This window comes from Chanos chanos, chromosome 6 (assembly GCF_902362185.1).
Source record: "Chanos chanos chromosome 6, fChaCha1.1, whole genome shotgun sequence".
Lineage (NCBI taxonomy): Eukaryota > Metazoa > Chordata > Actinopteri > Gonorynchiformes > Chanidae > Chanos > Chanos chanos.
Window position 1 is genome coordinate 19924523 of NC_044500.1, and position 72089 is coordinate 19996611.

Below are 72089 nucleotides of genomic sequence, written 5' to 3' on the forward strand. Positions count from 1 at the left end.
AGAAAAGTAGTTTTTTTTTTTAAGTAGGTAACTTTATGTAAGGCTCTTTTTTTATTTGTTTTCTCTAAAGAGAGATAATCGTATAGTTGTTTTCTGTTTGAAATATAGTTAGCTCATTCAACATAACTACGCTGCACTCTTTTCCATAATGCACGTCATCAAAAGCCAGGAGAGGTCTGGCCAGACAGGATCTTGGCCAATGTGTCTCTCTCTCTCTCTCTCTCTCTCTCTCTCTCTCTCTCTCTCTCTCCCTCTCTCTCTCCCTCTCTCTCTCTCCATCTCTCTCTCTCTCTCTTTCTGTGTATCTGTGTGTGTGTGTGTATATATGTGTGTGTGTGTGTGTCTGTGTGTGTGTACGTCTTTTGAAATCAGACGCTGAGGGAGAAATTGGAGTAATGATGAGCTCGTTCTCCGCTCTCTCCCTCAGGTGCTCCTTCATTCTTCTCTCCTCGCATCCATCATCAACACTGTTTTTCCTCCCCCCTCTGCCCCTCTGATATGTTTGGCGAAACAGCAGCGGCAAAAAAGCAACGCAGCACGTCAGATAACAGCTGAACAAAGCCTAGCCTCTACACAAAGAGCTCCATTTTCGGCGCATGAATTAGACAAAAAAAAAAAAAAAAACACTCCCGCACTTCCAAATGCGAGTGTCAAAGAGACAACGGCGTTGTGAAAGACCACGCGCCCACAGGGAGCCAACAGCGCTGCATTTACAATCATAGATAATATTGAAAGTGTTGAAATGTGCTATATGCACTCTTGGTCTGTTATTTGGGGTATTTTCTGTCTTTAGACATGTCTTACTTACACCTTACTATGAAGTGGTAAAGGGTGGGGGGGTGCTTTTGGACTACTTTGATGTAATTGAAGTGCACAAAGTTTACTTGGTGCAGTCAAGCCTGGGTAAGAAGAATGTCAGTGAATAACTTCATTTTCAAAAGATGAAGCTATAGTCATTTGAACAATATTAGCTGCATTTTTAACATTCTTTCTATTTATTAATTTTTCTTGTGGACATGACTAAACTACACAGATCTGAATACTATAGCTCTAAACTTAAATTACAAGGAGTCATCTAAGAGTTGATCATTAACCCAGTTTTGCCTTCACTAATTACTTTTCCATTGAATAGGTCCTCTCTTTGCTTAATGAGCAGTGAAACTGATGGGCTCTCACCTGCCACTCTGACCAGCTCTATCATTCGATTAATAATGCCTTATTCCTAATGACCTCTGTCCTCACCTGCCACTGTAAAATTACCAGCTCTGTCATTCGATTAATAATGCCTTATTCCTAATGACTCCTGTCCAGTTCAAGTATCAGAATGTTTGCAAGGCAAGTTAACATTTTGCTGGTTATTTTTGGTCATTTTTTAAGTTTCTCTTTGTGAAATGAAAGACTTAATCAGTACCTTGTGGGTGTCACAATGCTTGTAAATAAACAGAGGGGAGGAGGTGTATCTCACCATAGGCAATCTTTCTGAGTACCTTAATGAAACAGAATTAGCCTTATCATTGGGCTTCAGGGGTCACATGATGTTCCCCAGGACACCCAGTAATTAGAATGTCCAGGGTCAGACCAGTGAGGTCAAAATAATATGTTAACATAGTAGATTTTTAATTTATTTGATTTATAATGAAATTAGCAATTAAATCCTTTAGAACACAACACGGCTGAAAATTTCACGCAGAACAACAGCTTTCAGAGAGATGAAACCCATCCAGGAACAATCCATTTCTTTCATGTTTTTTTTTTCCTTTTTGAAATTTCATGTTCCCTGTGATTCATTTTTGAAATTACACATATGCCAGGGGTGAGTCAGGCTCTATCCAATTAGAAAATAACTCCTCAACCCATGCCACTGCTAAACCAAAACTGCATCTTTCAAAGTCACTATACCTCCACAGTAACAAAAACGTGATGGATAGATGATACTTTTTTTCTCCATTCCAGTTGAGAGTGATGTAACCAGGCCCCAACTGCCCTTGTTTGCAAGGCAAACCTGCCAAAATTAGGCAGTACAATGAGCTGGTGAGACTAGCACAACTGAATAGGCATAACTGACTGAGCTCTTGTCTGATTACTGACATCTCACTGCACTTGGAGCCTCCAGGAGCCTGGAGGGGGTTGACCTGTTGGTTGCTTTCTTCTCTTTCATTCAGATTTCTTCTCTTTCTTCTCTTTCATTCAGATATGAATAGTATCTCAGTAACACAGTCACATCTGTGAGGCTGGCCGGCTAGCTGGTGTGAAAAACGTACATTTCTATATTAGATACTTGAGGAAAAAAGGAAACTAGATTATGTACAACAGGGGCAGGCTTTGTGATACATTATAAAGGAATGTTTCAGGATAGCAGCACCATGCTAAGAAATTTAGAAAGACACGTTATGGAGACAAACTCCATGAGAATGACTGTTAGTTCTACATCTTACGTATTAGACCATTCAGTTCCTCAAGAGAGTGTTTTATAATGATTTCACTACTGCTGTTGGATAACGGAGAAAAGAAGCAAGATGGTCGGATTAATGGTTGCTCAACAATTATTGCAATTTTAATTTCATGCTTTCTAAAAGAGCAGAAGATCTAGGTTTTCCCTGCTAGTGAAGATCATGAAATCAATATTTATTTATTTATATTTTTTACCAGAACTAGAACCAGAGCTCAAAGTGGTCTAATATCCTCTCTTTCGACCAGATTCACCACAGAGTTTACACTGCAGTACATCTCCCTTGTGATCCACAGCAGGCAACCCTAGTCTGTCAAGTCAGAAAACAACCATAACAGGGACTTCTCCAATTCCCACACAAACACTTTTCAGCCTCTCCAGTGTCCAAGGTCAGAGAGAAGAATTGACATGTTCCATTTTGCATTTATATATATATATAGAGAGAGAGAGACTTAAGTAAAGTAGCCTTTATTTGTAAATCTGGCATGAATAGTGTCTATGGGTGAGAGGACTGGAGTAACAATTATGAATATGCACTATGTGAGAAACACTGTCAGTTGCTTGAGGGAAAGCTTGAGAATAAAAGTGATTTTACACTCATTCAGCAATTTCACCATGACTGACCATGCTCCCTGTCCCAGTACTCCTCTCCGTCTGTTAGTGGCTCCACGTTCTCTCCACGGATTGTGTTCGTTTACAGGTTAAAATGCTGACTCATGGCTGTGTTTCCTGAGTGCCCCCCAAGCGTGGTGTTCTTGTTTATTTCCATTTGGGGCAGAAAGGCTGAATGAGCCAACAGGTGAATAACTTTAGTGGCTAGTCCCATTAAAAAAAGAAAAAAGAAAAAACTAACCCTTCAGTCAGTCTTTTAAAATATACACATATCTGAATTATGAAATAACCATTTCTAGAGCAGTTATGCCCTTATGCTACAGCAGATGTCTGTAAACTTAACACTCTTACCTTAGTAACCTTGCACTGTCTTTTTGCGCTGTCTGCCAGAGAATTTTTGCACTGTCTGTTTGTACATGCTACGCCTGTGTTTTTTTTTTTTCTTTTTCCTGTCTCAGTTAGTTCTGTGTAGTCTCATGTGGTTCTGTGTTGTTCTGTGTAGCACCTTGGTCCAAGAGGAACATTGTTTCATCTCACTGTGCACTAGCTGTATGTGGCTGAAATGACAATAAAGCCTACTTCTAACGTCTAACATCTAACATCTAACGTCTAACCAGTCATTGTTAAAAGCCTAATTGAACACTGTCTCTCTCTCTCTCTCTCTCTCCCTCTCTTTCTCTCTCCTTCCTTCTTTCTAGGTTGAACTGGAGAAGCAGTGAGCTTTGGAATAGAGAAAGGGCTGAACTTCCAGTCAGGCATCTGACACTCTCTGGGGATGGAGGGATGGAGGGATGGAGGGTGTGAATAACTCAACGAAAGATCACGCCTAATGAGGTTAACACTCATCACTGAGTACCAGTAACTGATTGCTTAATGCATTTCTATGAAACATTAATGACAGAGATACATATTCATACAGTGTAGCTTTTTACCCCTACCAAAATAATTCCTGCAGAGATATCCTGCAATTAAAGATCTTGTTAGATTGGCATAATGTTTTAAAATGGCCAGTGTTGTGTTTACTGTCAAAAATCACAAAGTTCAATTGCCTTTTGGCATTTGGTGTTACCATTTGGCACGAACATATTAGTCACAAATTATGAAAATGATGCACATGATCTTTTGCAAGTAAGAGGGCTTGATAGCGGTTTCTAAGCAACTAAAACAGAAGTTAATAAGTGTTGGTCTATTGATGTCTAACGTGTGAGCGGACAAATGTTCACACACATGCGCGTGCGCGCACACACACACACACCAACTCACAAACAGCTTTTGATCCATCTTTGAGAGCCCTCTGAGCCATGGCACCTTTGAATAATGGATAAAATGGTAGATAAAAGGAGAGACATTTCCCTGTTCCGTTCTTCGCCTGTGTTAATAAAATGCCCTAATAAGAAGGTGACCTTTTGGAGGATAGATTTGTAAATGTCACAAAGCAGAACCCTTGACGTGAAAGCGGCACGTTACACACTTGGACTGTGTGTGAGCTCCGGAAGGAAGCGTCAAATTCAGACGCTCGCTACATGCTGACATCTGGTACCAATAGATTTCACAATGAAAACTTAACATGAAAACACACCTAATAATCATCATAGGAAACGGGGAAAAAAACAGTGTGTTTGTATTGAACATCTTGCATGTTGTATGTTGTGTTGTGCATCCTCTAACGCTGGCTCTTCCTGGGTGGAAATGTCTTGTGGCTATAATGAGATTTTGTTGCCATTCTGGGATTTTCTGTACACATTTTACCCAAGCAGCTTTGTGGTGACTTATAGAGCCTGTTATCTCTGATGATCTGTGTCACAATAACCATTTGCAAAGTATGGAGTTAGAATCAGCCATGTCAGCTTTGACTTCACTCTCCACTGGTTAGTCCACAGTGGTGACCCAGTTGAACATATAGATGGCATGAGAAAAAAGATAAAAAAAAGCTTCACACGATGTCAGACCTGCACCCAGTCAAAAGGAAAGGGAGGAGACCAGCTCTACTGAAACAACATTTAATTGTAATTGTCATTGATAAGCAAGTAATTAATGAAACTTGGATGTGAGTGAAAAGGAGAAGCAGAGCAGGGGAGACAGTGAGTCAGGGGAGAAAATTAGTGCAGCTCACAAAAACACACAAGACTCACAAGAAAGACTGGCAACCATAGACCTTTATCTGGAGTTTGGCTTGCTCACTGGATCTTCAGACTGTTTGAAGTCTTTACCAATTCTCCTTTTCTGTCTCTCTCTCTTTTTTTCCCCCTAAACCACATAACATTGGTACAGTGTGCACTTACAGCCTCTGTGTTACTCTTCAAACAGTGCTTAATTAGGCATTGCGTGGTCTTTGTCAGAGTCCAGACCACTTGAGGCTGTCAGCACTGAGGAACGTTCCGGAGAGCCACAGAAATCTTTCATCCCCCCACTTTCAAGCCATCTCTTCAAGGACAGGCGTACTCAGAGGAGAAGAAGAAAAGAACCAGACCAGAGACCTCTGGCTCAGTTCATTATGATCCTGAAGGACCTTAACTCACGGTCACCACACTCAGAAGACCCGTTACTGTGTGGACGATGCTTTTCATGAAACAGGCAAAAAGAAAAAGAAAAAAAAAGCAGAAATTGGAAAAGAGATGCTTGCTAAAATTAAAATGAAAATAATTAAACTTAGCACTTGGCTAGTCGGATGTCTGTTGGGGCTTAAATCCTTTTGCTTTTGATTATACACGCAACCATGTGACTTGGCTCCACTGTATGCCAGGCTTTGTTGGGGATTTGGGACTCTTCTTCCTCTCTAGCTACCCTCTACCCATCTTTGTTCCTGTCATGTAAATAACTCGCGAGGGTCTCTCTGCGGGTGGAGACAGGGATGAAGGAGTGACAGGTGAAGGATAAAACAGAGGTCTCCAAAATGGAGAAGTGGTCCCACTCCATTGACTGTGGAATAATGACAGCAACCAGTATTTGGCAGTGCTCTTTGCTTTATTCACAGGAAGTGCTCTTCTATTGGACGGACCGTGTATCCTTTAGCATTGCCCTTATATGGATGAAAGTATTGGACTTGAAAAAAGAGTTCATATATGATATGTGGGTTTTGCTGACAGTTTCTATCAAACTTGATTTCAATTCCGAGGTAAATAGAAAATTTTTTATGCATTATAGTCTTCTTTTTTTTTTTAATCTTTCAGATGCTTCCTTTCAGATATTTAAGTCACACTCCCTTTTCTTTAAGGACAGAGGAAAAAACAAGCCTGCTTTGTGAAATCTGTCATGTAAGCCACTGTGAAGCACTGTTATTTTCAGTGTGAAAATTTAAAAATCTGTCAATTACGTTATAAAACAACGGCCAAGAATTCCATGCAGCCTGTAATTTAGTTCTCTGTTTCAGCTTGTAGATTATTTAAAAACACAACAGAAACTGTTTAACAAAGTTCAGAATGTTTAATGCAGTATGTTTTGACTGTAATTTCACAACTGAAGCCTGGACATTTAACTACGCCATGATTTCACTCTCTTTTAAATATCTTTTTATATTGATCTTGTTTATATTCTTGTGGGTCCTTTAAAGTCCAACATTTTTCTAATAATGAGTGAAAACACTTACCTTAAGATATCCTGCCCCGGGGCAAGATATAGACATGGTTTACCATCGTACCATGAACTGAAAAAAAAATACAGATATTAACCATACTAATTTTGTTTTAGAGGAATCCCTGCTGTTGTTAAAGATGCTTTCCAACTAAGGCCGCTTGCGTTTTATTTATTGTAATGTGAGCATAGTTCGCTGTAAGAGTAAAATAGCTTGTCTTATTCATTTGTTTCTGTTTGGTGAGTGAAGGTGACTGGTGCATTATTTCTTAGAATGAGACACTCACACATTAAACTCAGTATCATAATGGCACAAGACTCACTGACCTTTTTTATATCCAACTCACACCATTATTTGTTATAGAAAGGAGTTTTAGGATGTGCATTTTTTAAAAAAAAAAAAAAAATCTTGTTCATACATGTGTGAATGTGTCTTAAATCCTGTATTCCACCAGACTTAGTTATCTCTGTTTTGCGGTGACTCAGACAGTGAATTGAATGCCTCGCCTGACTCAGCTGGGATTATTGACTGCCTGCTCAGAGAGGTGGAGATACTCTTCAGACCACTTATTCAGACCGAGTCTAAGTCTGTGTGCGGAAAACAGACCGGGGAAGAATATAAAGTGTGTATACTGAAATAGGCAGAGCTTAAAGTCCAGTGTTTACACACTCACTGAGGAATTAAACTGGACAAGTGACATTTAGAATAGCCCTTTCAGTGCATGTACATAGAATAGATGCACACGCTTTATGTGTGTGTGAGTGAGTATGTATTTTAGTGATAATGGTAATGGAGTAGTGTTCATTCAAGAGCTATCTGTTTTAATCAGTGAATACAAGCACATACATTAGTCTGTCAGAAGACAGAAGGACTGGCTGTAAGCAGAACCATACAATAACAGTGGAAAGCTCTATACATGCATCCAGCATATGAAGAACAATATGGAGAGTGACAGGACATTACGTAAAGCAATGTCATGTGCACAGTGAAAATTAGACATTAGAATGCAAGGTCAATTACCAGTGCAACACTAATCAACCAACCAACAGCAAGGATAAATTGGCAAGAAGAAAACAAGAAAAAACGAAGAAAACTGGAAAACAAAGTTAAATTGGCAAGAATGGTAAAGCATCACGGAAACTCACCTCCCACTGCTAAAGTGCTTCTCTTTGTGTGTGTGTGTGTGTGTGTGTGTGTGTGTGGTATATGTTTGTATGCTCATAGGGTATATACATACATATGTATTTATTCATTTGTTTATTTGTATTGAGAGCTGAATGTAGGCTCTCTGTAACCAGACTTATTGTATCATTCTGAAGACAAAAGCAGGTTTGTGCAGTAGCAAGTAGTCTTTTTTTTGTATTTATAACATTCCACAACTGACTCTTGTCATTCATTTTCATAATTCTCATTTTCACATGCTGTAACACAAAAGAAAAGGGCTCCTGTCATTTTAACTCTGTAAAGATGGAAACCATCTCCTAATACAGCCTGAAACCCATCCCAAACCCCTCCCTTGCTTTTTACATTAACTTAGATATATCTCTTAATGTTTCAAAAATATGAAAAAAAAAATGTAATAACAGAGAAGCTGTGAATTCAATTTGCCGTCAGAAAATGAAATTGCATTGGTGGTTTTTATTGCGTAGCTCAATTGCTTTTTAATGAATTCCAACAGATGGGTGACTGCCTTACGTATGCTTACAGATATGGTCCCTCTAACACCAACCCCTGGTTGACATTGACTGTAAGGATTTTATTCCTTTAACAACAATGTTTATAATACAAGCATTATCAGATAGAGAAAATCTGAGACGTGCAGTAGTGTGTCTTTTCCTATCAAAAAAAAAAAAAAAAGAAAATTAATTCTCTAGGTATTGATGTGTTCCACTGTAAAGCTGCTTATTAGACAACCTTCCCTTCCTTTGGTTTGATGTTCCAAGGTCAGGTGATCTTGTGTTGATTTCCTATATGCGTCTGAGCAAAACCAGCTGTGCTGCCTGTCGGGAACACATGATTACCCTGAGCGGGAGATGACACATGTCTGTGGCTAAAAGAGACAAGCAGTGGGATTCTTACCACTGGAATAAAATCGATACCACTTTGCTTCAAAAAAACACCTTCTCTTTCTTGTTCCTATGCAGAGGTATAGAAGGTCTCCTTTCTATACCATTATTTGAGTGTTAGCGCACACATGGGTTAGATAATAGACTAAAGCTAAAGAAATGCTTTGATGTAAAGTCTGATTAGTAATGAATGCCCTAACATGATAGGGAAGTATTAGAAAGGTCTTGTCCTGCTTTGACTGAATTGGTAGCTTGAGGCTCAGGAAAAATAACCATCAGAGTTTTGAACAGGTACTTTCAAACTACTGGGAAATTAACTGCTTTGAGAGACCTCTGTAGGTACAATGCGCCATTAATAGATTATGCCTTTCAGAGCTACACTGTGGCTTTGATAATAGCCACACTCCAATAACTCCTGTAATTCCGCCGAGTTTAAAATCATCATCATCATCATCATCATCATCATAGTCATTGTCATCGTCATTTCATACCAGCAGTAACACTGTATTTTCCCTTTTCTACCTGCCTTAGGAACCCCTTACTGCTTAAACATGTCAAAAAATGTCAGTCAAAACTCGCACCCTTCACAGATTTCCTCTCTGGAACAGTCTCTCATTCCTGCACACTGTAATGAAAAGAAACACGAACAGGCGTCATCCATGTCCAATCCCACCAGGGACACAGCGCTGATATTGGTGTGAAAGCCCATGTCCCACCATAGCATTACATAAATCCTGGGCATGTGTCAGAGCACATTAGCCCAACCAGGTGGAACAAACAAACAAAGAGTGAATGTGATTATTATTCAGTCTAGAAAGGGAGGTGTGTGTGTCGGGGGGGGGGGGGGGGGGGGGGGGGGGGGGGGGGGGTAGTTTGTGAAGATAGGGGTGTGCTATGTGGAAGTGTAGTTTCATCATGACTCATTAGTCACCCATACCCTGTCCCCCCTCCCCGCCCCATAGGGACTCTTGATTAAGACTATTCAGTAGCCCCTCTATAGCTCATTTGCACTCCACTGCACTACCTGTACTCTATGCACTATCTCTGTACTATATGCACTGTTTTCTGCTCCTTTTGCGCTGGCTTCCGCTCATGCTGCTCTGAGTACCCTATTTATAACTATACATAAACATACTGTATATATTTTGTCTATTATATCTATTCAACCTATACATACACACTCCTGTGTCTACTCTGGCAGCTTCACCTCTGTGTAGTACATTATTTATTAATATCTACACATGTACATATCTGTATATTTGCTCACCATCGTCTTAAATGCTGTATATACTGTATCGCCACTGTCTATAATGCTGTATATACTGTAAGATACAATATCACTACTGCAGTACTCACTACCTGCACTTACCTGTAAATAATACTATGCTTTTGCACTTCTGGTTAGATGCTACTGCATTTCATTGGCTTTGTACCTGTACTCTGCACAATGACAATAAAGCTGAATCTAATCTAATCTAATCTAATCTAATGGTGTAACTGGAACAGTGGGCTGGATTCAGTGCATGGTTTCAGCACATGGATTCAGTACATGGGTACAGAGAGCAGAGAACAGATTGCGTATTGACGGCGAGATGCCACCAGAGACCGAGGGGGCACATGTCGATTCTCTGACCAGCGGTTTCTCGTAAGTGGTACGAAAGGGGTTTTTTTCCCCCGTTGAGGAAGCAGCGTAGTGACCATGAAATAGCCACAACACTGAGCTGTGAGTTATTTGTGCTGTAAGGTTTATGGTAGTATTTGCATATTGCAGGGTGAAATCTCTCAGGTTGGAGGGTTTTATTAGTTTTCGGATGGGCCTTGACGAGACTACTGTCTGCAAGACGAAATTGGAAATGATGTATTGTAAACTCATGTAACTGACACTTTTTGTGTCTACAAAAAAAAAAGATAACAACCTCTATTTCAATGCTAGGAGAAGCTAAAAAGTTGACATTAGCACAAACCTGGTTTGTTCCATCAAATCCTAGCCAATTTGTCAGAGGCACTGCAGGGGAAAAAATGAGAACCGCTGTTATGCATTGCAATTTTAAAACACAAAACATTCTTAGAGGATGAAGGAGCAGTACTGCACTCGAGAAACTAATGATAACTTTCTTTTGAATGCAACGATCTGCGCCAGCATCAAACATATCCTCCAGAGTTGTCATGGAAACCATATCTCGAGAGATGCTTTAAGCCTCTGGCCAGAGAGTCATGTGATTTTGTTTAATGTGAGGAATGCAAATCTTGTTTTATGATTGGTAACTGGCTATGAGGAACATTGTGCTTGTTGACCCTTGAAGTGTTAAGAGACTAGTGAGGGAAAGATTTACAGAGAGGGAGAGAGAGAGATAGTGACACACAGAAGGGAAAGGAGAGATAGGTGAGGGTTAATAATAGAGTAGTTAATGTTAGTAATTCTACAGAGACTCATAGGTGTCCCAGTTCAACCCAGTGGCACAGTGCAATATTGAGTATGGGAAAATGGGGCCTTATTAAAATGAATGAAACTTGGCTGGCGGTGATAGGAGGCATGACCCAGTTGTAGGAGTCATTAGTGATGATGAAGTCCCCCAGAGGAGAGATCACCACGGAGCCCCGTCCCTCCTCTGCACCTCCTCATGACATACCTCACCGACGTCTTCATGTCAGCACCTGGTCCTGCTTTTTCTCTACAGTCTGATACAATATTTGAAAACCAAGAAAAACTGAGCCGAACACACACACATCACTGCAAAGAGACATCGGACATATTTTCCCAAGTACCTCCAAACCCGTAAGTACATTTCTGGGGGCTATAGAGGAATTGGTTGAGCAAATCAGACCAAATCAGACACTATTGAACTGACATGTTCATTAGACAGTCTGCAGCCGTTCACTGATGCTAACGTACGATAAACAATGCGGTAATAAAACCATGGAGACTTCTGGAAATGCACCAAATTACCCACCAGGACAATTATACTAATAATAATAACAACACAAAAACACAAAACCCTCTGTTCTTCAGCTTCATGACTACAGATGTTCTTCAGTACATCTTCTACCAGTTTCTCTCCATAAATCTGGCATTTTGATATGGACAGGATGTTGTTTGTCTCAGTTGGCCAAAACATGAGACCACCCTTATGTGTGTTTTACTGCCTGCTCTTGGAGAGCTCTTAAGAAGAAGAACAGGTCTCTGAATGGGTTTGCTGCCTGCAGATTGTATCTAATGGAGGACTGACACACCTGGCCACCCTTAAGGCTTATTGGTATTCAGCTCACTCCCTGTCACATCTCCACAAGGCTAATTTAGCAAGAGAGCCTCATAGATCTAACGGATAAGACATTCATCAATAATAATTTGTCCCAAAGTCACACGGTGCAATGCAGTTTTTGTCTGTTCGACATGCCTGTCAGATTGTTAGGCACTAATGCTAATGTCTTCCTGCTGTACCAGTCTCTATCAGTCCCTGTTAAGGCACTGTTACTGTACGAGTAACATGAACACAAAAACATCACTACAGGACGATGGTGTTTTTTTTTTTTTCAGAGACATTCAAATATGAAATGTTCTTGTTTTCCTCTCTTAAAAGAATTCATTAATCAACAACAAATGATTTCATAAATACAGCAATAAAGCCTATATATAGGTTGTGTGTATGTATGGGTGTGTGTGTGTGTGTGTGTGTGTGTATGTGTGTGTGTAATGCCGCTTTCCCTCTGCGTGGTACAAGCTCAACTCGACTCTACAAATTTTCCACTGCAGTTAGTACCCCTTCGATGTAGCTGGTGATGCTGCAAGAAACTGTCATGACATCATCTTCCATGTTGCCCCATCTAGCTCTCGCTAAATTCTTTCATTAGCAACTAATCCAAGGAATGGCCGTACCTTCAACTGACCACAACGTGGTCTTGTGGACTGCCATTGTAACAGTTTAGTGAATCGAGAATCGATCAGTGGATAGCAAATTTGCAGTTGCTATAGTAGCTTGGCACTTTTTACAAGGGCAGGTTGGTGCAGGATGTCTTGTGTCATGTGTCACATGTAGTGATGATTCTCTCTGACCAATCTGTAGTCTGCAGTGTTGTCATGTCACATTTTGATACCTACTCAGCTCGCTTGGAACCACGACGGAGTGGGTACAAAAAATAGTAGTCTCTCTCTCTCTCTCTCTCTCTCTCTCATATATATATATATATATATATATATATATAACGTGACCCACAAAGGAAGTGTTACAAAATGCTGTCTGCTATCAGCCTCAGGTGTTGAGTCATTGGTTCAGATGTGAAGACCAGTTATTCGCTGCAATTTAAATGTAACAACCCAGGAGATCAGAGAGAGGAAGGTGCAAATGATCTGTCACTGACCCCATCAGTGCCACAAGGCGACCTTGCTGTTGGTGAGAGTCAACAGATAATATTTAAAACCTGTAATTGCCTGCTTTTATCACACAGTTGCTTCTGTTGTTTTGGTAAGTGTTTATGTACTTTTATTCTGTTTTCACTGAGGTTTGTGGGTAATGAACTTTCATCTAAAAGTGCTGTTAATTCTGTTTATCAAAAGAGCATGCTCAGAAGGACAGGGAGCATAGAGAAGAATTGGGTCCATTCACTGAAACACTGACTTTACCCACATCTGCTCAGAATCTGATGCAAATATGAAATGATATTTTTTTAAATCTTGATTTGTGACACTCATTGTGATCATCTGTAGCCTAACCTGTGGTCAAAAATTGATTAATTTAATTTCTTTTTCTATTTCTTTTCTTTTATTATGAGATAAAAATGACTTAGGCCATAGGACATTGAATGTCAGAGTGTAGATACGGGCCTGAGATGAATCGTGCCTTTCAGTGGCTTCAGATTTTGAGCAAATTTTGACCAAATTAGCAACAGTGGTTAATCTCACCACTACAGAAAGCTATCAGCACCTTGGTAACAGCCAACCTTTACAGTAAACAGGTCTAAGGCATTTTCACCTAGATATCAGCTTTCAGAATGAAACGCCATGCTGGTATAATTAAAGTTCAGGTCACTCATTTAAAATATGAATTAGTATTAATCAGATCAAATTAACTGCACTGCCATATTCAAATCATGGCATTAAATGTTAATGACCTCTTCTGTGCACGTCTTCAGTGGCATTGGATTATTTACATACTTATTAAATTACGTTTTGTTGTCTTTGGAATAAAACAAATTATCTGATTGAACAGTGAATCTCTGACAATACTGAACCAGTGTGTTCTGTGTGCCCTGCGAGTGACCTGGATTAAAGGAGTAACATTAAAGAACTATCAGGGTTTTGTATTTTTATCTCTCCCTGTTTTTCATTGCTTTCCTAGTAGCTTCCCAATGTGTTTCCAAATTCTGACTCTCCAACTAATGAGCCAATAAAACAATGTTTAATATGGAATATACATCTCATGTGGTCTGAGGACTTTACAGACGTTGAAAGGGATATAAAAAAAAGATTTTTATTCATTCCAATTAAGGGCTCTGGTTGATAGATTGATTGGTTGATTAACTGATTGACTGATTTACAGTCCAAACTCACAAAACTAAACGCTGAACCTTTTCAGGTTTGCAGTGTATGTTGATCATGCTGTCAGTTAACATTCCTCTTTTGATTCAAAGCCATAACAAAAGTGCTCTGATATCTTTTCAAATAAGCCTACGGCTATATGATAAAAAATTGATGTATCTCCACTGATGATGGCAGCTTCTGACTCATTTTGAGGCTCTGTGAAAATTGATGGAACAACTAATTATGTAAACTTAAGCACACCTTAAACCAAGGCTCCGGACCAATTACATGAGGAAATATCTGGAACAGTGTGTCTTTAACATGGGCAAAGAAAGAAAGAGGCAAAAAAAAGACTCAAAAGCTTACACCACTAATGTAACATTGGGATGCCAACACACACACAGTGCAAAATCAGTTTGTGCAACATTGATCTCAAAAATAATGAGATTTTGGCCACCTGAGCTTTCTTTACAACTTTTTTTTTTTTTTTTGCATTGCAATAAAAGGATATAAAAAACTGTATCCTACTGTGGTAGAGCTAGTATTGAAGACACTGACCTCTTTACCTCTGTGTTGTGTCAGTCGCCAGCCGAACAATAAAGAAAGACCAACTGATAACACACTGACTCATAAGCATAACACAAACAGGAAGATCTTTCTCAGAGGTCTCTCTCTCTCTCTCTCTCTCTCTCTCTCTCACTCTCTGTTTAGAAATACTGAAGCACTTCAATTGAGCTGCTTTATTTTAAGGATTTAGTGAAGACCGATCATTTTTCACCCATAGGACATGGGAAGAATACAGAATGTTAAGACTTCATAAGGGTTAAAGTTAAATTAGCGTTAGCCAACATTTGCTTGTTGTCATGTCTCAACAGGAACATTGTATCATCCAATCAGGTAGCGCTTCTTTTATGAATATTAATGAGTCTTCCCCTGCCACGTTACATTTCGAAAATTCACCAGCTGCAACTCCATTTATGAACCCTTTTCTAGACAATGTTAGCTAACGTTAGTCCTCCTTGAATAGTGATGTAGGTAGCCTATGCGAGATCTAATAACACTCACTAACTTAATTCAGTACTGTGTTTTCATAAATATTAACCTGGAGAGGTCATTAGGTTGTTAAATTTGGGATTAGTCTAAACAATATTCTATTTAGAATATAACTTTCTTTCAAAGTAACAATGAAAACATGCATATGTTAGGCTATTCTGGGGGAGTCTGACTGGGTTGCCAGTGAGTATGAAACTATCACATGCTGTTCTTGCTCCTGTTATAGCTTTAATGGTGAGAAGTCAATATTATGTGGCATTAAAACATTAATTTCTCCTGTTAAACACACAGCAGGAGAAAGAACATTATGCAGATTTTAACTTTTTATTTTGATATTCTGGCCTGCTCTGTGACCATCATTTGGATATTGATTTTTGTAAAAGAACAAAATGCCCAGTTTAAAACATTTGTTAGAAAAGTAATCAAAAAGTAATAAGTTACATTACTCTGACGAAGTAATTAAAATAGTTACATTACCTATTACATTTTTAACAGAGTAACTAGTAATCTGTAACCTATTACTTTTCAATAGTAACCTTCCCAACACTCTGTGTGTGTGTTTCACTATGCTTGCATGGACTCGCATCAGATAAGCAGGTAAAACACGAGGGGTTGAAAATGAGTGATCCACTGGGTTGTCGTGGGAACCAAAAGCTGTACATCACAGGCACAAGCATGATTGATATCCCTCCAAATGGGCAGAAACAACAATTGAGCACCTTACTCAATGCCTGTTGGCACCTGCTCCTTCATCCATGCCTCTCACTCACTGCTCTACACACTCCAGATTAATACAAGTTCAATAGCAGAAAGCAGCTTTCATGCTCAAAGTATCGGCAAGCATTTTCCCAGCTATACATCAAGTAACCCCCCCCCCCCCCCCCCCCTTTTCCTTTTGTCCCTCTGCCTCTGCTCTGAATGTTTTTAGATAAAAACGAAGAGGGTGGTAAGCCTTCTCATAAGGACAGAGATATGTCAACTCTTAACCATGGGAATGATAGGAAGGTTTCTCACCCAGGTTCTCTCTGTGACTGTCTATGCTAAACACATGGTAGGGCTTGTTACATTAACTGTCAACTGAGCAGGATTTGTTTGAGGTTAATCGCAACTGGACTGTATCAAAGCTGTATCAACACTGGCTTTCTGTTACAAAACCTCTAGTGTGTGAGTTGTCTCAAAACTTTACAGGCATTACAAAACAACTAAACAGGTGAATTTTTTTTTTTAAATTACAATGTAAATTACTTACTGAAGTCAATGCAAAATGTGCATTCTCTGCATTCTGGTGCTTACACATGTAGAGAATTGTCAGCTAATACTTGATTCACCCCCCCCCCCCCCCCCCCTCCCCCTCCCCCTCCCCCTGCCATGTTGTCTCCTCCACATTATTAGGGACAGCTGTTGCTCATTGCCTCATTATCTGTGTTTGGTATAAACAGGATTGTTTGTTATTCACTGCTTAATGTAGTACTGTTCCATGTGCCCTTACTAGGCCCTTGTGCTCTCATCTCTTGTGTGTAAGACCCTGTTCTGAATCCTGAATTTGTCAGTTGTCCTGTTTCTGATACTACAGTTATATGATCTCTGGTCTGTTTTAAAAGCCTAATTTGAATTGTGATCTGGACTCATAGTTTAAGGAATAAATGTACCACGCTTTTGACTCCAATTCTTTTGAGCCAAAAAATCGGAGGCACTAGATGATTCTGAAAACTGTGATCCCCGTAATGACACAAGAATGATGAGCGGTCTCAAGGCAAAACTCTTCCATTCATGACAAATGAGTTGCATAACGCTAAAAAGATCAAGCCCGTTGACTTTTATACTTATATATATTCAAACCGTTCATTCAGAATTTAAAAAATTTTGCCTTATAAGTTGTAAGAGAAGAGATCCACAGAAGATGTCAACACCTGGTAGAAATTTAAAAATAAGATTCACAATGAAACACTCACAAGAATTCTGGGTCAGGTTCCTTGGACAGTGCTGCACATTTGAAAGAGTGCCGTATTGCTGAACCAAATGCACTGAAACACCTAAAAAAAAAAAAAAGGCTTGTGTTACATCTACCTTTCCTGCCATGATGTGGAGGGCAGTGATGCGCGGCTCATTTTAATTCGGGGCCTGTAGCTACAGCCCCTTGTCTGGGCAATCATTGTCGCAGTGCACCATGGGAGTCCCTGGTCAGAGGCGACATGGCCTAGTTTTTTTGTTTTTTTTTTAACCCACAAGCCTCTGGGTTATTGGATGAGCAAAGTGGTCACATGACCCCACCTAAAGCAAACACTGCAGAGACTTGTGACTTGTCACAACAGTCGTGTTGCAATGACACCTCCTCTACAGGCTGTGTCTTCTCATCTCACTCCCGTGGGCTCTACTAAGCACGCTGAGCAAAGAACGGGGCAGAATTCTCTTTTTGCAGAGACTAATGTCGCTATCATGTATAGTGTGTGTCTGTGTGTCTATGAGTGTCTGTGTCTGTGCGTATGCCTGTGTGTCTATGTGTGTCTGTGTGTTTGCTTGTGCATGCATGTGTGATGTTGTTGCTGTTTCCGTTTGTTTTTGCTGTTATTATTATTGACCTTCCTACACCAGGCTCATCAGTCAAAACTGTTTTCTCTCTGAGGTATCACTAATACTTGGGGGCAGATGGATTCTCTGAACTGATTAATCACCTGCTGTGTGTCCTTTATTGGGAGAGAGAGGTGATGTTAATGTGGCTGTGGAGACATTGCAGCCAAAGCTGTCAGCCCGTGATGGGACTGCCAGTCAGCGTGTACTTGCACGGCTGACGTGCAGCCCTCAGTACAGAGCGACCAATGCCTCACTGACGTGTCCTGACAGTTTGGGAGCGTTTTGACAGACGCAATGTGGACAGCCATCCATAATATCTTAGCCTGCCCAAGATAGGGAGTCACGAGAGTGGAATTAATGAATAAACGAAGACTGGTAATGACCAGTGAGAGGGAAACAGGCTTAAGCATCGTCCTTTCCTGTTTCCATCGTTCTCTGTAACGACATGTTTATCTAACATATGAAGCAGAGGGAGCTGGGCAGGTATAAGCTGCATTTTTAGAACTCATGACCCTGATTTTTAAATGTGGAATAAAATGTATACAATGTCTGCATTAATTAAATAGTAACAGAGCTCAGTGACATTGGAACTTGTCAACATTATGAAAGGAGCAAATCAAAAAGGCAAAGGTTTTTACGTTTTAAATGTATTTCCCTCCCAAACAAAGCATCACAGTTATTGGTGCCCTTGTTCTATGTGCTTTGTGCAGCCCCTCTCTTACAAAGTGAAGATGCATTGAGTGCCCTTCTGTAACTATCAGGTGTGGCAGTTTGGGATTTCGGGTATTCCTAAACATAGATCCATTCTATGCTTTGGTCTATTGTCACAAATTGGCCTCCTCAGTTCAGATGACGAATTAGTTTCAGTTAGAGGTCCATTAACCATTTCTTTGGCGATTTTGATGTGTTTGGGACCACTGCATTCTGTTAGGATGCCTTTGTGTCTCTGAGAGGTAACCAGGCTTTGGGTTAACATGAACTGAGCAAATTTCTCTCTGGGAGCTCATCTAAGCTTGCAATCCCTTATAACTGTTTAGAGGTCTGGGTGTTACATATTTAAGAGTACTAATTGACATTTTGCGACTTCTCAATGATAAAATAACATTAGACGGAGCAAAACCTTCATGTTAAGATCTTACATTGCATAGAGGAAGACAGCCTGTCATGGCATATGTATTTTGCTGTATTGCAGGGCATCCAAATATATATCATATTTTACATAATTTTAAATCACTCAGAATTCAGAGGACTGCAAAACTACTAGCAATAAAGTATATCTTAAATGTTATATGGGTGTCTTGCTTCCATTCATCATGGTGACCTTACTAGAAAGTTCTCTGAGTGATTTCAGACTCTTACAGGATATAAGGGTATAGAGCAAACACTCATGATTTCTCAGTTAATGAACTCTACTGCAGGGAAAAAAACCCCCACAAAGAACTTGGCCCCTCTATGGAGAAAGTCGACAAGCCTGCAAGGTGAAGAGTTTAGAGAAAGAAAAGTGGCAAATCTCTTCACTTTATTCAAAGACATCTAGACACTTCATACTAAACAGTTTGCCTTGATGCAGTCTATCAAAACACAATAGAGAATACCTCACTTCAGTCTCCAACTGAAGCTTCTTATTTGTGTCATCACTCCTCAGAATGGCTGGATATGATACGATATTGTACATAGCATCTCATGACATGAGATTCAACTCTGTCTGCCCTGTCCTTTCATGAATATAGAATGAGAAATTAGGCTAAGAGATAAGCTTTTGTGTACGACTACTGTGATTTGCTTTTGGTGTAACTGAGACACACAGTGTTTGGAGAACCATAGCCTTACTCATAGCACTAAGGGAGCAGGATCCCATGTAAATGTAGGAGTTGGAAAGGCTGTAGAGGATTTCTCCTGGCTTTGATCTACTACGAAACCTTCGACAGTCATTAAGACACAATCTAGTGGGGCAGTCAACTGTTGCGAACTCAAAGACATTGTTGCTTGCATTAACCCATAGAGACGAGGGAACACAACATAGGTATTTATTTGAACTCTGTCCATTGGACAGGCTTAAAAACACACAGAGATGCAACTATTGACTCAGATATACAGTTTGCTTTAGAGGCTGAAGTTTGAAGACTTTAAAAAAGTACAGTATAGGGTATCTAATCAATCCAGCTTACTGTAACAGCATTTTCAGTAAATTCAGTTTGAGGTCATAAAAGCTCAGAAGAAGAAAAAGGAAAAGAAAAGAAAAAAAAACCTCAACCTTTATCAACTTTAAATGTCTTTCCCTCCATATTGTTTTTTAAATTATAACTATTCTACCTACTTTCATTTCCAGTTGATTTCACTTAATAGTGTTCACTTAAAACTTTTTCATACTAAATCAGAGACTTATGTTAATAGAACTTTTCAAGTAATTTGAGGTTACATGCTGTTTTTTTTCACATAGCATTCAATTCAAGACACAACTTAAAAATTTTCAGCCCATAAAACAGGCCTTGTTCTTTCACAGTAACGTTATAACCATTTTTTTTATTATTTCTTAACAAAACAAAAATTAAAATGTTTAATTTTCTACCTCACTCATGTAACCCACCATAGTCCGAATGCTCATAAAAGACGGCAAAGATATTTGTTTTAGCCAATAGCTGCTGAACTAACAAGTTCAAAGGTAAGTGCTGAACTTGAACTGAGCTTGTACCACTGCTTTTTGAACATGGCAGCATAAATATTTCATTTTATTTTGAGTTTCAAGTTCAGTGAATTATAAGTAGGAAAGTCATGTTAATGAGGAAATCGTTTATTTTGACTGGAACATCTGACATTTTTTAAGATCCACCAACCAGGCTGAACAAAGTTAACACAACTTTTCTAGAGTTATCATTTTTACGGTCCTATTCAGCTGACGGCAAAAACTTAGCTAAAAAAAAGAAAGAAAGAAAGAAAGAAAGAAAGAAACCTGTATTTTAGGAACATGGTGAAATTTAGCTGTATGAAATTATACAAGGGAAGAAGCCCAAAATGTTGAAGCAAAAAGATTGCTAATCTATGCTTATGGGAGTATTTGCTGCAAAGGAAACCTCTATATGATTAAATAGTCATAGTTATGAAATTTTAATAGTCTGTCGCACTAGTCATCTAGCTCATTTGCTTGCACAGTGCTTAGTGTTTGGGAGACTAGGAACTGAATTTCATCTGCTACCTTGTGTTAGTGTATCGCCCCAGTGCAGTGTATTCCCAAGCCTTTACTGTCCTTCCACATATCACCTTATTCAGAACTTTAAAATGCAGTCTTATGTGGAATGGACATTCTGTGTTTACGCTATGAATCAGCAGAAGCACCTAAGAAGAAAAGGGATATGAATAAACATGAGCTCCTGTTCCTATTCATGTTTACTCAGTCTCTGCCCATCTCCACTTTGTTGTACCAGATGGCTATTGATAATTTTGGAAAGTTGATACTTTTGAGATACAAGGTTTTAATTCAATGAAAAGCACTTTACTGCCATTGGTACATCAGCCCTCGTATGTTACAGTAATGCTTCGTGCTGTCTGAGGACCTGAGCCTTGAAACTGCTCTCTCCTTTGTTCTCTCGTTCTCTCGTTCTCTCTCTCTCTCTCTCTCTCTTTTTATAACGCTGAGGCTGACTTCATAGAAGGACTAATTAGGCAGGATGAAAGACAGCATTAGCAATTTTAATGAAGTGCGGCTTTGAAATCACATTCTCCAAAAAAGAGTGTGTTCCTACTGCCTACAGGGTCCTCTCCTGGAGCCCGAGTGGATTCCTATCACACTCACAAGGGCTGGCAAACAAAGCTCTACCCTCTGACTGCACTCCAGCATCCCAACACCATCTGCTCCGTTAGGATGCCACAGTACTCAGGTTCCAGGTACAAATGCCAAAGATTTTGTCGACCTGTCTCCGTGACAAAGGGCAAGGCTGAATTTTGGAATAGCCTTCCGAGGGTTCTATCCTGCCTTTTACACAATTAATCCCATTGCACTGTGCATTTATGAAGATGGAGACAAAACTGTATTTTTCATTTTGGTTTCAAAAAGTGTTTGTTTGAATTGTTTTTGTGATGTGGTAGTTATGATGCTTTTGTTGAGAGGGAATAACACCATTGGTAACTGTAAAAGACTTTTTTCCCCTCTGTCCTTGACATAGCGCAGTCAGCTAAAATAACAGGAAACAATGGAGAGGCCTCACAGATACACAGGTGTCCATATCTTCAAATCTTCAAAAAAAAAAAAAAAAAAGAAATCCATCGAAGATATTCTGGTAAATATTCCAGTTTATCCTTGAAACTGAAACAGAAAAGACCTAAAAATTACATAATTCATATATAAGAATATATAATGACAGAAACTGAATTTCCAAAACTACAAAATTTATAATAATCCAAAACTATACCTCACTTGCAATGGAGGTTTACTGTGAAATCCCATGTGCTCATTAATGTTTCATGTACCTTTGATTAATGTGATTCTAAAGGGATTTTTTATATCACATTTCTCATCAGGGCACATTAAAAACTCCCACAGAGAAAAATCATATGGAATAGTTAGTGAATGTCTTCACTGAGTCAGTGAATGTCTTCACTGACTACGGTAAATGTTACCTTACCTTTTCTAATGGCACCGGTCTCATATTCAAACTTTCTGTCCAATGACCTCACAGCAAGGTTCTCCAATCATAGTTTTCGGTTCAATGCCACCAGATTCAACATATAAACACAGACTGAATTCATCTGCATGCTCATGCATATTCATAGTAATCTGCCTCTACTGAAACACACTGTAAAACAGCAAAGTTCTTGGAAAAGCTGCAACACAGAGAGAAAAGGAAACGGTTGCTTTTGTTTTCTGTCTGTGCTGTGTGTGTAATGTGCTTGTCGTCACATGACTCCAGTGGCTGTTGCCACAGATGTCACGGTTCAGCCGTAATCCCGTTTCTGAGACAGGATTTTGCGCTGATCAAATACACGTTCCCCGACAGAGTTTCCCCACGAATGCATTCAATCAAACAAACAAAAAAAAGAAGAAGAAGAAAAAAAGAAAAAAGATCTTGCTGACCAGCTGAAGGAATGTCTTGGTCTTCATCTCACTGTGAGAAGTCACACATATGTACAAAAAGATAACGCTTTGAAAGAGAAAAGGGTTTATCACACTGACAAACACATCATTTTAGTCCTGTTAGATCCACCAAGCTCTCCTGATGCTATAGTACTAAAAGTGTTATAAAAAAAAAAGTTTTATTAAAAAAAGCATTTAAAGACCTTTATTTCTGTCATCATAAATTCAGCTCCTCCACAGTGTGCTCCCCATTCCCAAACGAGAGAGTCTCTCGTTCTCACTGTTTACCCCCCACCCCATTTTTCTTCAGCCTCCACACGCATGCAGGCCCTAATCAAATAGAGAAATTTAACTGCAAATCACTTGCCTGCCCATACAGTTGCCCTTAGCATCAAATTTCTTACTGAAAAAAAAAACATATAAATTATGCAAGAGAATGATTGATGATGGCACACTGAGATTTTTTTTTCAGACAGAATATGATTTCAGTAAAACAGATTTTGCAGTGTAGCTTCTGTAAGTTGGAGGATATGCTTAGGGAAAGGCTACAAACTACAAGAGTTATGAGTTACTATATGAAGTACAGAGTGGTTTTCCACAGAATCTACACAGAGGAAGTCTGAGATTTTGAATCAACACAAGTGTGAAGCACAGAGAGAGTTGTTATCATTTCTGAGTTATTATGATGCAAAACTGTTCAAGTACAGCCATATGGATTTCATGGTACATTCTTCAAAATTCAGCTCTTCACATTAGTCAGTATGGTCTCTGAACAGCAGGAATTCTGTCATGTTCCACTGAACAGCTGCATGTTACACGCATGTTATTTTGTTAGATATACATCAAAACCAGAGCAGTTTTCTCTCCCCTATCTTCGTGTACTGTATTATTTGAGGTTTGCCTCAAATAAGACTGAAGAATTGAAGACTGATGTATGTGCTGGGGTGGGGGACTAAAATCAAACAGTTTCACTGATAAATAAAAGATATGACCTGGGAGGTGACTCTTGTAAGGGACTATGTACAAGCTCAAGTACTAGTACAAGTATAACATCAAAATTATCAGTTGACATGAGATGAAAAGCTATCTTTAGGTGCAATTTCTGACGGCAAAAAATTATAAAAGGCAGAAATGACAGTTAAATTTGACAAAATATGTATAGCCAAATGGACTAACGGACCAAGTGTTGGAAAGAAACACATTACTAGAGTCCTGAAGGAGAAAGTACCACACAATGTCAAAGTACTTTTCACAATCGAAAAGTTCAGCTTAGTACTATTATACAGGTCATGACAGCGGATTAGCTTTCAGGGCAGAGAAATATCGAATGTGGCATTTTACAGGGAAAAAAAAACCAAAGCCCATTCCACTTAACTGCAACGTTGAGAACATCATTCGTAAAAATGACATGGAAAATATATGGCATAACATTATAAACCTGGGCAAGTAGCTAATGCACTCCACTGTCTATAAATGCACATTGTTTTGTTTGAATAGCAATGATTAAATACATTTTTCTTTTCTGAATGCCAAGAACATTTGAACGCAGCCATTGCTCACATATTTAAATCTTGAAAATGTTAAGATCAACATTTTGACCAGTAAATCATTTGTCAAAAGAGAGTCTCCTTCTGAAGGTTTAATATGCAAAGCATCTTTGAGACAAAGCAAAACTATACTGTATTGTCACGCTGGTGGAGTGGTGCAGGACCATGCGCAAGACACGAAGATTGAAGGTGACAAAAGGAGGACTTTACTTACAAACTAAAGATCAAAATACACGTGCAAACTGGAACAAAACTGATAACAAAAGGTGCAGCCAAACAGTGTGCGTATAAAACACAAACAACGATAGACAAAGGACAAGGCAAACACAAGGGCTTAAATACAGAGGGTGAACTAAACAGGGCAAAACATGATTGGTACAAATTAACGATGTTAATAAATGAGACAAACAGGAACAGTTGAGGGGTGGAGACAAACACAGAACAGGAGCACAAAGACATATCAAACTAAAAGTCCAAGATGAGGTGCAGGCTGTGACATGTATAAATAAAATTCACAGACATAATTATACAGAAACACATAACACTGTCAAGCAGTGCTTTGTCTCGCAAAGCATTTAAACCATAATAAAAGAATATCTTGAGCAGGGTTTTTCTTATCTGCTATTTCTACTTTGCCCAGTCACATGTCGATTAACAAAACTCAGTTGTTTCCACATGTCCTAATGTTGATGAAAACATTGGCCCAACATGTGCTTTTGTAACAACCTCGCCTCCTCCCTCGCCAGTTTCAGCCATTCCGCGCTCAGCGTCGCCGGTTTACTAATCACCGGTCTGATCACCCTCCTTCTGCACACCTGCCCTCACTTTAGTTTCCGATTATGCATCTCACTATTTAAACCCCTCCGTCGAATCAGTCAGTGCGAAGTCTACATCTTCCCTGTGTTTACTGAGCCGTCTTGTGTCTTGTGTTCCGTGTTCCAAAGTTTGCTTGCCTACCTGTTAACCCATTTGCACTCTGTCTTTGGTCCCCTGTTAACCCTGTTTCAGTTGACCCTCTTTCTGTTTGTTTATTTATCATTAAAAACCTTCAGTTCTCTGCACTTGTGTCCAGCACCTTGTCCTTCCTGACAGCTATATGCATTGATATCAATTACATGCTTTGTATAGACTTGTTTTTGTATAGACTTGTTATGTCACTTTACTAATTGTTATGTTTGTGGTAGTTTTTCTCTCTAGCTCTCTCTGTGTGTTTTATATTGGATAAAACAAATTGCTGTATTCAAATTGTCTCAATTCAGACAATTTGAATACAGCTGTAATTAAGATGTATTTAACAATAATAATATTTCATTTCCATTTATTAATTATTCTATCAATAAACCATCCACAGTCAAAGTCTACATGAAGTTTTATGAGGTTTATGTCACACTGAAAATGATAGGTAATAGCAATAGATTATATTTATTGTGTTGCTTATTGTACTGCTCTAAAGTAACTGGTGCAAAGAGCTATTCATCAGATGATACATGACACTGTTTGAATGGTACTGTTTACTTTTCTTTCTTGCAAGATGTGATTTAGTTTATTTAGCTACAAAAAAATATGCTGTTTGTTTTTGTTTAAAATTTTGAACTACACAGATTGTGTTTTGCTGATGTACCAACAATGTTCAACATTCTTGACCACAGCACAAACAGTGCTTTTTAACATTGTCTTTGGATAACACAAAGTCCCCCCCCTCCCCCACCCAACAAGATTAAACTGTAATCAGTTACGGTGTGTTGAGGTAAGCAAACCCTTTCTGCACCATGAATCCACCTTGCTTATTCATCGCCTGTGTCATTTTGCCTTTAGAATAACAGGAGTGACACAAAGATCAGACTCCTATTGTCCCCATGTCGGGAACATTAACTGGTTTTGCTTTTCTGCTCTGTAATCCATACAAAATCAGGACTTACTTTAATTGCCTTACAACGCACAGAACACAGAATAATAGGCCTGTTTGCTTATTACCATCACGTAATTCAATGAATAAATAACTGAAGTGACCCAGGAGTGGAATCTAATAGTGACATTAGTTTTAACTAGTCACAGAAGACTGAAATGGTTTGCAGTGCTTCAGTAGTCATTGTCAAAATAATCAATGCTGAGCGGATGTTGGAAATTTTCTCCTGTTTTGTGAGTGTGCTGTGGGTGAAATCAAACTCAATTTTCTCCTGTTTTGTGAATGTGCTGTGGGTGAAATCAAACTGAAATTTTCTCCTGTTTTGCGAGTGTGCCATGGGTGAAATCAAACTGAAATTTTCTCCTGTTTTGTGAGTGTGCCGTGGGTGAAATCAGACTCAAATAGTACTGGGAGTGCACATGTAACCTGAAATGAAATAATTTATCATGAAGGTCTGAGAGTAGAATCTTTAAATATTCTCTGGAAACACACCACATATCAGGGCTCTCAATGGTTATAAAGCACCCATCCATCTGACTACACACCTCTGCTCTCATATCGAAACCTAACTCTGGCACATGTCTTCTGTTCTCGTATACAAACGTGCCTCCTCTCTATGTCCTCCACTCTCATACACACATCAGCCTTCTCCCAGTACACCTCCACTCTCACATACAGATTCACCTACTGTCCTGTGTTCTTCACTCTCCTACACACACCCACCTTCTCCCAATGCACTTCCACTCTCACATGCAAACTCACCTCCCACCACATCCTCCCCTCTCATGCCCAAACCCACCTCCCCCCACACCCTCTCATCTCATATATAATCTCACCTCCTCCTCTTGTGCTTAACTCTCATATACAAACCCACATCCTTCCATGCCCTCTGCTCTTAGGTTGTCACTGTTATGATGGCCAAAGAGAGGGGCGCTGGTTCAGACTGAAATGAGATAAGGGTTCACGCCTCCGCTGAAATCAGTGGAAGGGCTCCTGTTCGCATTTTACAGCCACGGTGCTCCCTACATTTCAGTCATTACCCTTAGACAGTCGCAAGATTTAGATTTAGATTTGAAGATTTTAACTGGCAAGTAAGCGGCAAAGCAGTGTTGGTATCTTTACGGCACAGCTATGATTAGCGTGGTCTCAGACTCAAGTTCTGGGACTCATCAGAAAGAACATTTTGGCAAATGCCTTGTATGAGTCTCATTTAAGAAGCCACAGTCTTCGTAATCAGAACATAAGCAGGTGTGTTGGTGATGGATTAGAATGTCTTGTGAGTTATCTGGAATGAAGTCAGCGAACACTCCTCTGACCGACTGTGTGTCCTTTGGAAGGTTAACAGATATAGCTTTGTTCTAGACTTTTCTCCACTATTCTTTCAAGACCTGATGCTTGCAGTCAGAGTGATGGTGAGGTTCTGAAGGTATGTTTTCCACCCTAACTTTCTCAGAGCATCTGACATCCTGGTCACAAAATTGTAATCGACATATAAGGGCAGTTGTGAATGTAGTAAAAAGAATAAGATATGTTCTCTAAACTCCTCATAACCCCATGGTTTTGAAATATGAGATTCATCTGGTAACATCCCACATTCTTCAGCTCCACATGAGGAAAGCAGGATATCCCTCAGTGACACATTCTCCGTTCCGGAAAATACCAGAATGAATGATCAGAGAGTGCTTAGAGCTCGTCTGTTTTTGAATTGTTGGTGGAGCTGTTGGTTTTTTTATTTTTTTTGCTCGCAAATCTTGCCATGAGACTTCAGTAGTGACACGATGCGAACATCCAGTTTGTTTTTATTTAATGTATATTGTTCCCTAGGCAAATGTAAACTCATTAGCATTTAAATTAGCTATTGCTGAATTCATTTTATGCATTTTTAGAAATGTGAATTTCACCCTATTTGACCTTCTGTGTCTCTCATACGTGGCTGGAAGTAATTAGAATACAGGAATACTGTGAATAGGGTTTAGTTTTGATAGCTAAGGCAATCTGAGCATGTCAGCAGCTCATGTGGACCGAACCAAAACATAAATAAACAAAACGTCTCACCTTTTGGACCAAAACAACAAAGACTGTGCTTTATAAACACTGCACAAAACCTGTAATGCAGAGAAATCAGGTGAAATTTACCATCTCCCAGAAAAGGCTCTCTCACATGAATGACTCCCAATTACATGCATGCCGATAATAATTGCGTAATCGTTTAGTCATAAGTGCACGTAACAGTTTACCATGAAACTGTTTTTTGGTAGGATATAGCCAAATGAATAGGAGGGTGGCATGGCAAGCCTAGACATAATCTCTGTAATGACACAGTTTGTGTGCTGACTGTGTCGACCATTCTTCTCAATTGCTTCTCGAGTACATTGCATGTCTCAGTATTTACTGGTGTTGCATTAGATCACATAAATATCGTAAAATCACGTAAACAACTGTTGGATGAAGTGAAACCCTGTTTTTCACATTTTGATGTTTCTTCCTCTTCTCCTTCTTACCCCTTCAAAATGACAAATGGATAGATTTTTTTTTCCTGTGGTGTTCCAGCTAGATTGCTATGGCTGTGCCCAACCCTACACATTTTACAGTCTACTTGTGAAATCCAAGCCCTGCAGGGGGCAAAAAAGGGAAGGAGAGAGAAAGACCCTCCGCGCTAAAATGTATGTTAATGGGGGAACTGAGTCCGTACGAGGCATGAGCGTAATATCCCCAATTCCCTCTTTTTCTCTGTGCCGTTACCGCGGTGATCCACAATGTTCCATTACTGATGACATCCCTCTCTGCTCCTCTATGAGTAATTCACTGTCTCTCCTCTCTCCCTGTGCCCTCTCTTTCTGAAGCAGCCACGCAAACGGCATGTGAATTATACATAGACAGTGCATTTCCCTCTGTGTCCGAGAGTGGATATTCACTTCTCCCGCTCGCCGGGCAGAAAATGAATCTCCTCCACCCTCCTCTGTCCCCCCCTCACTTCGTCACGCATATTGAGCGCACTTGGGCTTAGCGTGGCACGTGAATACAAATCTCAGGTCATCTAACACAAGGTGGAACGCTGATGAGGTTCCTCTGCCAAAGAAGGCTTTCAGATCTGCTCTTACCCCAGACATAGATTATGAGGAGAAAGAGAGGGAGAGAGGGAGAGAGGGAGAGAGAGAGGGAGAGAGGGAGAGAAAGAGATAGAAGCAATTTATGGCATCTCAGCTAGCAGTAGGTTTACATGGCTCACATTCAGCCAAGCCTTCAGGGACAATGACATAAATCAACACGGGCAAGTCCTGCATCATGGCATTAGTCGCAAAACAATAGCAGTGTACAGACTAAGAGATTAACAGCCTGCCCCAGCCAGCCCCATAGATCTCCTCGCCTGCCCCTGACAATGTGTCTCCTCTTTTTTTTTTTTTTTTTTACCCACGATAACAAGGGCACTCTCTAATTAGTATGCAGTATCCTTGAGTAAGGTAGAGATGCAAACAGTAATTAAAGTGAAATATGGCGAAAGGGGAAGTCTGAAATTCTAAGTGTCTTCCTCTCTCTGAACCACATTCTGCCCATTAAGGACTGTGGAAGTAAGATTAATAACCCCGGCAACAGTTGTCAGGCATTTGGTACAGTCTCCAGAGAATGACAGCAGAAGATGAGAGAGGGAAAATAAAGACGAAATACCAACTTTGAGGAATCTGGAGCCATATGGTGCTGCATATTTCACCACTTTTCAGTAGCGGTCAGTACCTGAGGATCCCGGCGACGCAGCCTCTATGGGCAAAAACAGGGAAAGAAAGAAAGAAAAAAAAATTACCTGAGGAGAGCTGGCTGTAGCGGTGCTTCAGTGAAAAACTCTGGTCTGCAGCTTTATTTTATGCCTGTTGTTTTAGAGAGAGATAACTATGAAAAAAACCCAGTTAATTAGGATGCAAAATATAAATGTTAAAATATTAATAGAATGCAGTGAGGATAATAACCAAAGATAAAACTAATCTCTATTTGCAATGTCCTACCATTTCCTCTCTACTCTCTATATTTCCTGGTAAGTTGCTATGGTGATAAAACATGCATGCACAAATTAAAAGTTGCCCCCCCCCCCGATTGTCATTGTATAATTTGCACTCAGGTTACAGTACGTATTTCCGGGGGGGAAACTTTGGAGAAATAGTTCTCGTCTGAGGAAGTTCAGAGTCACTTCAGGCAGGTAAACAGGTGTGAACAAACATTTGAAAGTGGTGCGGCTTCTCACCAGTCTTTAACCACTTTGAGCTGTTTGGCACACTGTCTGAATTTGCATATGGTGATTTGTGCTAATTACAAGGCTCGTTAAGGCACACGTCCTGTGAGGTTTTTAGGAAGGCGCTGTCTACCGTTGTGAATGAGCGCTAAAGTCATTCCCGCAAGCCTGCTGATGAAAATTGGACCCTCGATCCATAATTATACATGTAAAAATGATCGAGTGACAACAATCACCCTGCCTACACATTTGAGGACACGGCTGATAACCACATTCCACATGGCTTAGCTTTTGCATTTTTTATGAGGCACCAACGCAAATGTACATTTTAACAAATTTAAGACAATTCACTTGAGAACACAGAATGTTGGAATGGTACAGATAATTCTAATCTCTCTTTTTCTCTCTAATTCAGGCATTCAAGGCAAACATATTATCTTTGCTATTTGAACTGAAGGTTTAAATTGTCATCAGAAACTGTGGAAGAAAAATGCCTTGAATATACAAGGTACCCATCTAGAAAACAAAAAGAGCAATTCCTTATTTTTCAACTCTTACACTAGCAATGACAGGCCAACACATTTCCACTGTCCTTTTAACAACTGTTTTTGTCTCTGTGCCATCATCTAATGGTTCCATGGTTTTCCAGATAGCTCTGCCAGAATTAGCAGGGTTTGCTGAGTTTTTAAGCAGACTAACATTGGTTAACTTTCAAATTTGGCCAGAATATTGATTATGCATATGACCAACCTGTTGCAAGCAACGGAGTGACCCAAACGCAGAACACAGACTCAGCATTAGAATGAAAATAGAGTTTGTTTACTGTAGGTTTAGAGAGTGGAGATGAAATGGAAGTAGCAGCAAAGGCAGAGAGAGCAAAGGGAGCTGGTGGCTAGCGAAACTGGCAGAGCAGGTGAGCAAAGACAGGCTGTGAGTGCGGCGGGATGGATGGTGGGCAGGCGAGAGGCTGATCTTGGACACAGGGAGACAAGGTTTAGTTCAAGCAAACTGAAACAAACATGAGAACAGGTCAAATTCACAACTCTAATGGCTGAGGAACGGGCTCTACCACACAGGCTAAAGCAACGACCTGACACTGAATAGGTGAAAAACTGGGGTAGATAAACTGTTGAGTAGATGAGGAGATGGACCACAGGTGTGTAGGCTGATTGGCAATCTGCAGAGACGGAGGAGTGCCATGCCCACACAACACACAACACAGAGAGAGACAAAAACACTGGGGGAGCACAGGAGACAAGGGGGAGAGGGAAACACTAGAAACATAAGGAGATAACTTAAAAATATGGCCAGAACCGTGACACTTACCAGTAATGACGATACCAAATTTACATGGTCATGTTTGTTAGAGACTTCAAATATGTTTACAGTTTATAACAGAACAGTTTACGAAAGACTTGAGGTTCTTGATTAAGTCAGCATTAGAACAAACAGCTGTGCTTATTAACAGTACCGGGGGGGGAAAGGATTGCTTCTGTTGTACCCTATCACAGTCTATAGGACGTTTTTGACTCAGACCATACTGAAACTTCACTGATGAACTGGTTTCTGGCTCTCTGAGTTTAAGCAGTCAGATTATTGCTCTTTTAAGGGATCAAAACAGTGAAACAATCTGACTTTGGAAGCTGTTTTAAGCTCTTTTCTGATTTTTTTGATGTTTACGCCCACCTAACTTGCCCATTTAAGAACAATGCCCTGCTGAGTTTGTTTTACATTTATTTGAATGAAATAAACATAACACTGGAGTTAAGTGCCTAATTTCTGAAGTTGTGTAGTGTTACATAGCCTTTTTTTTCTATTAACATAACCCAAATGCATACTCAGGTTTTAGAGTGGATCCTCAAGAATACAGAATCCTCCTCTTGTGGAAAGCCATCTGTTCTTACAGGGCTGTTGTGTGAAACTGCATGACGTTTTCTGTGTCTGCTTTATGTATTTCATGAAATCACACAGTGTTTATAAAACCCAGAGCCTTCCCATTGTGTTCAATAAGAAAGTTCTATTTTCATCTAATGCATATATATCTTTTCAAGACTAATAGTCAAAAGCATATTTCAAACAATGAATGACAAATTTAAGAGAGTATAAGTTAATGTTCTTTGGTTTTTCTTTTGTCTGTGTTAGTGCTATGGTTTCACATTATATAGTTCAATCATTTGTGTAAATTACTCTGAAACAAAAACACATTTTGCCATAAAACTTGGTCGCCCTTCTCCTAGTGTTGAAATTGGGAAATGTGTTTATTTATTTATTTATTTATTTTTGATTCTGTAGTCTTTTTCTGTCTTACCGATTCTCCCGTTTCCCGTGTCTTACTGATTCTCCCGTTTCATTTGAAACCCTAGCTTAGTCTGCGGCACCAGCCGTGTTACTGAATATAGATGTATCATTTCCAACCTTCTGCGCTCTCTATCACATTTTTCTTCCCCGACAGAGTAGATGGAACATAATATCTCAAGCAATAGCCCTAATTTTCACTGGCTTTTCAAGTCAGAGCCAGTGTCTGGCACCAACAGCAGACAGACATTCTCTGCCATAATGAGACTGAAAAGAAAATCTTTAGTCATTCTGCATTGTTGTAATGCTCTCCAGTGACCTCCCCAGCACTGTCCAGAATTACATGTCCCATAGGTGACCAAAAAAAGAAAGAGGACAATTATGCATCGCCGTTGAAGAGCGATCGCTAGGAAATGAGTGAACTGGAGCTGGCCCAAGCCTTCTGTACAGCCACATGACGTTGGCAGGAGGGGTCTGAAGTAGCTATGGAGATACTGAGATTGCATTAAGTGCTTTAACAGAACTTTGGTACGGGTTTGAAGAGAAAAACTGTGTTTCTGAGATATTTACAGCAGACTCATGCTGGACGGATTCTAAGCGCTCACTCCAAACTGTGCTGATACCGATTTTAAATTAATATTTTATATATTTTTTGAAAGCAACATTCAATTTCTGTCATGACTTATGCTATCACATAAGATAAAATTAAACCACCAGAGTTTCCATGTCCTTAACTTGTGATACTCATAGGTAATTTGTGAAAATGGAATGAACATCAAATACGGTGTATTTTTCTACTGTGAGTAAAAAGGATCAGATATCCCTCCAGGCCTGAGCTAAGTTACTGGGCCTGACCCCGGTAATTTCACATTCAGTTTGATTTGTGAAACTTCTTACATAATGCACAGTAAATTATAGATCAATCTATCAAAACATTACAAAATTAAAGTTACCAAAATGAATATGAAATAAACTTGGATCAAATCTGAACCAGTTTTGAAAATGAACGGTTTCTAATTTCAGCTAAATTTCTGGGAGCTTTTGTGGTACTACACAGACTCAGTCTAGACGCTGATTTTCATCGATAACTGTCTATTATTCTCCGAGTAATGGTCTGTATAATTTGTCCCCTTCATTCACATTTAATTACACTCCTCTGTCGTTTGTGGGTGGTGCCTAGAATTGTCATACTGAATCTGGGTAATAAAAATAAATCACATTGTCTGTTGCTTTTCATTATTCAGTCAAGGAGATACTGACCATGACTTATTTCAAATGTCACTTTGTGATTTAGCTCCACCAGTTAAGGTGTGAATATATGAATGGAACGGCTCCCCAACACGGTGTAAAGCCTGGTTAGATGTATGAGAGAGGGGTACGTGACATGAGATGACGTTTTCCTTTATACCAGTTTACAGAGTGCTACGTGACTCCAAAACAGACTTCCACATGGTAATTAGTGATCTTTCCCCCTCACCTTCCATTTGCTACTACAGAATCCCAGTCCACAATCACAGGTCATTCAGAGAGATGTCAAACAGAGCATGAATGAATGTCTGGGGAGAAGTAAGTGTTATATAACATGGCCAGCCCAACTCCTCAGCATGGCTTGCTATGCTCATACTCCATGTTGAATACCGTTTTATTTAAAAAAAGAAAGAAAGAAAGGAAGAAAGACAGAAAGAAAGGAAGAAAGAAAGAAAGAAAGAAAGAAAGAAAGAAAGAAAGAAAGAAAGAAAGAAAGAAAGAAAGAAAGAAAGAAAAAAATGCATGCATAGGCTTTCAAAGATGGTCTCAAAATTGGTTGTGTTCGGGCAGTTTTCCAGAAACAGTTTAAGCCTATTCATGGGCTAAATTTTGCCATTAATGGGTATTACCCATTTGAAAATCCTTTTCAGTCCTGGAATAAAGCTTAATCAGTGTGTGGAACGCTGGATCTTTGTGCACTTGTCACTTTAGTTAATCATCTCTCAGTGCAAAGAGGCTGAATCAAGTATACTGCCACATTTGTGCATATTGATTTTCACAGCATTTTGCAGAAATTACTCAAAGCTAGGTATATATAAGACAAGATTAGGTTGGACAGCTCCATAAAAAAAAAAGAAGGACTCCATAAGCCACAGAAAATTCACTTCACTTCAGAATTATTTCATATTTCATTAACAGATATATGACATCGTAACGATAGTGATCATTAAAACAGAAGCAAATTCAAACTATTTCAACAAAACATTCGAGAAGATTGATGAGCAAGAACAAGAAACAGCAAATGGATGGGGGCTTGACACAAGTTCCAGAAAAGCAAAAAGCAGTTGCATCAGTGAAGTTTTAACTGGAGCATGTTCTGATTCTTTTTCTGAGTCTCAGCAGTGGATTTCAGCTCTTAAATGCTCTATTTGTATTACAGGCACATACCACCCCCTTCAAAGCTACAATGTGCATTCAGATGAGTGTGGCTACAGCATAACTCCTTCCCTCATCTGATCAAGCAACAGTATTCACCCCCAGTTCTCCTTTATTTGCATCTGTATGAGATCCACAGCATTGTGAAACAGAGTTTAGATGACTCAATCAGCCTCCTGTTGAATATTCAATTCTCATTATCTTTGATGGAGATGTGTACGTTATTTGCATTCATTAATTTAATACCATTCAACAGACACTTCAATTAAAAGAATTGATTGCTGATTGTACTATAATGTGATGTTACATTCATAATGACAATGCACAGTGGCAAAGGGGGAATGTCATATTGCAGCGACTTTCTTAACAAAGCAGTGAACCACAGCTAACCTACAGGAAAACATGTCTCCGTAACTTAACATGCTTTCATTTTGAACCATGAATTATTCAAAGTTAAATTGTCTAGAAGTTGGCACTGACTCATTTTAAATTCTCTTAACGAAGGTGTGCAAGCTCCAGAATACCTAGAGTAGAGCTATCAGGGAGAAAAAAAAACTCTTGATTTCATACTTCCCTCACTTTCACAGATTCATGTTAGTGTCTTTGGAGGTGGTGTGAAAACTTAATAACATAAATCAACACTTAATTTATATGTCTGGGGGTTTCTTTTTCCTTTTCTTTTTTTTTCTTTTAAAGAAGCTAATTGACAGTTCTGCCAAGGCTGATGCCCGTTGTAAGTAAGCACACACATACTCCTGTCCATATGAAGTTCTGCAGTGGATCTTAATTGCATATTTATATATCTTTAGATTGCTGATTTACATAACTGACGTAATTGACAATGTTGCTCCTTTCTGAGGACTCTGTGCTCTATCTGTAATTATCTCTCCCCTTGTGAACCCTAGCATGTCTAATTAGATGGTTTTATCTTCCTCACATTATTAAGGCCATTGTGGATAATGTGTTTTTCTCTGATAATTAGAGTACAGTGTAACTAAGCACCCATAGATGCCTTGCTATGCTTTTTTGGGCAATCAGTGAGGAAAAGTCAATCGGATGCCCCACTCTGACCTACCTGTTTACTGATGGAAACAGCTAAGATAAGACATTTGAGACAACAGACTGGCCTCCAACCCCTGCCCAAAAGGCTTATCTCCCAAACTGTCTGATTCTGAGGCCTCTATCGATCGGCAGTGTGTTAGAGTCAAAGATGCTCCGAGACCACCTTTAGAGCCCCTGAAGAAAAAGAAATGAATCAATACTGCTTTACCTACATTTTAACTAAAGCTGAGACCTGAAGACCCCCATGTAGCTGCACTCAGGAGGAAAAACCAGTTGGGTGCAATCGTCCGTCATTTTGACTCACTTACCAGGGGAACACATGCAGTGAGGGCTGTTCCTGAACTAAACCTGGACATCGTCTCTGGCGCACTCTAAGCATGGACCACCGCTCTCCCGCACACTTCCTGGAACCTCGGTGGGTCCGACAAATAACAGACAAAATTCAAGAAGAGTCGCAATGAAATGTCATGTCACAGCATGACAAATAGGAGTTGCAAACGAATTGTTTTGCCACATAATAAGTCAATGTTCCAGTTGATTAGTTTTAAGTGTGGTAAGGCTATGAATTCAGCCTGAATAACAGGCACGGTCGATATTTACCCCTTCAGAGACATGGTGTGGCAAACATAAAATTTCTATGGCATTTTGCTAAGTTCTGTGGTGTGTTTAGATCAGAGCCCCTCACACAGGCAGGAGGGTAGAAAAAAAACAGAGAACATTAACCACCTCGGGTGAATTTGAGGTAACAGAGTTTCAATCTACAGGTTATACTGTGTTTATAAAAAACTGAAAAAATAAACCTCTTCATGATATTTTTGTTGAGTTGAGTTACTAGATATTGCTTTATTACACCACTTGCTGCAGGTCATGGTCGGAGAAACCATATGCATAGTAATCCACCACCTCAGTCTCACAAATCTTTCACTTTAATAATCCATTCCCACAGATTAATAAATTGTTCCCATGGATTAATATTCCATCACCTAAATTGCATAACTGTTGATTCAAATGAATAAGCCGTGCCTTCTGTTTAATAAGTTGTGCTTTCAATTCACCTGTTTATCCATTCATAAATATTCTGGATCCATAAAAACACAGGGATACTGGAGAATTTACACACAGAGTGGGTCACAATGAGGGCTAAAAAACGTGATCTACTCAACACAAGTTGGGGTCATTCCGACCTCAGCACATAGCTGTAAAACACATGGTCTTTTCTAGACTAACAAACAGGTTAAACTCACTGTACAATGAGCTGATGTGGCTGAGCAGCTGGGTGGATAAGTAGACACATAATGGAAAAGTCTCAAAACTCCATTTATCCTCTGTGCCTCTCTCTGGTGGTAATAACATTGTCCTGACAGAACTGTGACAGTGCATTGATATACTGGAACAGGATGGTCTGTAAACAATGTGACCACATGTCTTCTGAAGTCTTTATAAGTCTTGTTGTATGAGACTGTTCCTGTCATTGAGATAGTTTGCCAAAATTTTGACAGGGATTAATTCAATCAGCACATTGAGTGCCATTTTTTAAACCGTCAAAATGTTGCACGGTTTTCAAACTAATGATAACTCTCTGTGTTTATCATTTATCACAGAAATTATTGTTTATTTATTGTATTTTTATATAATATTGACAGATTACAATTTGGTTATCTTTCCTCAATGTACAGATTTGCAAAAACAAAACAAAACAAAACAAAACAAAACAAAACAAAACAAAACAAAACAAAACAAAACAAAAACATATATATATATATATATATATATATATATATATATATATATATATATATATATATAAAAGATGTAAAGCTACATTGAGAGGATGGTTGTGTGAATTGAATTCCTTTTGACAAATTCAAAGTTTCTGAATGTTGAACATGTCATTCTGTGATCACTAACTTGGCTTACATTAGCTGGACATGAGAAACTAGCAATCAAAACATCAGCATGACATCGGTTAAGTCCACTGGACAGTGAACCCATGTAGACTGACTTAGACACTGACTTACAACTTTTTTGCTTGAACATGACATAAATGTTGGTGTCTGGGATTTGTTGTACTGGGGTTTGTAATCAAGTGTTAAAAAAAGTTAGTAGTAGACACCTGAGCCAGACTAACAGGCTTGGTTCTTTTTCACTTCAAACGAGTGACATCAGAGGACCAATTGACTTTTTGGACTAAATCCTTATTCTAGGAGCTTAGGGACCACGGGGACATATACATTTGTATTGCTTAGGGAAAAAACATATGAAATTTAGTTTTAAAAGACATTAAATATGTGTACAGTTCATTGTGCATCATCATGGAAAACTATGGAGTCAAATATTCCCTCAGCTGCTATGAGACTGTTATCAAAGGTATTGCATACACTGCCACAGCCCCTGCCATGCTGCTGTGCAGATTCTGTGATTTTTACATGATCTACATGCATCTTCTTGGGGGGAAAACTGATTTAAAGAATTTTTGAAGAATAGTGAAATTTGTGTATGTCTATGTGAAACTGTTTCATGCTCTCTCTCTTTCTCTCTCTCTTTCTCTCTCTCTCTCTCTCTCTCCCTCTCTCTCTCTCCCTCTCTCTCTCTGTTTCTCTCTTGCCCACACACACACACACACATATACACACTTGTCGACTGGCTTAGCCTTCACAAAATGGCATGCTGTGAAGGTTACTGGGCAATTTTCATTTTCAGCTGAAAACCTTTGGCCAGCACTGTGTATCTTCTTCAAAGAAAAAAAGAAAGAAAGAAAAAGAAAAAAAGAAGGAAAAAAAGCTACACAACTTAATTTGAAACTGACAAAACTGACATACCACAGCTTTTGAACAGTCATCTGTATTAATAAGCTCCCATCAGCAAGCCTGCATTGATACTAGTGATACTGGTCAAGCCTGATGCAGTTTCTCAGCTCTTTAGTACAGAAGCCATAATATTTCATCTATAAGTTAACTAACAGACTGTACATTGAACCAAAAAACTCATCAAAGACCAAAGCTTTGGTGGTACTAATGATTCTGACCTTTCTAATGTAACCTTTCTAAAGTAACTTTTCTCTCCCTTAACGAACATGACCAAGCATGAGATGGTATGCTCCCTGCATGAAAAAGCTAATCGATGCTTCTGTTAATCAGAGACTAGACCAATGCAGTGTTTACTGAGTGTTGTTCAGTTTACCTAAACAATCCTCAGGTAGTCAAGAATTTGTCTTCTTGACCTGGGTGAGTGACTGGCTGATCGGACCCTTTCCAAGTTTCTGTGGGTTTAGCCAGCCTAACCAGACCTGGGTAAGTATTTCAAGGATTTGAATATTCACACCAAGCCCCAGCGCTCTTATTTGGCTCTTTTACTGAGGGTCCCTTTGAACCAAAATTATGAAACATCATACCACTAAGATTGTTGCAGCAACACCAAACAGATGTCGCATGGATGCCTTTCAGAATTAAAACTGATATTTATCATGGTTGCAAGGAAAGGGAATTAGAATAAGGCCCAGTCATTTAAGTATTTGACCCAGGTCTGGCTCGAACTAGAACTTGAAAATTTGATCATAGTAGCTCCATTCTTTCTTCTCTCTGTTGCCTACCTGTTAAATTCAATGTTGCTCACTTACAAAAGTGCAGGCTACCTGGCAGTTCCTGTGAAAGCACAGGATGCTCTGACAGAGTGCTCCAGCTATGGAAGAGCCTTTGAACAAATGTCCAAGACTCACACACACTTTCAATCTCCAAGTCTGAGAAAGTGTCCAAGATTCAGACCTGCTCTCTGTCTTCATGTCTTCACTGAAGACATGTGTTCAGTTGAGGCTACAGGATCAATTTGGACTTTCCTCCCCAGGGAAAGCTTTTATCAAAGGAGCAGAGCCAGTGACTGTGAGTCTTGTGGAGAACTAAACGGTCAGTGTTGTCACCCTGCCACTGCATACAATTACTCCCATTAGTTGACTGTGTGTTGGTGGGGTGCTGATGTTGCGGGGATCCTTCACGCTCCTGTTACCCTCTGACTCTTCCAATTAGTTACGCTGCCACACTTAGGCATGCTGCACTTTCATTAGATCACTTAGCCCTCCGTGCAATCACTATACTTCTTTTCCTTGCTCAGTTATTAGTTCTTCATATTTTCTTCCCTGTTCCTCCAGCTCTTGTTGAGGTGAGCTGCCAAGGGAGCTGCCCAGAGACATACGATGCAGCTTTTGCCATCTCATAGTTCTAATTGACAAGAACTTCAAGGTCTGTTCGTCCTGACAGTTACAACTGATCTCAGGTCAGCTCCTACCTGCTTGCTTAACCAGAAACTGCTGTCTGGCAACAGCTTGTCTTAATGTCTATACGGCATGACTGTCTTCTCTATGCTTAGTCTCTAAGACCAGGGTTTCTGTCACTGTAAATTTTTCACATGAACACTAACGCCCACTCTGTCTTTCCCTCTGCTCACCTCCAGGGCACCTGCCCTAAGCCCTCAGATAGACTTGAACTGTGAGTGACCTGTCAGTCTCTGTAGGTCAAGGCATCCAAAGATACAATCTTCTCCTGAAGTCCTGAGAGCGCTACTTGACCTTGTATGACTCTCAGGTTCCTGCCAGGTTTCCTGCCCTCTCCCCTGCTCACTCCATTTCTGATTTCAGCCCTGCTGGAATGCCCTTGATAAAATCTAACATTCAGTGTCTCTGCATTAACACAACAAATGCTCTGTGTTCTACGAAATTTCTAAGACATGTAACGCTTTTAGCCTTCTGTTCTAACAATATGGTACAGGCCAAAGGAGGATGAACTCCCACTTTCAGTACATTGTCCTTCTAACGGCTGTATTTTATATTTCATATCTGCGTTTGCCAGCACAGCGATGGCCGTGTTAAAATATCACTAAAGGTTGTGTCTTAAAGTTTAAATGATAATAGTGTAATAGTTATGAGGACTGACCTGAATTGCAATGTTGCTGTGTTAAGATTAAGCTGAAATATTTGTTTTCAAGCTAAATGTGTTTATAGGAAGCATTTATCTCACATTTTACATATTGCTCAAATATTAACACACACCTGTCCGACTTGACCTAAGCAGATCTATTTTTTTTAACTGAATCCACCTGCAGGTGCAAGTAAACCTATAATTCTCTAGGATAGTGTGGGTTTTTCTGAGAATTTACTTTATAGGCAGAAACGCTGTCAATGGAACATTTGAGTATGTCACCCAAAAAAAAGACATAACGAACATAATGAAACATTGTCTCAAAACAAGAGAATTACAGAAATACCCAAACTACTGCTAATGACAGAAAATTGTAGCTGAAGTTATTGATAAATATGCAAAGAATAGCAATAGTGGTACATCACTGTCAGAAAAATAAGTTTTCTTAACTGCCAATCACAACGGTGCAAAATAACCTAATGAAAGGTAAACAGACCTTGTTGATACTTTAACTCTGAACAACAGAGTTGTGTCACTGGCCACAGTCAAAAAAAAAAAAAACCATAAAGAAGAAAGCTAAAAAAGGAGAGCATGCTGTTTTCAGCCAAGTAATTGAAGTCTTTATTATTGTTGTATTTACTCACAATTAGCATTTTTCTCCCATACAAGCCCTTATCAATAAACAGACTTGATCAAACAATGCAGGCACTTGGTGTGTTTCTTTGTTTTTTCCCAGCCGGATAATTTCCTGGTGTTTTCATTGTGTCGGACAGCACTGCCATCAGTTTGCTATTATTCTCAATCACTAGCATTCACGCTGCCAAGACAAGGATCTTCTATTTCATAAGAGGTCATTAATCATGGGCCCTAGAGAATAAATGACGCCATTTAAGGACAGCCATTTTCGGTTTAATGAAGTGAGCACTCCTGACAGGGCCTAAGATATATGAAGTGAAGGCCATTTCATGTCAAACAGCCTTGTCATGTAAACATGTGACGAACTACCAGGTAAGGCCAACAATGTGAAGATCCGTTTAAGGTGCAGATAAAACAAGGCTAATTATGATTAACTTAACTGTATTTGCATAATGAATATTAATGAGTATTGCAGTGCTCTCTCTCTCTCTCTCTCTCGTCGATGTCGAGTGAAAAGTATCCGTAGACACCTGGGAATTTCGTTTATTTCCAGGTCACTCTGTCCTTGTGGGTTTTGACAGTGTCAGCTACAAAAAAAATCCACTACACTGGCAATAATGCTGTTTTCTGTTGACTTTCTTTATGTGTTTGTGTGCTCTGGACAACCCAGAGGAATCAGAGAGAAATCAATAAAGATCAGAGTGTACTCTAGAGATTTTCTCTGGCAAATCTTGTAATGGCCATTAAAACAATTTTGAAGACTCTCTGTGTGTCGGGTTTATGGACAAAAATCTCCTACTCCAGCTGTGAACATAAAGGCATATGCATCTACCCAAAAAGCAAATATTTATCATGCTACCAACTGCAGATATTTATGTCTCCTGCTATCAAAGCATGTAACTTATTGCTTAACAGTTTAGCTTCATAACTAAATCCTTCACAATTTTTTAAAGATCTGATCCATTTTTTAATGCTGTTTACTCAACTTGTACCAAAACACAGGGTCAGGATTCGCTTGTATTGCCTTGTGTATTTTCAATCACTCCTTTTAATTAAGGAAGCAGTTCAGGCCTTAGACTTCACAACAGGAAAAGAAATGGAAATAACTATTACACAGTTTCACTTCATTTTATTTTATGAACATACAAATAAGTAAACAAATAAATGAATAATCTGAGGCTGAGGTAAAGTCCTATTTGGCTTTATGAGAAAAGTAAAAATAAAATTTTTTCCTTTTACTGACCTGCTAACGACGTTGTGTCCTCACCCCTTTGGTTCCACCATTCAGCTGATCTCCCTGTCATCTAATTCTTGTTTGCACCTCTTTCTGTTCCGTTTCCTGTAGTCTGCCCTGCCCCTCACTAATTTACTCTGGTCCTTTTGTTGTGTATAAATACCACTGCCTTTTCACTGTTTTCTTTACCAAGTCTTAGACACTGAGCTTGTATCTTTGAGTTCTGGTTATAAGGCTGTGTACAGGTATGACATATGGGCATATTGTGCAGTAGAGCGTTCGGTCAGTGGTATATCTACGGTAACAGTGAAAAGTACCAGTCTAATTCAATGGTTTTTCTTTATTTTTATTATTTTTTATTTTCTATATTGTAGAAAAATTCCGTCGGCATCAAAACTATTAGATAACATGGAACTATTCTATTATTCATTTTCTAAGCCGCTTATACTGATTAGGGTCGCGGGGGGTGCTGGAGCCTATCCCAGTGCTCATTGGGCGAAAGGCAGGGAAATACCCTGGACAGGTCACCAGTCCACCGCAGACAGATACACAGACAAACACATTCACACCTAGGGGCAATTTAGTATCCCCAATTCGCCTGACGTGCATGTCTTCTGACTGTGGGAGGGAACGAGAGCTCCCAGAGGAGACCCACGCAGACACAGGGAGAACATGCAAACTCCACACAGAATGGACCCTAGCCGTCTGGCTGGGAATCGAACCCAGGACCTTCTTGCTGTGAGGCAACAGCGCTATCCACGCCGCCCCCATGCCGTCCATAAGGAACTATGTAGTAAGCAAAAAAAGTGTAAACAAAGCACAATGCAGAAAATAGTAAAAACAAAGAAAATGCTTGAATGAGTAGGTGTGTCCAAACTTTTGACTGGCACTGTATATACATGTGTATGTGTGCATTTGTGTGTTTGTGTGTGTGTTGTAGTGTGTGGGTGGGGGGTGTCAGGCCATGCTCAACAATTTGACAGCTTTGAGGAAGAAGCTGTTTTTCAGTCTTGTGCTGCATGCATGTATTGTCCTGTATCGCCTGCCAGAAGGGAATAGTTTGAAGAGGTGGTGGGCATGGTGGGTTGGGTCACGGATGATGTTGTAGGTCCTGCCCTGACATCAGGCCTGGTAGATGTCCTCAACTGCTGGCAGCTCATTGGGCGAAAGGCAGGGAAATACCCTGGACAGGTCACCAGTCCACCGCAGACAGATACACAGACAAACACATTCACTCCTAGGGGCAATTTAGTATCCCCAATTCGCCTGACGTGCATGTCTTCTGACTGTGGGAGGGAACGAGAGCTCCCAGAGGAGACCCACGCAGACACAGGGAGAACATGCAAACTCCACACAGAATGGACCCTAGCCGTCTGGCTGGGAATCGAACCCAGGACCTTCTTGCTGTGAGGCAACAGCGCTATCCACGCCGCCCCCATGCCGTCCATAAGGAACTATGTAGTAAGCAAAAAAAGTGTAAACAAAGCACAATGCAGAAAATAGTAAAAACAAAGAAAATGCTTGAATGAGTAGGTGTGTCCAAACTTTTGACTGGCACTGTATATACATGTGTATGTGTGCATTTGTGTGTTTGTGTGTGTGTTGTAGTGTGTGGGTGGGGGGTGTCAGGCCATGCTCAACAATTTGACAGCTTTGAGGAAGAAGCTGTTTTTCAGTCTTGTGCTGCATGCATGTATTGTCCTGTATCGCCTGCCAGAAGGGAATAGTTTGAAGAGGTGGTGGGCATGGTGGGTTGGGTCACGGATGATGTTGTAGGTCCTGCCCTGACATCAGGCCTGGTAGATGTCCTCAACTGCTGGCAGCTCATTGGGCGAAAGGCAGGGAAATACCCTGGACAGGTCACCAGTCCACCGCAGACAGATACACAGACAAACACATTCACACCTAGGGGCAATTTAGTATCCCCAATTCGCCTGACGTGCATGTCTTCTGACTGTGGGAGGGAACGAGAGCTCCCAGAGGAGACCCACGCAGACACAGGGAGAACATGCAAACTCCACACAGAATGGACCCTAGCCGTCTGGCTGGGAATCGAACCCAGGACCTTCTTGCTGTGAGGCAACAGCGCTATCCACGCCGCCCCCATGCCGTCCATAAGGAACTATGTAGTAAGCAAAAAAAGTGTAAACAAAGCACAATGCAGAAAATAGTAAAAACAAAGAAAATGCTTGAATGAGTAGGTGTGTCCAAACTTTTGACTGGCACTGTATATACATGTGTATGTGTGCATTTGTGTGTTTGTGTGTGTGTTGTAGTGTGTGGGTGGGGGGTGTCAGGCCATGCTCAACAATTTGACAGCTTTGAGGAAGAAGCTGTTTTTCAGTCTTGTGCTGCATGCATGTATTGTCCTGTATCGCCTGCCAGAAGGGAATAGTTTGAAGAGGTGGTGGGCATGGTGGGTTGGGTCACAGATGATGTTGTAGGTCCTGCCCTGACATCAGGCCTGGTAGATGTCCTCAACTGCTGGCAGCTGTATCCCAATGATGTTTTGTGCCGTCTTGATGACTCTCTGCAGAGCTTTCTGATCTCTCCTAGTGCAGCTGGCATACCACGCTGTGATGCAGTACGTCAGTACTCTCCACTGTGCACCAGTAGATGTTCACAAGAAGATTCTGCGGCAGTCTAGCTCTCCTCAGCTTCCTTAGAAAGTAGAGGTGTTGTTGTGCCTTCCCAATGACAGTGGAGGTGTGTGAGGCCGAGGTGAAGTCATCTGTGATGTGCACCCCCAAGAATTTAAAACTGGAGACCCTCTCCACTGCCTCGCCGTCAGTGCACACTGGGATGGGATCTGTTCTCCTTGTCTTCCTAAAGTCCACCACAGTCTCTTTGGTCTTCTTGTTATTGAGAATGAGATTGTTGGCAGAACACCAGGCTGTCAGGTTTCGCACCTCGTTCCTGCATGCTGACTCATCATGGTTAGAGATCAGGCCCATGACTGTCATGTTGTCTGCGAACTAGATGATGGTGTTTGTTGTGTGGTCAGGTACACAGTCATGGGTGAAGAGGGCATACAGACCAGGGCGGATTTAGGCATGGGCGACATGGGCAGCCGCCCAGGGTGGCATCTTGCCGGGGGTGGAGTGGGGCACCCACACAAAAAAATTTGGAATGGTGATATTTGCGCAATTGGTTTTCTATCGCACATTTGAACGTCTCGTCAATGATATCATGTCACCTTGTGGATCAATTAACCTTGTCGGAGTGGGCGCCCTGATTCTAGTTTGTGAGCTAGATAGGCTACTGCCTGGAAAGGTCTCCCTCTCAGAAATACAAAGTGGGGACGGGGGTTCGGTTGACCTCAAGTCTCCCCTCTGGAAGCCCAAAGTAGGCAGAGCGGGGGAATCTATCAAATCGCGCACCTCTAACTTTGTACTGTACTAATGCAATTAGTAAAATCAGTCACACTACCATATGCTTCCAAATAAACCCACAATTCATTTATAATACAGTGAATACATAGTTTCACAGACATATTGTTGCTTTTTTTTCTGGTTTGTGCGAAATCGTTAAGAATAATATAAAATCAGTCTGCACCTGTGGCACCAGAAGCAGTTCTTTTGGCTCGCAGAATATCTGTGTTAATCAACACCGTCCACATTATGCCAAAAGATGGAGAGAGAAGTTAACCATTGCAGCGGGAACCTAGCTTGCTTCGAGTATACAGTCTCATTGATTTGTGCCTGTAGATATATTTACATGTTTGGGAAGGGGGGGTCACCTGCCTTTCTTTAGCTGATCCTCATAAACTCTGGACGAGAATAAGCAGAAACACATTCTTACCCGTCAGCGTGGGAGCTCATAGCCAGCCCTGTCCATGTTATTTTAGGATTAATGTTTGACTCCCGGTTATGATGTCACTCCATACCACCAGCCAGTCTTATGTCTAGATCGCAAGCTATGTAATGTGATAATGTTTAAGAGGAAGGGCGAAGCATACACTGGCTGTGCAATGTATTTTTTTGATTTGGGAAATTGGAATGACCAACAGAAATTACTTGATTGTAAAGCACAAATTCTTTGTAATTCCATCTAAAGTAGGCTACTCTAGACGCAGAAAATAGGTTCCTGTCCTACTGGTGCTTTGAAGGCTCCAGCTCTCAAGCTCCAGTGTCTGTGTTCTGACAGTTATGATTGCATCAAATTAGATGTTGTGAGGTTGCAACGTCGCATACGCTAAGACATCCTGGTAACGCCACTGCCTTCAGGTTTCCCATTTCTGTCTCAAACTGTGTGAAAATGGTGCATTTAGCTGCCAGAATTAACAAAAAAAAATTTTGCCCGGCCCCCCCTACAGGTCTGGGTTTACACCGTGTTCTTACCCCCTGTTATGTTCCTCTGCCCCTTGAGTTGGCGCAGTGACATTGATTGTGTTTTCCCCTGCTGGCCCTCTTTATTTCTCTGTTTTTCTATTCTTCCAGGCAGGTAGGGGTCACCTGTAAGCTTCCTGTCTGGCTCACCTGAGCATGGTTTTCCCCTGCCTATAAATACACCCCAAGCCTGGCATGAAGAAGGCGGGCAGTTTAACTTTGGAGCGGCTGCGTTGATTTATGTTTTTCGTGCTTTTCAATGTAATAAATAAAAACCCTAGACTTCGAGCCGAATTGTCTGTGTCCCCCTTTATGTTGCGGTTGGTGTGCCCGGCCGTAACATAAATTGGGGGCTCGTCCAGGATATTTTCTTTGAATCTTCGGAACTTCGTTTTCAGCGCGCCTTCGTTCAGTGTGACTTGTAAAGTTAAGAGTAATATACTGGGTTTTATTATTTGTTTGCTTACACCCTACATAGTTCGGGCAGACTTTTGAGTCTTGCCACTTTGTTATTTTTTCTTTTTTATTTTTGGTGGTATACCTGGGTGTGGGTACGTTTTCGGAGTGTGACAGTAGTCTTTGTCTTGGGTCTACTGTCCGCTTACAGAGCTCAACGTTTAAAGAAGCCTCCCGGGGCGCCACCGAAGACTAGGTAGGTAAAGTAATTTTTCTGAGGAGCTGGGGTGTTTTGCAAACTTATGACCCAGTCTGTTGCACTTATTGATGAGTTTCGTCGCACTATTTGTTATGCACTGTAAACATTTTGCCAGTGCTTCGTTATATGTTTATAGAGAGATTTAAAAATATACCAGACTGTTTGTTTCGGTTAGAATAATTTCCCTATTATGTCTAACCTGTGGAGTGTAGCTGCCTTTGTCGGTGTTTAGTGTTTAGACTGCCCTGTGTATGCAATACTTCGTTTAGTGGTCATTTCGAAGGGGTATTATAGTGGCTACTTCGTAATTTGTATATCGTGTTGCGCTCGTAACGTCTAGCAGCGTTGTCTGGTGAGCGAGTTTTTTTTATTATTATTATTCGTTGTGTTTAGTAACTGCTGAATAGCTTTGTTTGGCAACATGTCCGTTGTGGACCAATTTGTCGCCGACCCCTCTATGGATCGTTTGGAGCAGTTCACAAAGGAGCATCTCATAGATTTGGCGGAAAAATTTGACTTTGAGTTGACTGCAGCTGACAAACGCTTAAAAGATCCCCTTAAAGCGAAACTAAAAGCTTTTCTCGTTGAGCTTAAAATTCTCCCTCCTGTGGAAGAAAAAATCTCTGAGCTTTCCCAAGAGCTTTCTCTGCAGGTAAAATTAAGAGAGCTTGATCTGAGAGAAAAGGAGCTTGAATTTGAGCGGGAAAGGTTGCAAGTTAGAGCTAGGGAGCGGGAGCTTGAGGCCGAGCTGGAAATGAGAAAGTTCTCTGAGGCCCGAAAAGGGAGTAGTGTCGGTCTAGATCGCGACACCTTCGATGTAGGCAAATGCATTAAAATGGTTCCACCCTTTAATGAGCGTGATGTGGAGAAATATTTCCCACATTTTGAGAGAGTTGCGACCACGCTCAGATGGCCTGAAAACGTTTGGACATTACCCTTACAGTGCGTCCTAACTGGTAAAGCTCAGGAGGTCTATTCCTCTCTGACGTTAGATCAGAGCGCTGACTATAAAATCGTTAAGGCAGCTATCTTGCGCGCTTATGAGCTTGTGCCAGAGGCTTATAGGCAACGTTTTCGGCGTTACCGCAAAACCGAGCGACAAACTTTTATGGAGTTTGCCAGAGAGAAAGAGTGCCTCTTTGATCGCTGGTGCGCTGCGCAAAACGTTAGCACTAAAGAACAACTGCGCGATTTGATCCTCCTCGAGGAATTCAAAAACTGCTTGCCCGCCTCTGTCGCTACGTACGTTAGTGAACAGAAAGTAGTAAATGTTCATCAGGCTGCTGCTCTAGCAGATGAGTTTGTACTAATACATAAGGTAAGCTTTAGAGATAGAGATCGAGGTAAGTTTAGTCATGCATATTCTGCGTCTGCAGTCACACCTGAGCAGGTGGTTAGAAAGAAAGATCCTCAGAGTAAGAGTCATGAGTTGTCATGCTTTTATTGTAAAAGACCTGGTCACGTCATTGCAGATTGCCTAATACTTAAAAAGAAGTCCACCAAAACTGTGGGTTTGGTCTCATCGAAATGTGAGCCAGCTCTGAGCCCACTGAGTTTGTCTGGGTCGAATGAGCAGAAGGAGTCTGGATATGAGCCCTTTATTAGTGGTGGCTGTGTCACTGTCCCTGGTCAGGAGAAGTCAGTGCCTGTGCGTATTCTCCGAGACACTGGAGCCGCGCAGTCCTTCATTTTGGAGGGGGTACTGCCACTGTCGGACAGTACCGCGACAGGCAGTAGTGTCTTAGTTAGAGGGATTGAAATGGGTTTCACCAACGTTCCTCTCCATAAAGTCAAACTCATTTCAGATTTGGTCTCTGACGTTGTTACTGTGGGCGTTCGTCATTCTTTGCCAGTCCCTGGTGTTGAATTCATCCTGGGTAACGATCTGGCCGGTAAAAATGTTTGGAACTGCTATGATGTAGCACCTCAAGTTACTTCTGTCCCGTCTATTACAGATGATCTGGACGAGTGCGCACAGAAGTTTCCTGATGTTTTTCCAGCCTGCGCTGTAACGCGTGCCATGGCCAAACAGCAGAACATCACCTCTGATACCGATGTTGATTTGCAGGATACGTTTATTGTTAGTCCTGAAAAACTCTTTGCCAACTCGTCTTCCTCCTCCGCTCTCGTCATACCTGCTTCTGTGTCTAAAAGAACGGAAATACAAAAGGTTGAATTTCCTATAGCACTTTCGCGGGATAAATTAATTGCTGCTCAGTCTGGTGATCCTAGTCTTACCCCTCTGTTTAGTCTAGTCCATTCCGATCCTGACATCGTAAATGATTCGCCATATTTTTATTTGCAGGACGGAATTCTTATGAGGAAGTGGGTTTCAGATTCGACTGCGACTGTGGCAAGCCAAATCGTTGTGCCGTCTCTGTATCGGACTGACATCCTCAGTCTCGCTCACGATGGTCTAGCTGGTCATTCAGGTGTTGCTAAAACCTATGACCGAGTTCTGCGCCATTTCTTTTGGCCTGGTTTAAAGCGGGATGTAGTTCGTTACTGCCAAACCTGTCACGTCTGTCAGTTAGCTGGTAAACCTAACCAGGTGATTCCATCGGCTCCACTCTACCCAATACCGGTCACTGGTGAACCGTTCGAGCATGTTATAATCGACTGTGTTGGTCCTCTCCCCAGAACTAAAAGCGGACACCAGTATTTATTAACTATTATGTGTGTAGCAACGCGTTTCCCTGAGGCTATCCCTCTGCGAAAAATCACATCTAAAGCTATCACTAGTGCGCTTTTGAAATTCTTTTCACTGTTTGGTTTACCGAAAGTGATTCAGAGCGATCAAGGAACAAACTTTACATCACGGTTGTTCTCCCAGGCCCTAAAACAGCTTGCGATAAAGCATAATCTATCCAGTGCCTACCACCCCGAAAGTCAGGGTGCGCTGGAGAGATACCATCAATCTTTAAAGTCTATGCTGCGCTCATACTGTCTCGAACTGGGACGGGAATGGGATGAGGGGATCCCGTGGCTATTGTTTGCATCACGAGAGGTTGTGCAAGAATCTCTTGGATTTAGTCCAGCTGAGCTCGTTTTCGCACACCAAATCCGAGGCCCATTGGCACTGCTGAAAGACCAGTGGCTGAAGGAATCGGGGTCTCGCTCGATTTTGGAGCACGTCAGTAGTTTTCGATCTCCATTGCATCGAGTTAGAGAATTGGCAAAGAAAAACCTGGAGTGTGCTCAGAGTAAGATGAAATGCTGGTTCGACCGTAAGGCAAAAGCTCGTACGTTCAGCGTTGGTGATAAAGTGTTGGCCTTGTTACCTGTTCCTCGTTCCACCTTGCAGGCTCGTTTTTCTGGACCATATTTTATTAAAGAAAAAGCCTCCGATCGTGATTATATCATCGCTACACCTGATAGGCGCCGGAGTACACGACTTTGTCACATTAATATGTTAAAGCCCTATCATCTACGCGAAAACTTGGAAACATCTGCCACTGCGCCTGTAAAGACCGCGTCTGCAGATGTAATGTTTACTGTTCCGCCTAAATGTAATGAATCTACCTCCTCTGCTGTTTTGCTGTCTTCCGTCATTGCCGCAGATGAGAATGTTGTGATATTTCCTTCCAGGGGTGTGGTCGAGGGACGTTTGAAAAATTCTGAAATGCTCGCCTCGCTCTCTGAACATCTTCCTCACCTGTCCCATAGTGAAAAAGAGGATATAGTGGCTTTAGTGAACGAGTTTCCCGAACTTTTTAGCGATGTGCCCAGCCAAACGTCCGTACTTACACACGACATAGACGTGGGTTCAACAGCTCCCATTAAGCAGCGTCCCTACAGGGTTAATCCTCTGAAGCGTGAGCTGTTGGGAAAAGAAGTTCAGTACATGCTGGCTAATAACATCGCCGAACATAGTTCAAGTGCGTGGAGTTCTCCTTGCATTTTAGTGAACAAACCTGACGGCAGCTACCGTTTTTGTACTGACTATCGCAAAATTAACGCTGTCACGAAGCCAGATAATTTCCCCTTGCCTCGCATTGATGACTGCGTAGACAGAGTTGGATCTGCCAACTTCGTTAGCAAATTTGATTTATTGAAGGGGTATTGGCAGGTTCCTCTGACCAGTCGTGCTAAGGAAATCTCAGCATTTGTAACACCAGACGCGTTCCTACACTACAAGGTCATGGCGTTCGGGATGCGTAATGCCCCAGCTACATTCCAGCGACTTGTCAATATAGTGTTGTCAGGACTCGTTGGGTGCGAAGCTTACCTTGATGACGTCGTGATTTGTAGTCCTTCCTGGTCTGAGCATTTAGTTCAAATTCGAAATTTCTTCCAGCGTTTGTCGAATGCCGATCTAACGATCAATTTGGCGAAATGTGAGTTCGGCAAAGCTACCGTAACATATCTTGGGAAAGTAGTCGGAAGAGGGCAAGTGCGCCCTATAGAGGCAAAAATTAGTGTAATTGCAGAGTTCCCGGTTCCGAAAGACCGTCGACAACTACGTCGTTTTTTAGGAATGGCAGGTTATTACCGGAACTTCTGCAGGAACTTTTCGTCCGTCGTTGCCCCGCTGACTGACCTGCTTAGTCCCAAGCATGCTTTTCAATGGTCTGAGTCATGTCAGCGGGCTTTCGAAAATGTAAAGGGCCTCTTGGTTAATGCTCCCATACTGTCAGCTCCCGACTTTTCGAAATCATTCCGCCTTGCAGTTGACGCAAGTGATTCTGGAGCTGGCGCTGTCCTCCTCCAGTGCGGCGTTGATGGTGTAGAGCACCCAGTTTGTTATTTTTCTCGAAAATTTAACCCTCAGCAACGGCGATATTCCACCATAGAGAAAGAGGCGCTGGCCTTGATTCTAGCCATTCAGCATTTTGAAGTTTATTTAAGTCCTTCGTCTTTCCCCACAGTTGTTTACAGTGACCACGATCCTTTACGGTTTTTAAACCGTATGCGCAACTCCAACCAACGGCTCATGCGGTGGAGTTTAATACTACAACCATTTGAACTCGAGATTAGACATATTCGCGGCAAAGACAATTTGATTGCTGATGCGCTCTCTCGTGTTGCCGTCCAATTCGACCCATCTTAAAATTAATTATAGGCTTCATCACCTATATTCTTTATATGGAACATAATTAATCTATATATATGTATTTATACCTTACCTAGAATATTTATATATTGAAATTTGCTACTGCGTTCCCATCTCGGAGTGGTGAGATGGCCGCACAAAAGTAACTTATTTGAGTTAATTCTCGTTTACTTTTTGGTTCAGTTCTAGTTAGAGCAAGCCTTTTTGGCATAAACTAATTGCTCTTTATTTAATTAATTAAAAATGTATATTGCTTCTTATGGAGACTGGAGTCACCATTTTGGGGTGAGGGTGTTATGTTCCTCTGCCCCTTGAGTTGGCGCAGTGACATTGATTGTGTTTTCCCCTGCTGGCCCTCTTTATTTCTCTGTTTTTCTATTCTTCCAGGCAGGTAGGGGTCACCTGTAAGCTTCCTGTCTGGCTCACCTGAGCATGGTTTTCCCCTGCCTATAAATACACCCCAAGCCTGGCATGAAGAAGGCGGGCAGTTTAACTTTGGAGCGGCTGCGTTGATTTATGTTTTTCGTGCTTTTCAATGTAATAAATAAAAACCCTAGACTTCGAGCCGAATTGTCTGTGTCCCCCTTTATGTTGCGGTTGGTGTGCCCGGCCGTAACATAAATTGGGGGCTCGTCCAGGATATTTTCTTTGAATCTTCGGAACTTCGTTTTCAGCGCGCCTTCGTTCAGTGTGACTTGTAAAGTTAAGAGTAATATACTGGGTTTTATTATTTGTTTGCTTACACCCTACATAGTTCGGGCAGACTTTTGAGTCTTGCCACTTTGTTATTTTTTCTTTTTTATTTTTGGTGGTATACCTGGGTGTGGGTACGTTTTCGGAGTGTGACAGTAGTCTTTGTCTTGGGTCTACTGTCCGCTTACAGAGCTCAACGTTTAAAGAAGCCTCCCGGGGCGCCACCGAAGACTAGGTAGGTAAAGTAATTTTTCTGAGGAGCTGGGGTGTTTTGCAAACTTATGACCCAGTCTGTTGCACTTATTGATGAGTTTCGTCGCACTATTTGTTATGCACTGTAAACATTTTGCCAGTGCTTCGTTATATGTTTATAGAGAGATTTAAAAATATACCAGACTGTTTGTTTCGGTTAGAATAATTTCCCTATTATGTCTAACCTGTGGAGTGTAGCTGCCTTTGTCGGTGTTTAGTGTTTAGACTGCCCTGTGTATGCAATACTTCGTTTAGTGGTCATTTCGAAGGGGTATTATAGTGGCTACTTCGTAATTTGTATATCGTGTTGCGCTCGTAACGTCTAGCAGCGTTGTCTGGTGAGCGAGTTTTTTTTATTATTATTATTCGTTGTGTTTAGTAACTGCTGAATAGCTTTGTTTGGCAACATGTCCGTTGTGGACCAATTTGTCGCCGACCCCTCTATGGATCGTTTGGAGCAGTTCACAAAGGAGCATCTCATAGATTTGGCGGAAAAATTTGACTTTGAGTTGACTGCAGCTGACAAACGCTTAAAAGATCCCCTTAAAGCGAAACTAAAAGCTTTTCTCGTTGAGCTTAAAATTCTCCCTCCTGTGGAAGAAAAAATCTCTGAGCTTTCCCAAGAGCTTTCTCTGCAGGTAAAATTAAGAGAGCTTGATCTGAGAGAAAAGGAGCTTGAATTTGAGCGGGAAAGGTTGCAAGTTAGAGCTAGGGAGCGGGAGCTTGAGGCCGAGCTGGAAATGAGAAAGTTCTCTGAGGCCCGAAAAGGGAGTAGTGTCGGTCTAGATCGCGACACCTTCGATGTAGGCAAATGCATTAAAATGGTTCCACCCTTTAATGAGCGTGATGTGGAGAAATATTTCCCACATTTTGAGAGAGTTGCGACCACGCTCAGATGGCCTGAAAACGTTTGGACATTACCCTTACAGTGCGTCCTAACTGGTAAAGCTCAGGAGGTCTATTCCTCTCTGACGTTAGATCAGAGCGCTGACTATAAAATCGTTAAGGCAGCTATCTTGCGCGCTTATGAGCTTGTGCCAGAGGCTTATAGGCAACGTTTTCGGCGTTACCGCAAAACCGAGCGACAAACTTTTATGGAGTTTGCCAGAGAGAAAGAGTGCCTCTTTGATCGCTGGTGCGCTGCGCAAAACGTTAGCACTAAAGAACAACTGCGCGATTTGATCCTCCTCGAGGAATTCAAAAACTGCTTGCCCGCCTCTGTCGCTACGTACGTTAGTGAACAGAAAGTAGTAAATGTTCATCAGGCTGCTGCTCTAGCAGATGAGTTTGTACTAATACATAAGGTAAGCTTTAGAGATAGAGATCGAGGTAAGTTTAGTCATGCATATTCTGCGTCTGCAGTCACACCTGAGCAGGTGGTTAGAAAGAAAGATCCTCAGAGTAAGAGTCATGAGTTGTCATGCTTTTATTGTAAAAGACCTGGTCACGTCATTGCAGATTGCCTAATACTTAAAAAGAAGTCCACCAAAACTGTGGGTTTGGTCTCATCGAAATGTGAGCCAGCTCTGAGCCCACTGAGTTTGTCTGGGTCGAATGAGCAGAAGGAGTCTGGATATGAGCCCTTTATTAGTGGTGGCTGTGTCACTGTCCCTGGTCAGGAGAAGTCAGTGCCTGTGCGTATTCTCCGAGACACTGGAGCCGCGCAGTCCTTCATTTTGGAGGGGGTACTGCCACTGTCGGACAGTACCGCGACAGGCAGTAGTGTCTTAGTTAGAGGGATTGAAATGGGTTTCACCAACGTTCCTCTCCATAAAGTCAAACTCATTTCAGATTTGGTCTCTGACGTTGTTACTGTGGGCGTTCGTCATTCTTTGCCAGTCCCTGGTGTTGAATTCATCCTGGGTAACGATCTGGCCGGTAAAAATGTTTGGAACTGCTATGATGTAGCACCTCAAGTTACTTCTGTCCCGTCTATTACAGATGATCTGGACGAGTGCGCACAGAAGTTTCCTGATGTTTTTCCAGCCTGCGCTGTAACGCGTGCCATGGCCAAACAGCAGAACATCACCTCTGATACCGATGTTGATTTGCAGGATACGTTTATTGTTAGTCCTGAAAAACTCTTTGCCAACTCGTCTTCCTCCTCCGCTCTCGTCATACCTGCTTCTGTGTCTAAAAGAACGGAAATACAAAAGGTTGAATTTCCTATAGCACTTTCGCGGGATAAATTAATTGCTGCTCAGTCTGGTGATCCTAGTCTTACCCCTCTGTTTAGTCTAGTCCATTCCGATCCTGACATCGTAAATGATTCGCCATATTTTTATTTGCAGGACGGAATTCTTATGAGGAAGTGGGTTTCAGATTCGACTGCGACTGTGGCAAGCCAAATCGTTGTGCCGTCTCTGTATCGGACTGACATCCTCAGTCTCGCTCACGATGGTCTAGCTGGTCATTCAGGTGTTGCTAAAACCTATGACCGAGTTCTGCGCCATTTCTTTTGGCCTGGTTTAAAGCGGGATGTAGTTCGTTACTGCCAAACCTGTCACGTCTGTCAGTTAGCTGGTAAACCTAACCAGGTGATTCCATCGGCTCCACTCTACCCAATACCGGTCACTGGTGAACCGTTCGAGCATGTTATAATCGACTGTGTTGGTCCTCTCCCCAGAACTAAAAGCGGACACCAGTATTTATTAACTATTATGTGTGTAGCAACGCGTTTCCCTGAGGCTATCCCTCTGCGAAAAATCACATCTAAAGCTATCACTAGTGCGCTTTTGAAATTCTTTTCACTGTTTGGTTTACCGAAAGTGATTCAGAGCGATCAAGGAACAAACTTTACATCACGGTTGTTCTCCCAGGCCCTAAAACAGCTTGCGATAAAGCATAATCTATCCAGTGCCTACCACCCCGAAAGTCAGGGTGCGCTGGAGAGATACCATCAATCTTTAAAGTCTATGCTGCGCTCATACTGTCTCGAACTGGGACGGGAATGGGATGAGGGGATCCCGTGGCTATTGTTTGCATCACGAGAGGTTGTGCAAGAATCTCTTGGATTTAGTCCAGCTGAGCTCGTTTTCGCACACCAAATCCGAGGCCCATTGGCACTGCTGAAAGACCAGTGGCTGAAGGAATCGGGGTCTCGCTCGATTTTGGAGCACGTCAGTAGTTTTCGATCTCCATTGCATCGAGTTAGAGAATTGGCAAAGAAAAACCTGGAGTGTGCTCAGAGTAAGATGAAATGCTGGTTCGACCGTAAGGCAAAAGCTCGTACGTTCAGCGTTGGTGATAAAGTGTTGGCCTTGTTACCTGTTCCTCGTTCCACCTTGCAGGCTCGTTTTTCTGGACCATATTTTATTAAAGAAAAAGCCTCCGATCGTGATTATATCATCGCTACACCTGATAGGCGCCGGAGTACACGACTTTGTCACATTAATATGTTAAAGCCCTATCATCTACGCGAAAACTTGGAAACATCTGCCACTGCGCCTGTAAAGACCGCGTCTGCAGATGTAATGTTTACTGTTCCGCCTAAATGTAATGAATCTACCTCCTCTGCTGTTTTGCTGTCTTCCGTCATTGCCGCAGATGAGAATGTTGTGATATTTCCTTCCAGGGGTGTGGTCGAGGGACGTTTGAAAAATTCTGAAATGCTCGCCTCGCTCTCTGAACATCTTCCTCACCTGTCCCATAGTGAAAAAGAGGATATAGTGGCTTTAGTGAACGAGTTTCCCGAACTTTTTAGCGATGTGCCCAGCCAAACGTCCGTACTTACACACGACATAGACGTGGGTTCAACAGCTCCCATTAAGCAGCGTCCCTACAGGGTTAATCCTCTGAAGCGTGAGCTGTTGGGAAAAGAAGTTCAGTACATGCTGGCTAATAACATCGCCGAACATAGTTCAAGTGCGTGGAGTTCTCCTTGCATTTTAGTGAACAAACCTGACGGCAGCTACCGTTTTTGTACTGACTATCGCAAAATTAACGCTGTCACGAAGCCAGATAATTTCCCCTTGCCTCGCATTGATGACTGCGTAGACAGAGTTGGATCTGCCAACTTCGTTAGCAAATTTGATTTATTGAAGGGGTATTGGCAGGTTCCTCTGACCAGTCGTGCTAAGGAAATCTCAGCATTTGTAACACCAGACGCGTTCCTACACTACAAGGTCATGGCGTTCGGGATGCGTAATGCCCCAGCTACATTCCAGCGACTTGTCAATATAGTGTTGTCAGGACTCGTTGGGTGCGAAGCTTACCTTGATGACGTCGTGATTTGTAGTCCTTCCTGGTCTGAGCATTTAGTTCAAATTCGAAATTTCTTCCAGCGTTTGTCGAATGCCGATCTAACGATCAATTTGGCGAAATGTGAGTTCGGCAAAGCTACCGTAACATATCTTGGGAAAGTAGTCGGAAGAGGGCAAGTGCGCCCTATAGAGGCAAAAATTAGTGTAATTGCAGAGTTCCCGGTTCCGAAAGACCGTCGACAACTACGTCGTTTTTTAGGAATGGCAGGTTATTACCGGAACTTCTGCAGGAACTTTTCGTCCGTCGTTGCCCCGCTGACTGACCTGCTTAGTCCCAAGCATGCTTTTCAATGGTCTGAGTCATGTCAGCGGGCTTTCGAAAATGTAAAGGGCCTCTTGGTTAATGCTCCCATACTGTCAGCTCCCGACTTTTCGAAATCATTCCGCCTTGCAGTTGACGCAAGTGATTCTGGAGCTGGCGCTGTCCTCCTCCAGTGCGGCGTTGATGGTGTAGAGCACCCAGTTTGTTATTTTTCTCGAAAATTTAACCCTCAGCAACGGCGATATTCCACCATAGAGAAAGAGGCGCTGGCCTTGATTCTAGCCATTCAGCATTTTGAAGTTTATTTAAGTCCTTCGTCTTTCCCCACAGTTGTTTACAGTGACCACGATCCTTTACGGTTTTTAAACCGTATGCGCAACTCCAACCAACGGCTCATGCGGTGGAGTTTAATACTACAACCATTTGAACTCGAGATTAGACATATTCGCGGCAAAGACAATTTGATTGCTGATGCGCTCTCTCGTGTTGCCGTCCAATTCGACCCATCTTAAAATTAATTATAGGCTTCATCACCTATATTCTTTATATGGAACATAATTAATCTATATATATGTATTTATACCTTACCTAGAATATTTATATATTGAAATTTGCTACTGCGTTCCCATCTCGGAGTGGTGAGATGGCCGCACAAAAGTAACTTATTTGAGTTAATTCTCGTTTACTTTTTGGTTCAGTTCTAGTTAGAGCAAGCCTTTTTGGCATAAACTAATTGCTCTTTATTTAATTAATTAAAAATGTATATTGCTTCTTATGGAGACTGGAGTCACCATTTTGGGGTGAGGGTGTTATGTTCCTCTGCCCCTTGAGTTGGCGCAGTGACATTGATTGTGTTTTCCCCTGCTGGCCCTCTTTATTTCTCTGTTTTTCTATTCTTCCAGGCAGGTAGGGGTCACCTGTAAGCTTCCTGTCTGGCTCACCTGAGCATGGTTTTCCCCTGCCTATAAATACACCCCAAGCCTGGCATGAAGAAGGCGGGCAGTTTAACTTTGGAGCGGCTGCGTTGATTTATGTTTTTCGTGCTTTTCAATGTAATAAATAAAAACCCTAGACTTCGAGCCGAATTGTCTGTGTCCCCCTTTATGTTGCGGTTGGTGTGCCCGGCCGTAACACCCCCCGACTCTGAAACTCGTTTCTGCGCCACTAGTCTGCACACCACCAAAGTAGATTGGTTTAGTCTTGTCTCTTGGTTGACAGTGTTCGGGGATAGGTAATGTATTGATGAGAAGCACCAAATCAACACAAATAGATATTTGTCTTTGGCTTTGTTACTATTTGAATTTTGGTTTTGCACATATTTTTATATTTATACAGTTTTAAATGTTATGATTATTTATTGGTATTGTTCCAAAACTCTGAATAAAGATTACAGTTAGTGCAGAATGGTACTTTTTTTGGTTTGTTTTCGGGGGGTCGGACGTTCGCTCAGGGCGCCAGACAAGCTAGAACCGCCACTGCATACAGGAGAGGGCTCAGCACGCATCACCGTGGAACAGCAGTATTCAGGGCGAGGGTGAAGGATGACAAGTCTGAGGGCGGTTGGTCAGAAAATCCAGGGTTCAGTCGCAAATGGTTGTGTTCAGGCCCAGGTTGTGGAGTTTGGACACTAGTCTGTTGGGAATGACAGTGTTGGAGGCCGAACTGAAGTCCAGAAGAGCATCCTGATGTATGTGTCTGGTATATCCAGGTGATCCAGGGTGGTATGGAGGGCACGGCTGATTACATCCTCTGTTGATCTGTTTGCCCGGTAGGCCAACTAATTTACTAAGTCATCAAAACATGCACAGCTTATAGATAGTTCCAAATTTATATCAGGCCAAAAGTAAGGCTCTTGCTGAATTGTTTGACATTGTTGTTATGGATACAGTCCTCTGTAATTTCTCACCAGTTAGTCCCCCAGTCCTGAAATATAGGTTACAGTCAAGCCATGTGATGAATGAGCAGTAGAAAAAAACAAGGTTAGCCAAACTATGTAAGAGAAGCAAGTTAGAAGCAAGCAAGAAGCAAGTGAGCTCAGATATCTCCTCAGTCTGACAAGACTGATGTACTGCTATCATTGGAGTTTGTGCAGTATTTATTTACTTACATGTCATGTCATACGTGCAATATTTACCTGTCATTTCATGTACTGCTATCGTTGGCATAAGTGCAATATTTACGTCATTTCAACCACTGTTTATGTGCAATACTTCTACATCACCATACATGTCATTCAAGATCCCAATACACCATCACTCCATGTCACACCACACCTTTACTGCACCTTTTGCTGCTGGCACTTTTGCACCCTCGATACTTGTATTTATTTGTTAATTGTACTTTGTATGTTACAGTGTTCATATTTCACACTTTTATTGCTTAGATTATGTACTTTTTTATTGCTGATATGTTATATGTCTTATTTTTATTGCTGATATTTCATAATTATATTTTTCATATTTCTTGCTTTTTTGTAAATATGTGAGAGTCTTAAATATAAATGCACCGGTTGAGGTTGACACAACTGCAATTTTGTTGTGCTTTCACAATGACTATTAATAAAGTTTTCTTGAATCTTGAATCTTGGACATCCTGGAGCTGCATGTTGTGGGGTAAAAAAAAAAATTCTTGGTTAGATTAGCCATCTGTTAAAGTCTTACTTGTACTTTGTGTCCACTAACTATTGGGTCAAATGTCATCACAAAAATAAGGCAGTAGTATGCACAGTGAAGCAAATAAATGTTTATCATCCAAACAACAAAGCTTGCAATGCAGGATTTGCTATTTGCTTGTCTTTAAACTTTCACAGTGCTTTGGGGCGTTTTTTAGCACTGATGAAGGGGAGAAAAATATCCTTTCATCCACTTGTGCTCGCCAGCTGTATCCTCTGTTCCTGACGAGATGAACTGCAATGCCTGCATGTTAGCAACACTAGTGGTTCTCACTTCTCCACTTTTGCTTTGTTGCTTTTTTGTTTTATTTTGTTTTGTTTTTCAGTATTTTTCTTTGATACATCGTGCTGTCGCACCTCATGGTTTCATGTGAGCTTTAATACAATAATCAAGCAAACCCCAATTAGGTCAATGGCAATGAGCTATCCAAACAATCCTAATCAAGTGTCACTAATCAGTAACTAAGCCTCACTCAGATTAACACACAGCTCTGTGCCTGTGCTCTAAATGTTGAGTACAAATTACCTCTCAATTAACTGGGTATACCCTGCACAATTAATATAGCTATTTAGTGATACTGGCTGGTGTGTGTGTGTGTGTGTGTGTGTGTGTATTTGCTTTTCTGATCTTTCTGATCTGACTAAAAGGACACTGTTCTCCTCAGGATGCCTTTGGCAAACTGGGATCAAAATCCTCCAGTAAAAACTATTGCATAGGTGCTTTTTTAAACTCATTTTTTAATAAAATGTTTATGAAATTGATATTGTTATGGATAAAACTAAATGTGTTCTTTAGTTAGGGTTAGGATTAGGGTCAGAGTTAGGTTGTGGTTTTTCTTTACTTTTGGCATGGCAGAGGTCAAAAGTCAGCCCCAAGAATCTAGCATACAAGGTGTGTGTGTTTGTTTATGTGTGTGTGTGTGTGAGCAAGAGAGAGTAAGAGAGAGATAGAAAGAGAGAGAATTAGTGCGTGCATTTGCATTCATATGTCCACTGATGCAGACATATTAAAGTATTTTACACTTAGGGATTAAAAAGAAAAGTCTACCCATGCCTGTCTGTTAAAGGCAGTCCTAATGAGTGTCCTGGGAGACATTCAGTGCGGAGGAAACTCAGAGGGGAGAGATGAGTGTGACTCTGCCAGAGGGGGCTGGGTAGGGGTTTGGGGAGTGTGTGTGTGTGTGTGTGTGCGGTGTTTGGGGGGGGGGGGGGGGGGGGGGGGGCGGGGGGGGGGGGGGCGGTTACAGTGAGAGTGATGAGACGGCACAGCCGACTCCTCTGCTCCACTCTCAGATGTTCTGCTCTGGCGTCTTGAGGCAGTGAGATGTGAGAACACGACAGGCAGACATGACAGCCAGCCGCCCGAAAGCACTTCTGTGTCCTTGAGATGCCGAGAGCATGTGAGACATTCTATTCCAGAGTTAAAAGCAAATACACACACACACACACACATAAACATTTTTGTGTGCACCAGTGAATTGCCTCAGAAGCACTTTGGTGTTGATATGATACAGAGCCTTTCTTTTTTTTTCGTCTTAAATTCTATCAAGAGTTTAAATGTTTCAATATCCGGTGGGGTTCCAGATCTTTCTCTGTTCTGCTGAAATAAGGTATTATAAGGTATTTCTGAATGCTGTTAGGGCACTTTAACTCTTCTCTGAAAAAAATGCCCAACAGGACTGATATACAGTGAATGATATACAGAGTGTAGTCATCTGACATAGATCAAAGCAAAGATGTTCTAATTAAATAACCTCCCTTTTCCCTCCTCCTGGCAGTGCTAGTATGAAATTTCTTCTGTATGTCACACAGTACTGTATTAATAGGCTGAAGTGTCAGTGAATGTAAATACTGATACTTATCCTTTGAATTTGCAGGAGTGGTTTGTGGTATCAACAGCAGGTACGAGGAATATGAGTGCTTGCATCTCACATTTCAAGAGCAGCCAATAAAGTAGAAGTTCAAGTTAGATGAGGATTAGTAGCGCTATAGTGGAAGCACCTAGACATTTTTTCTGTTGTTGTAGTTGTTTGATTGTTTGTTAGAGTTTTTTTCTTCTACTGCCGTCTGTCTCTGTGTGTCTTTAATTTTGGTTCAGCCCTTGAAATATAGCCGGTAACTTAATGAACGTGTCAGTTGTCTTTTAATGGGCTGTAGATGTAGGCTGACTCATATGGTCCCTCATATGGCCTTCATATGAATTCCCTTTTTTTATGAAGTCATTTATGTGGTCATTACAAACCCATTAAGCCCATTGTACAACGGACACGATGATGAAAAGCTGTCATTGAAAAATGATGGACTGCCATTGACCAGTCGCCTTTTGTACAGAAATTGTGACCAAATATTTAATATGACTAATGGACCCATGGTTTTCACCTTTGCCTTGTTTGTTTTTTTGCTTCATGTTTAACCCTCTGGTGTCCAAAGCCTGCTTTTGGTCAGCACACTTGTGCCATCTTTTCAAGTGTTTGTTATGAATTAAACACTCATCGCACAACCCCAGACTCTTCAAAGAGATCAAACAAGTCGTTTTTATTTCTGACATAAGAGCAATAGCTTCATCGACCCTGGGGAGAAATGAATTAAGTGTACTATCATTTGGACTGAAAAAGAACAGCCTCCCATCAAAATGCACAGACAGTCTTTGTGCTGCAGAATTCTCTACCTCTCCTAAGCCTCTGCTTCAAAGTCAGATAATCATATCAGTTATAATGACATTATTGCCCTAACAACTCAGGTTTATTAAGATGGTCACAGAATAGGGCCCTTTTTTTAACATGACAACCATCAAAAAGTTGTTAGCAAGTTTACATTAACTGGACGTCTTTGTGAAGCTTGAACATGTCTGCTTGAGTTCATGTGGTCATTTTGTTGTTGTTGTTGTCCTTCTTCTTCTTCTTCTTCGTCCTCTTCTTTGTTCTTCATTTGCTTTTAGCCTGAGGGACTTGGAGGAGCAATACACAGATTTTTTGCATTCAGACTGCATGAGGAGTATAAGCCTAAGCTATTTTCCAGCTAAGTTGAAATCCATTGCATGGTTGCATAGCTTTGAATGCCTTTTCTCCTCTAAAGACTGGAAGTGATCCTGTTACTCTGGCCTCGGTCGGGCCAAGCTGATTGCCTTTAGAGTGGAAAGACTTAACAAGGAGAGTAAGTTACAGTACAAACAGGAAACGACACACACAATTTATTATCCAATTACTCATGTAATGTCCAATGACCTAAGAGAACTGTGCACTACACACATTGTCAGAAAAGTCTAGAGGACACAGTTGCTACAGTGTTACGTGTGACAGGGTTAATGGAGAGGCATTGCCTCTTGGCTTTCAGTTTTTCAGAATACTTACACTTACAAGAGACACTCGGCATTTCGTAATCAGGTATCTATCTCGCACAGAGACAGTACATGACATGGCATCACTATCATGAATTACCTTCCTCCTCATCAGATAGTGAAAAACATATTGTGTGCATAGGATTTTATGAGAGCACGGCAAAAAACATATACATTTACAGACGAGGAAATGTTTTTATATCTAACTCATCCATAATGAAATGAACATTGACATTAGGGTTGCCAGTCACTCTGAGAAATACGTTCCACTGCTTTCACAGAATGACTCTGTATTTTTTCGTAATGAGTGGCAACCCTGTATTGGCATTGCAGGCACTGTAATAAAAGCAGGGTGGGGAGGACAGTATGCATGCAACACACCCTTTGCTGAAACTATTACAGAAAAAAACCCTGAAATATGGACTGTGGATTGTACAGTTCACTTACATGAGCAGTCTCTTGGTAGGGAGCACAATAAAAACGTTCCACCTGACACAAGAATGCATCGCACAAAATAAATATTTAAGACAATATATATTTTATGATAATGCATTACACAGATTACAGATTGTACACATTACATGAAGTCTAAAACAGAGGACGACTTAAGTCTAATTTTAAAAACAGTCAGATTTGAGAGCGTCTCAATGAAATCCCTCTAAAATATAGCATGCACAGTGGGAAGAGGTCACTGAGTTAGAAAAGAACCCGGCAACAAACAAATACAGATGGTGTCTAAGATGCTTGAAATACATCAGGTTGTACATGGCATTGTTCAGGACCACATTTTTCCACATATTTCTAACATATTATAACATATCTAAAATCACTTATGATTATGTCAAGATAATTGAAATGTTAAACTATATATATATATATATATATATATATATATCCTCCTTCCTGGTGTGTTTGTCAGACTGGTGTGTGTTGTCATCTCCTAACATTAAAATACATACATATAGCAGACAGCAAGGCCAAGGGACAGGGTAAATGTTTGAAAGGATTAGCAGGAGATGGGAAGGGAGTGTGAGTGATAGGGTCATAGGGAAAGTTTTTACAGTTTCTTGTCATTTTTAGTCACAGTCAGAGGACATGTTTGGCCTTGGAGTTTTCTGGAGGGCCCAGAATTTTCATTTCAGAAGATTTTGACAGTTCAGTGGTGATAAAAACGGTGGTGTTATGGCCTTATTTGAGCTGAAACCCTGAACAAAATATTAAACCAAGTCAATAAAAAAAGTTATTAAAACAAGTATTTAAGAAGTTACAAAGTATATAAAAATAAGTATTAAAAAAGTTAGAAAAAGTTTTGTATCGTTTTAAAATTCCTTAGAACTGTAGCTCAAAACACTTACCTAATTGGTTGCTGACTTTTATGGCTCTTCTTTAGATGTCCTCATATTTTCTTGCTGTTTCATTTGGTTTTATTTATTAGACTGACAAAAAATCTGATTTTGCCTTCCTGCACTCGGTTTAAAATTTTATTTCAGACATGCTGAAAAGTTTTGTAGATGAACCTTAGCCCTGACATAAGTGTACTTTTTCAAGGTATAATCTCTATGTTTTGTTCAGCCACAAAGCCTCACTGCTGATCAAGATAATTTTATTGTTTGTTTTGTGCGTGTGTGTGTGTGTGTGTGTGTGTGTGTGTGTGTGTGTCTGTGTAATACATTCTTTTAAAAAAATGTTGTTGACTCTGGTCATATAGTAATTTACAGCATAACTGAAAACATCAAAAGAAAAATATATATATCCAGTCTGTGTTCCTTAACCCTTAGTTAGATTAACTTGTGAGATTCATATGACATTATTTAAACAACACTTTCTTGTCAAGTTCCAATCTTCCAGCATCAGATTAGGGCCTGACCAACTAGCAGTTAACGAATGATTCAGTTACACTCTATGACTGATTGCTGAATATTCCTTTCTATCTGCCGCACTCGTAGGTCTGTGTAATTGCTTTTTTCTGGTTTCATAAGGCTTTTATTGTCTGTTTGATCTTTTGACCTTGCTAACATTCAGATGACCAATCACCAAATTCTTTCAACATGTGTTTTTCGGCGTTCACAAAACAAGTCTTCTGATGATGTTTTCAGATGCTCGTGACTGAAACAGCAGTGCACTGGGTGTGGGACTGTGTTTTCTGCAGTGAGGTTTCTCAGGGCTGCTGATGGATTGCTGTCAATCCCCACAGACCTGCTAACCCTCCAGGTCACTGTCAGTCACTCAGAGCAAGTGCAATTCCAGTAACTGAAGACAACATAGTATTCTGGTTCCTCTATTAGACAACCGCTTAGGGGTTATTCCGAAAGCTTCACAGACATATATTCAGTAGGGTAACAGAGTTGCTAATTGTGATGGCATGGCACACTCAAAAAGTCTTCACACATGCATCTTTGTTTAGTGCTGTGTAGGTATTGTAGGTATTGCAGATATGGTTGAGGCAAACTGTATTGAAAAAGAAGGTCACATTTGCAAGGTCAAGTTATAAGCTTGGCTTTGTCTAAACCTGCATCACCTGACCCAGTTCGGACCTGTTGCCATAACAACCTCTGGTCCCTCCACCCTCCGCCCACTCTGCACCAGTCCAATGCATCGTTTAGAGATAATGAAAGTTTTCTTTCTTTTGAAATAATATTCACTCAAACAGACGAGTATTTCAACTAAATGGCACAATTATGAAGAGGCATTTGTTTTTTTTACAAATAGGTCAATTAACATCAGTGTTTTCTCACTTTTCACACCAGTCATCTTGCTTAACCAAAACAAACTGTCAAGTTCCCATTAAAAATTGCACTGGTAATCTGAACAATGTACAGTATATGAGATGTTTTAATTTTTTTAGGTATAGCAATCTATGTAAAGCAATGTTTCTGCCACACAGAGGTCATTTTTCCTATGAACAAAAGCATGTTCTGATATGGTTTATTGAAGGAAATGACAAATAATGGTCAATAAACTATTATTTTTGCATTGCATATAGAAAATGCATTAGTCTAAACAGACATCAAACATACATGACACTGAGACCAAACATACATGACACTGAGACTTCATTTAATTTCCAACTCTGATGTTACTGAGACATATCTTTAACATGTCAATATATAAATATACGTACTACTTTTGCAAGCATTATTAGAATGGCAGTATTAAATTGCTTTTAATTTGATTTTAAAATGTTAAAATTTAATGGGGGGATTTGGGGTTTTTTTTTGCTTTTTGTTTTTTTTAAGAAGAATGAACATCTGTTTCCTTAAAGGCTAAAGGTTTCCTCTGAACTGATTACTATTCTTGGGTTGTTTATTTTTTAGGTTTGTTTGTATGCTCATTTTTTCAGTTGAGTTATCCAGACCAAGGTGTAGAAGAGAGTGTAATTTTGCTGGGTGGGAGCCATCTGACCCTGTTTGTCCACTTGTCATTCCCCCTGGAAGGCTTTCTACCTGCTGTGAGAGGGGAAGTGAAGCTGTTTGTCATCACTTTGTTGCAAATGTCAGCAGCTGTGCTGTGTGCGTTGAGGACGCAGGGGTCACGTTTGTCCCCAGACCTCTGGGGAGGTACCTAATGAAAGCCTGCAGGAGTACCAGGCTAAAAAAAAAACAAAAAAAAAACACGGCCACCCTCTTCATATCCTCCCGTAACACGACGCCCACCTCAATGTGATTTATTGCCAAGCATGCTCACCCTGATCCCAGCAAAACTCCTGGCCTTTGCAGAATAAACAGTGTCTCAGAGTAGATAAAAATGTAACGTCAGAACACACTTTACACCTGCCTAAGCAATGTTCTGTACAGATTCATCACAGTTCAGAATAAGAGCAATAGAGGGAAAAAAAGAATTGCTGGAGTCTTTTGTTGTAATATGACTAAGCTAAGTTGCCTGCGAGCACTGGGAGAAAATTGAAAACCATGTGGTTCATGCATAAAGCAGCATTACTTGTATTTCCAAAACAATCTTAGATTATGATTTTACTCTAACACTTCTTCTTGTTGTTATTGAACTCATAATTAATAATCAATACATCTTCATCATACATTTTGATTGTCCATGCATGTACCATAAGTACCACTTGGTCAGTGTTGTCTGTGAGGCCTGAGCTCTGTAGGTGTGTCAATCTGTAAAAGACAGATATTGAACTTGTTGCATCTATGTCATCTTTCCCATGATTACGAAGAGGTGCGTCATTAAAATTCAAAGCCAGCTGGTGAGTTTGACAGTGGGATCCAATAAACTGTAAAGGTTGAAGAACGGTGAGAAGATATGGCTACTGTCTTCCTCTAGTGTCTGGTTCACGGGACCAGTTTTGTAAGAGAGAAAATGTACATGGTTACTTAACTGGTGCCCACATTCAGGATGCATTCTACTCCTTCATCGGTTTTCTCTCACAGAATCATTGTTTTCAACCGCCTTTCACACTGTAGCAATGCTGCAGTACCATTGTTTGCTTTCATCCACTTTTCACATTACAGCAGCACTAGCATACTCAAAACAAACATCTATGTGCCTGTTTTTAGATGACTTTCAGATTCGTATCCTCAAATCTTAACAGCTTCCTTAACATTCTTGTCTTGTGGGCTCCATCAGTAGATGAATCAGGGTCTGGTTTTGAAAGACTGCCAGTTTTACCAAGGGTGAGAGTATTTCTTGTCTCACAAAACACTGGCAAATAAACAAGGTTTAATCCAATACAATGTCTTTGTCTTCAGTACAAACTCTTTTAAAAATAATAATAATAATAATAATAATTATTATAATAATAATAATAATAATAATATTCCAGATAAAGAAAGCAAGCATATTCTTTCAAGAAGTTTCAAGCAGTTGTTATCTTTTAACAGCATCTATCAGCTTCTAACAGCTTTCCAAGTTCTAAAGAGGCTATGGTTACCACGGAGAAATTAATCTGTCATTTTGTGTCAGGTTAACAAATGAAATTACAAAAAAAAAAGAAAAAAAGAGAGAGACTTTTGACCAGCATAGCTAAAATGCTATAAGCAATGACTTTAATAGTAAACGTCACTAGAAGGGGTGTTCATACCTTCCAATTCGTAATCCATTAGAAATCAAGAAAGCACTGAAATACATTCTCATCGCATAACTTTAACACTTCGCCAAGGTAGTGACCTCATAACAATCAGATAGGCATTCATCCCTCTTAAATGAGTGACACAACTCTTTATGTCATGCTAGATAAAGAAGCAATAATCCTGACATACCCAACTGTTTTACAAACCATTTGCCTTGAACGTCTCTGTAGGCTTTCACATGGGTTTGTGGTTAATTGTATAGCTCATTAGCAGTTGCTAAAATTGTGTTTCATCTGTCTCTCACCTATTTCCAGTCTCTTAACAAGGTGATAATGTGCTTGAGTCATAGCCAGTGTAGAGGACATATAGTTTCTCTCAGCTGATCTATTCCCCTATCTCTGACTGCATTTAGAATCTATCACTGCCTCCTGGGTTTGTTTGCTTGTTTTTTTTAAATTGATTTAAACAATATTTTCGAGATATGTGTTTTACCGATATTGTGTGCAGTGAAAATAGCTCCAAAAAATACCATGGATGTAATCAGTGATAAGCAATGAGATCACTAGATTGTAAATTAGGTACTGTTCACAGGAATTGTTTTGAAGAATCTCAGGTTAAGAAACCTGTTCAGCTTTACTCCATAAAGCTTATGTTATGAAACAGAGATATTATAGCACTATACTAAGAAGGCTTACACTGAAATGTTACGTACATTTCCTGCATTATTTCCAGTAAGCTGTGTATTTATTGTAAGTTTGAAACACCTCTAGAAAGACTCCTCTCTCCTCTCCTCTCCTCTCCTCTCATAGCATACAGCAGTTATCCAAGTTGAGAAGAAAATCTAAAACAGTAACAAAACAAAAGAAGAGAGAGGAAAATATGAGGCAACCTTTTTGTTGTGGCTACACGGTGACTTTCTGCAGTATCAGAGAGAGTGGTGAAACCTCTCTCTGATACTGCAGGTTTTGACAGAACATTCTATGAACCCATTTCACTGGAAAATCAAACTGTCAGAGGCCTTTGTACTAGTCCCTAGTCCCTGCTATTGTTCTGTTCTCTTTATAGACTTCATGCATTGTTGGCTACACTGGCTTGAGGAAGAAGGAAAACGTGAATATATCAATGCTGTACATAAGCCATGTCATAATTTGCAAACTTTGTAGATAAAGGTCAGTTGTTGATACAACAGAGCTGGTATACTAAAAGAGTTTAATGATGTTTAACTGTCGGCCAGTACCTGTAACTGAACCTCTTCAGATCCCTGACGTTTTGCAAAGGATACCAACTCCACACTACAATCCTCTGTCCTAACTTTTAATCAGTAAGTAACCAGAGCACTTCAAAATCTTTGTAAAGATGAAAAAGAAAAACTGGCAAGTAGTCCAGATTCCACCTGCTCCTCTTTGGTTACTTTTTCAGATAACCTTATGAATAAATATAGATTCCCTTCCTACTCTGGTTTTCTGAGAGCTTCTACTGCAAATCGTGTAGATGTGGAAATGTCTGAAACTGTAATAAGAGGACTGTTGTTGAGCTGATTATTATTTGTTGTTCTTTAAATCAGTTCTTTTTTTCTTTTCCAACCATCTGCCACACTCCAGTCATGGAGTGAATACCACTGTTTGATCCACTATGGTCTCCTTCAGAGAGTCAGGGATGTGTATTACAGACTGTTGAGAAGCAGATTAAAATGTAGAGTCGCTGTAATCTGGGTCCAAGTACTGCTTTCAGTGTTTAGGGGCATAACCTTGCGAAAATGATGGAGCGGTCTGATCTGAGATCAGGGGGTAACGGGATAATCATGCCAATTACCATTCACCTCGACACTGCTGTAAAACCCAAAGAGAGACAACATCAGTGCTGAGTAGTGAATAAGGGCAATTCACTGATGACTGCCTTTACAAAAGCTGTGGTTTTCATGTTGTAAGTGGTTACAAATGACACAGCTCTGCAATAGGTTTAAAAGGTACCTCCTCTACATGCTTTTTTGACATGTAAATCAAATGTACCATCCTAAAGAATGCTCAGCTACTCCTTCAATTAAGCATTCGATTTCATAAACCACTCTAATAAGAGTGACCATTAAAAAAAACAGGACACTTGATGGAAATGAGACTTTGCTTTTGGAGTTCTTAACACAAATGAATGGAATGAGAGGCCAGCCAAGCTGTTACAGTGTTTGATGAAACACCCTCCCACAGCTAAAGATATGCATCATGCTAATGCGACGCTTTCATTTTCCACTGCTTTTGAACATTCTCTTCGTCTTCAGGCATTTTATGATCCGAGACTGAAATATTTAGATGGTTCTCAGGCAACACACTTCCTTAATAAGATTATTATAAATAAAATCATTACACCATTTATGAGTAGCTAATTTTCTCCCTTTTTTCAAGATAATTTTATCTCTCTTTCAAACGCGCACGGCTCTA